The following is a 71,808-nucleotide window of genomic DNA, read 5'->3' as shown; positions in this document are numbered from 1 at the left end:
TATTTCCCTTTTGCCCAAATCTTAGTAAAGGATTTTTGTATGACAGAAGTCAAATGATTGATTCAAGAATGTAAGCCCTCCTGAACACTGACTGCCTTGGAGAAGCACCCTTAAAAGAAGTTGTGTCCAGTTTCTCCTCCTCAGGAGACTTACTGGATTCATCTAGTCTACATGCTGTCCTATGTGTAGCATCTCTCATCTCTCTTTTCCCACAGGAATTTAAACTCATTGATTTAAAAAATAACTAAAAATGTGTTTTTGGTTTTTTTTTTTGAGGAAGATTAGCCCTGAGCTAACTACTGCCAGTCCTCCTCTTTTTACTGAGGAAGCCTGGCCCTGAGCTAACATCTGTACCCATCTTCCTCTACTTTATATGTGGGACGCCTGCCACAGCATGGCTTGCCAAGCAGTGCCCTGTCCGCACCCGGGATCCGAACCGGCGAACCCCGGGCCGCCAAGGAGCAGAACATGCGAACTTAACTGCTGTGCCACTGGGCCAGCCCCCAACTAAAAGTGTTTTGTAAGGAAATAATAGTGTTTGTTTGATAAAGAAGCCAGAAGCTTGGCTATAACCATCAGATTAGATTAGAATTTCTGAATGTTGTATAATTAACTATTAAAATCTTTTTATTTTCATTTCATCTTTCAGTATTTCATAAACAAATGCTTCTTGTGTAAGTGATACAGAGGAACTCTGGGGGCCGGCCCAGTGGTGCAGCAGTTAAGTGCACATTCCGCTTTGGCGGCCCGGGGTTCGCTGGTTTGGATCCCAGGTGCGGACATGCCACCGCTTGGCAAGCCATGCTGTGGTAGGCATCCCACATAGAACGTAGAGAAGGATGGGCACGGATGTTAGCTCAGGGCCAGTCTTCCTCAGCAAAAAGAGGATTGGCAGATGTTAGCTCAGGGCTGATCTTCCTCAAAAAGAAAAAAAAGAAAAACAGAGGAACTGTTACTTTACCTCACAGTTCCAGTAAAAAAACTATGCTGATGTTTCAGAATATAACAGACTCTCTGAAACGATGAACATTAAAAGAAAACAAAACAAACACATTGTAGCATGGTTATTCTAAATGCCTTTGAAAACTATGTAGCATTCTATCTTAGTAATGGAAAGAATTTTTTCTGATCTGAGTTTTGGTGACATTAGAAAGTTACTTATCTTCACTGTTCTTAACTTTTTAAATCTTTGAAATTATTGCCACTAACCTCTAATTGGTTTGAGAATTTAATGTAAGTAATTTAGTTTCTTGAGAGAAAATTGTTATACCATTAAATTATTATTTGTAGATTAACTCACTTTACTAATTTACAGGGGACAAAAATTCTGCCAGCTTCTTTTGCCCACAGCTCACTTTTACCCAAATTGTTTATTTTTTGCTGAAGTTGTGTTGTGCAGAGAGAGAGCACACATTATTTTCAATAAACCTAGTATTACATTTCATGTAATGGAATTTGAAGGTAAATCTCAACGTGATAACTGAGTTGATTGAGAGGTACCACATAGAACTTACACGCCTACCACCAAAATGTGACTCTTCCAATGCCTCCACAGTAATTTGTGTATGAAACAACCTCAGTTTTCAAAATCTGTTGTTTAACTCATTTGGTGATTCTCTCTCTTTTCTGAAGAGGATAATGTTCTTTCACTTAACTTTTACTTTGAAGTTGACCGTGTTTAGGGAACTCCTGGAATCTGAATACACAATACCAGAAGCAACTCCAAGAACTTTATCTCCAACAAAGCCTGTTTAATTGTTGCTTTTTACACCAGAGCGATAAATTAGGAGTGGCATGTAGGTGTGAATGCGTACTCTTCTTAACTTCCATAATTAATATTAGATTGGCTTTACAAAGATGTTTTTGTGTTGTATACTCATTCTTTTGTGTTTTTTCCTTCTTAATTTTCAGTTTCCAGCTAACAGTGCAGTGGATTTTACAACAGTGAAATTCCTGCTTCAGGATTCTAAGAGTTTTTACGTGCTTTCAGCACAAGGTCGCATTGTGATGCTATTCTTCCACAGGCCTTTGCTCAAGTAAACTGCTCCAAACATTTGCAGAGGTAAGATACCTTTGGAATGCTGTTTAGAGTAGCTAATCACATACCTTCTAAAAATGTATTTAGCAGACAACAGCAGGTAAAGGATATTTTCATTCTAACTTATTCTAATGTACTAAAGGCATTAAGCAAATACTAAGTGAATTGAATGGAGAGTAAACAGTTATTATTGTAAGTTATAAAACACACATCCTCCTATGGAAGCCATGTCACAGCAGTGCTGGGATTTTATATTATTTCATTTATGGATGGAAGAAAGCTGTGCAGTGTTGTTTGATTGTTCATTTTCCAGTGCTCCAGACCAGGGGATCAAAACATGCATCAAAATACTCTGGAAATTTTTTAAAACATGCAGATGCCAAGCCTTTATCAGACGTTACTGAGTCAAATTTCTGGCAGTGGTGCCCAGTAATGTTGTTGTTCTTGTTTTACTTTTTATTTTGAAATAATTTAAAACTTAGAAAAAATTTGCAAGAGTAGTACAAAGAATTCCCGTATATATCCTTTACCCAGTTTCCTGATGTTACATCTTAGCACATTTGCTTCATTGTTTTCCCTTTCTACCTGCCTACCTGTCTATCAACTTACCTATCCACATTTTTTTCTGAACTCTTTAAGAGTGTGTTGTGGGTCTGATGCTCCTTTACCCCTAAATACTTCCATATAGATTTCCTAAAGAATAAGGATATCTTATGTAACTAGCATAATTAGTCAGGAAATCAGTGCTGATACAGTACAATTTTTGAACCTGTAGACCTCGTTCAGACTTTGCCAATCGCCCTACCAATTTAACAAGTGTCTTCATGTGATTCTTGCGCAGTCAGCCTAGGAGTCATGACTTTTTACCCCTTTTAAACTATGTAAGTTTTGTCCCTGGTAATACTCTATTTCTACAGTCTTCTAATTTCAAATCTGGGAAATTCTGGGAGTTTTGTATGCCAGAAACTGCCCAAAAAAACCTCATTATCACAATTACTAGATAAGATGTTAATGCTGCTTTCATCTAACATATATATATATATATTGTCTGGAAGGGGTGAGATTACGGAGGAAGCTCACTTTTCCTCACATAACCCTCCGGAGTCCTGTGGATTCCAGCTCATACCACATTCTGGATTTCCCTGAATTGGCCTATGGTTTGCATCAGTATTACTCAAGCTTTTAAACTAGAAAGCAATATACAAATATTAATCCTTTTAAAAATATTGCTCTTACAAACAATGACTTTATTTTAATATATAATCTATAAATTATGTTATATTAATTACATGTAATGAATTAAAATAATATAATTATATAATAAAATATAAAAATTATAAAATATAATTTTAATAATTATATTATTGAGTTTATGTGATTTTATTATATAATTAATATTATGTAGTATGTAATTATTACATAATTATTTTTACATAATTAATTATAAATCTATATAGTAAACAAATGGGTGCACTTTATTACAAAAATATCAACTCGTATAAGCACAGACATAGCTAAAGTATTGATAAATTTCCCCCGAACGATGCTTAGGTCATTTAACATTTAAAACAAGCACATGGTATGAATCCCTTTAAAACACGCTTTTGCTGAAGTATTTGTGCACATACCTGATTAGAGTCCTTTCTTTCTGTTGACTGATCACACCAGTGAAATGTGAAATGAGTTGTTTGACTGTCTTGACTTTTAAAAATCAAATGGGATAGGCACAGGGTTTAGAGAAAAGCCAGGTCTTACGTACAGCAGTATTCTACAGTGCAGGGACGGCCACTTTCACATGGCTTTGGGTCTGGGCTGCCCGTGGCCTGTGTGTGATGCTGTCGGTGACGGGCCCTGAGATCCCCCACAAGCCCCGGAGCGGGCGGTGCTTCAGTGGACCAGTTGACCCATCTCTACCACAGACACACGGCACAAAGCACACTGAGAGGTCGTGAAGCTCAGTTAATATTTAAAACATTCTGATGCTCAGGTAAAAGGGGATTCAAGTTGTCACCAATTAGTAGGAAAAGACTAATTATTATACAGACCTATGATCTTTTATAAGTAGAAACATTAAAGGAATCTAAAAGCTGTCACTTTTTATGAAAGAGCAGATGGCCTGAATTAGACCCCTAACATATAATGAGTGTGAGTGTGTCTGTGTAGGTCTGGATGCAGATGATCCAGATCTAGATATAGACAACTGAACAGGAACACTTTGAAGGGCTGTTGGGGGAGGGGAGAGAAGAGAATGGAAAACACACTGTCGATGTCCTTTGAGTCATTCTATTCAGTACTATCTATAGGGATTGATCCAGAAAAAGCAATGCCTTCTGTTCCAGAATTTAACTACTTGGAAATATGTTTAAATTATCATATTTCAATAAAATTCACAGTTTAGGCAGTAGAGACTTCCTGAGTCCCTACTCTGGGCCAGACACTCAGCTACTATGATGAACAAGCCACAGCACTGGCTCTTCAGGAGCTGACAGTCCAGTGGAAGGAGACAGGTATATAAATAGGGCTGTTACCCTACACCCCAATTTTCTACCTTATCACCCCATCACCACTAAATTAGCATCTGGTTCTTGGAAGGAGTAGTCTGTCTCATGTCAGCTCCTGAGTTTTCTCCTTAGTGGTCGTGTTCCTCCCCAAACCCCTAAGTCAAAGGCCACCACTGCTTTTGCTGCAGCTCATCTCCTGAAACCCCCCAAAGGGCTCCACATACAATTATGGAGATTGTGTAAGGCACCCTTTGGGGACATAGACTACTGTAGGTTCACAAGGTGACTAAGGGAACTTCATGTAGGAGAAAACATGGCAGGCTAAGTCTGGCTTTTCCCAAAGGCAAAAGAAAACTTTTTGCAAAGAAGTTCAAATCTTTGTAACCCTCCCAAGCATCTCCCCAAGAAACTTGAAGAACACCCGTGTCCTTTGCTAAAGCAATTATCTTCTAGTTGGGACTGGGGACTGGGGTGATGGCTGAGGGAGCCTCCTTCCCCTGAGAGATCTGGCTGGTGCTTTGCCATTTAAGGCTGATCTTTGAGGTCTCTATGGCAGTCTGAAGTGAGAGTGGTCCTCATCACTCTTCCAGGTCTTCTGGAGGAAACCTTTGATTCAAACACACACACACACACACACACACACACAGACACAAACAGGCACACACATACACCACCTGTTTCCTTTGCCCTTAGACACAGGAATTCTTAAGCACGGGGTCATCAATGCTGGTTTCCCAGAGCAAACCCCTAGGGACTGGAGGAGGGTGATGAGTGAAGGGAGTAGCTAGTCTTCCAAATAAAGCAGGAACAAGCGATAATAGCCACGGGACTGTGGCCTTTGGGGAGAGGGACTGGATTAAACTGTCTGCTTTGAAGGTAAATTGTCTGACTGAATTAGATAAGGTTTTTTTCCAATTTGGTTTGCAAATATAGTGACAGGAACATTTTTGTTTGAGTTTACTCCACAATCTCAATAGTCATAGATTATCTACAAACAGGTTCAGATACTTAGGAATAAGGATTTTGGGTAATAAAGATTCTTTTCATTGAGTGTGGGGTAGTAACTAGGAACAAGAAGAAGAAGCATGCTGAAGTGGTGGGATGATTCAGCATGGGAGAAATAGTGAACCTTCTGTAAACCTGAGGATCTTTTCTTGACTCAGCAGCAAGAACTGGTGTCTTAGCACTTTTTTACCAGAGTTACTAATGACCCATTATAAAAGAACAACTGAGGTTGATTATTTATCACGAAGGGATTTCTGTGTGTAGATAGAGCAGCATTTGCTCGATTGAGCCTCTCTCAGTCCTAATCCAGCGCAAAGGCACTGCTTGGCCTGGAGAGGGGTGTGGCGTGCCCTGAGGAAGCTGGACAGAATCTTCTTCCCTCGAACCACGTGTTCATTCATCTAGTTTCTGCTCTGCTCACTCTTCCACTAGTCTGTTTTCTCCACTAATGGCCTGCCCCACCTCTCTCTCTCTCCCAACACTTTCTATTCTCCATTCATATGGCAGACAGAAGATGCTGTGCATAATGGAGCCCAGTTCGTGAACACAGGTCTCTCCTGGTCAGAGGGGAACTTCTCCTGTTTTCTTTTATTCTCCTTTTGTCCCTCTTTTCAGAATTTTAGCCAATTACCTCTTTTTGCTCCTCACCTTCTGTGACAAGTCCACTGAGCTTCTTAGTTTTAAGACAATAAGGGGGATTTGTTCCTGTAAACTCTTTGGTTAAAAAAAAATGAAAAGAAAATGAAAAACAGTTCTGTCAGAGATGGAAGTACAGGTAAGATCTGAAGCTCGTCACTGCTGGGCAGTTCCAGTTCACTGGGGGCTCTGTAATTGACCTGAGAGGAGACATATTTAGCAGTTAAAAGTATTTTTAGGAGACCTTAAAATAGAGCCAAAGAATAAATCTAACAGAAACAAGAAAAGGAGAACTTGGATTCTGGGATACCCTGTGGTTCTTGAAATTACTTCCTGAAAAAGCTCAAAAAGGTTGTTAATCATTCTCTTCTCAGTCACCATGTTCAGCAGGGTCTCAGGTGCCTGTCTGACAAATAGCTCCATGGGCGTGAGTGATCCAAACGAGGCACAAATCTTTACACACTTCCTACGTGTCAAAACAACCTGCAAGATTTTAAAGAAACGTCCTCGCTTGACAGCTCCCCTGTCAGTAGGCCCTGGGACCATGTGGGGACCCGACACGTTAGGTGGACCTGTTCCAGCTACTCCATTCTTTCCTTTTTCATTCCCTTTCTCTTCCTCTCTCTTTTTAATTGTGTATTTTGTATGTTACCACCTTCATAACTCTAATGTTCTTGGTGGTCAAATGTTACTGAAATCAGGATCCTGAGAGTAGTTCAAAAAATAGTGTAAGTGGGAGTGCAAGAAAGGTTCTTCAACGGATGTGTTGAGTCCAGCACACTTTTCTCTTATCAGTTGGTTTCTTCTTCCTTGAGAGAAGGAGGGGAATAGCTTGAATGAAAAGTACATAGACCAACTTGCTATAATGTGTCATCTTAGAAGTTGACTTTAGACAGATGAAGTTGAAGTCGTATGTGAACACATAGTACACCAATTCCTTCCCTAACCCTTCTATTAGGGCTCACTGTGCCCTCACCATGTGATGGTCATTGTGTGTTTGTGCTATGCTCCATGAGAGCTATCAGCTGCAATTAACCACCTCCTTTTCAGATATTTAAAATCTACCAGTGGGAACAAGTATGTACACAAATAACTTTATTACTAAGTGGAAGGTAATGTCCCTGTAAAGATATAAATAAAGCTCTTGAGTGTTCTTAGGAGAAAAAGATCAGATCTAACTAGAGGAATGTGAGGAATTCACGCAGGAATGGATTTTCCACTCCAAATGATTTCTCAAGAACTACTAAGCCTCCAGCAGCTAGAGATTCGTAAGAGGTCATTCCAAAGCTATGGGAATTGTGCCTGGAAAGCCAATAATGTGGTACGGTTTAGATGTATTTGGGAAATGTTCATGTAGGCTCACTGAGATGTTCCAGGAGACATTTATGGATAAAAGACAATGAAGAAGACACAGATCCTGTCCGTGGAGAGCGTCCAGTCTGGTGTGGGACATGATGAATAAAAAACAATGTTTGCTACAGTGTTAGAAGTGCTGTATTAGAGGCACATACAAGGGAGGAGGAGGAGGAGTCAGAGAAGGCAGTAAAGACTGGTCCTGAAAGAGACAGACAATTTTATTAACCTGCATGAATTACAGGGGAAACTAGAGTTTATACAGAGATACAGAGATGTGAAATGCACATCCTGTTGAGCAAATTGTAAGATTCAGTGGCTAGAGCGTGTGGGACAGGACGAGCCAGGAGGGGCAAGAAATGAAAGTCCAGATAATTAGGTTAGGGAAGGACCTTGAAGGCCAAGGAAAAGAATTTGGATTTATTTGCCAGGCAACAAAGGCTTCTGAGTGAGGAAATAAAATAATCATACAAAATTATATAAGTAAATACTTTTTTCTTTAACCAAAATAAGACACAGAACCTCCTCTCCTAAAGACTATGGAATACCAAAGAATAGACAGACATACAAATCCAAATAATCTGGTGAATAGGGCAGTTAAAAATTTTTCATAATGGTCAAGGGCAAGGACAGCCCTGAGCTCCTAGGATTTTAAGATCCATGAGAGCACCAATGTCTGTGTTCATCACCAAGCCCCAAGTGTTCAATTAAAATTTGTTGAAAAAGTGAAGGAAATATCAGATAAGTGAGTGAAACAATGAAAATGACCCCCAAATAATTTCAATCTTTATGAAAGGAGGAAGAACAAGGAAGACCAGTGCCCTCCAGCTTTGCGTAGACAGCTTCTACATGAGAAGGAGGGAATCAATCCTACATCTTGTGTTCTCCTTGGATGAGTCAATAACTAAATGGTAGTAAAAAGAATATGTCCCAAAGTCAGGGGAAAACAAGAGGTACCATTCCTAGTGAGCACACTTCCTGTGGAGTTTCAACACATGTGCACAACACATAGGTAGGAATGAAGAGATGACAGGATGATGTAATTGGTGAAACTGAGAGCAACAAACGTACTCATCTTGGTTACATGATAAAAATGACTATAGGAGGGATGAAAACTAACACTCCATAGCAGAATAAATATCGAGTAGTTAATTAACAGTTTCAGCAGAAGTGATATGTAAATACACATACTTACTAAGGAAAACAATGTAGGAAATCCTATTATCTGTTTAATATCTGTGACCTCTTTAAAGCTAGAAACCACATATTTGATGTCTTTGGTTCCTAGCACTGAGCACACTGCCTTAGTAGGCTAGCAGGCTCTCAAAAAATAAATACTAAATGCAAATGAATATACTCAGATGCCCCTTCAAGTGTCTGCATCCGTCACCTTCCTCCAGGGTGTGAAGGTGGTGTGGTCTACCCACCATCACCTGCCATCACCCAGGGGAACCTCAGGAGATCATCCTTCCTCTGGAGCCCACCTGTCATTTCAAGGTTATGACAGTAAGGAGGCAATTTTTTACGAGATTTTCTCCTTCTTTCCTTTTACTGTTTCGAGGATCGCTAGGGTGGCCGTAAAAACAAGAGCCTGATAGCTCTGGAGAGAGCCAGGATGAGGGCAGGGCAGGTTGTACAAGCCCTTCCACAAATGCTCTGCCAGGCCCCTGCCTTGTGTGCGCAACACCTCAAAGCTGACTTAAACGCATCCCACTGTTCCAGGATGGCTGCCTTTCCAGACTGTAGACTGCTGCTGGGGCAACTTGCCAAATGCTGCTCCTGGTCTGAGAAGGTTAACCAGTGTCCATGCTGCATGGGAATGAGCCTGCAGAATCAATGCCTATTGACACTGAGATTTCACTTGGATCTAACTCTGCCAGATAAAGCAGTAAGAGGCGTGAAATCCAGCAGTTCACCTGAGAACAAATTTCATGCCGGTAAATTCTAATCTTTGCTATTGGCAGTGTTGTTCAGCTCTGCAAAGGCTGCCCCGCCTTCTGCCCTTTCCCAGCCTGGAAAGCAAAGCCAGCTTGGGTCACACCTGTCCTGGTGGCAGAATCCATTGTGTGTCACGGCCTCCCCTCCATGTCAGCACAAATATCCTTTAAGCCAAAACTTTCCTCTTACCATTTCCATGACGGAATCATTTCATCTGTAATAATTTTCCATCAGAGGCTGGAGAGGAGGCTGCTGGAGTTTACCTGCTGTTCAAACCAGGCACGGTGGAGAGAGACCATTTTTCTTTGTATTTGAAACCACCAGGAGGATGAAAATGCCCCATCAATACAGCCAATCAGGAGTATTTTATATCTATTGCTGCAGTGAGAAAGCCCACCTGTAACAAAATAGAAGAGGGATGCAAAGAAATAAGAAGCAAAAAATAAAGAAGAGAAGGAAGAAAGATTTAGAGAAAAACCGGAGCAGGAATAGTCAATCCTTCCTGTCGAAATGCTCTGTGGTTTATAGCAAAATAGTGCTTTGCACAGCCGGGGTTATTTGTCAAGGGTTAAATGTCACTCAAATCACGCCCGTTATGAACTGGAAAGTGTGCACGTGTGTATGCGTGTGTGTGTGTGTCTGGAAGGATCGAGATGTGACGCTACTTTCTTATGCATTTCAAATGGAGCCACGCTGGCCTGGAGGTGACCTGCCACACGATTTTTAAATTATCTCTGAGCGCGCTCCGCTTGTTTTGGAAATGCTCTAAATAAAAATAATGGACTGTCTTTTAATAAGTCTCATTGTGAGGATTCCGCATGGCAAACCACGCAGCGCAGCTTGGAGGCAAACATCGGGCATGTGTGATCTCGCTGGAAGAGAGACAAATGGTGATGCGAGGAACTCGATCGAGGGACTGCTGACAAGAAAATGGCATTTGCAAACTGACCCATCTGTCAGGGTGGAGAATATTGGCACCTGTCATGCAATTTCAGTCATGACTTTTAATAAAGCTGCTTTCCCTTAGGTAAAATTGGAACTTGACTGTAATGTTAGCTGCGAGCACGTCTTGTTTTCCCCTTCAGAGCGCTTTTGTACGTGAGGCGGTTCAAATGAGTCTTAAAGCCAAAGTAATGATGTTTACCAGCTTTTCCCCTGTTCTCCCCAGAACTCTGGATTTGAAAAAGATGTTGCACTGAGTTTTCTTTTTTTTTCTTTCTTTCTTTTGCAAAATGTCTCCTTTTGCCAATGAATGCTGGTTTCGGCATAGACTTTCATACGGTTCGGCTCACCCTTCTCCCCACCATCCCTGACCTCCCTCTCCCCCTCGCCTCCGCCTCTGACTGGGTTGTTTCAGTGAATTTAGCCCAAGGAAGTATGTATATAATAAAAACTCGATTGGGATTTGTTGGCTGTCAGTCAATAAATCAGTCAGAGTTTAATTAACAGGCAAGTGATGGGCTGTGGTGACAGGCACCAGCTCTGGTGGAGAGGATTTCTTTTGGGGCAACCACTACAGAAAAAAAAAAAAACAAACTAAAAATGAGCTTACTTTGCATGTGTGTGTGTGTGTGAGAGAGAGAGACAGACAGACACAAGGAGAAGCTAAGAGACAAAATCGAAAAGCAAAAAGTTGAGTGCAAAAGCCAAAGAGAAATGAAAAGTTAAGGAACTCCACTGCTGCCGTCAACCCTATCGAAACTGGAAATCTCACTTCCTACCAAAACTATCGGAAAGAATTACTGTATAAAAAATGACATAATGTGTTAAATGCTGTTTCACACAGTAGGAATCAAGTGTGTTTTCTCCCTTATTAACTTCCCACAAACAATGAACCATTTCTTTCCCACCCCTCCCAGCGCCCAAACACCACTTTGGAGCAAGATTCCAGGTTGAGAGACCCTACTACAGATTCAGGATTATTGGGGCGGGGAGGGGAGGGTGGGGGGAATATTCTTGTCTTTTGTTCTAAAGGCAATTCACACTCAACATAGATTTTATTTTTGACTAGTTATAGGAAATGTCATCTTCTACCTGTCATGTGTCATGAAGCTGTATGAAGATGCAGGGTATTTTGACTGAAGGGATGTTCTATTTTCTTTTAACTGTTCTCCAGTGGTATGTCTCAGTTTGTTTATTTGAAATTCTTAGATCATTTTAAGGAATTGTGGGGATCTTTGACTCAAGGTAGTATATCCACTACTCAGAGAACCCCTCTCGGCTGGAGTAGGAGAGGAAGGGAGGCATCGGGCTGTGCTGAGAATCTGGGATGGTGGAGGAGGCCCAGAGTATAGATCCTTTCCTAGAATTTAAATTCCATTGAATTTTACCAGAGTATCCTGGATCTTTTCCTCCTTTCTGGAATTCTTTTAGAATTATACAAAAGCATGAGATTTTTATAAATATATCATAAAGGTTTAAGACAAAAAAGATCAGGCAGGATGAGCTGTGAAGATATATGAAAAAAAATTATACACAGCACCAAAGCAAAATCAGCAGGCTTTTGGCTTTTGCCAATTCTTTGTGAAGAAAATATTTGGCATTTTGCCTAAAATCTTAGCAGCAAATATCAGCCATTCAAGCTTAAATTGATATTGAAAAACAAAACCAAAAAGGAAAATAAGACAAAACAAAACCCTGCACCCCTGGGCCAGAAAATTGCCTGTGACCTGAGTCCTGGAAACCTATAAACTAGAGCCAATTCCCCCACTTCCATTTGCCCTGGGTTGAATCCTTTCTAGGCCTCAGTTTACCCAGCTTGCCGCTCAAATGCCAATGCTCTTGGGGACCAATAAATTCCTCTATGGTTTCAGTCCAGGTAGCAAGTGATCAATTTCAATAAACTTAAGAATGAGCAGGCTTTGTTTAAATGTCTGTTAAAACAAACTTTATGACTGCTTCAGTGCTGTATCAGATAGCCCCCCATGTCCACATACCCCATAAAACACGTCACCAGGCTTCCCGAATATGTCAGGTTAAGAGAACCAGAATCTTTCCTGGAGCATTTCTTTTTTGAATGTCTCACCCCATATGAACAACCTTTAAGTCCAAACCTAATGGGACATTGTAACCAGAAGAACTAGAATTAGAAGAAATAATAGTGGTATTGTCTCAGAGAAAAAAGGAAGATCATGAAGTGGAAAAAATAAGCAAAATACTATTTTAAATTAGCCAAAAGGAGCTTCATTCTCTATGGTTTGACATTTTGCAGTGTCAAAAAACTGCCTGCGTTTTCAACCCATCAGGATTCTTACCTGCCGCAAAACTGCGATCAAAGGAAAGGCACAGACAATCATCCAGCCACAACTGGATTATAATCCAATGCTTACCAAGAAGGTAAGACAAACCTAAACACGCCTCAACAACAAAAAGACAGGCGGGTCCCTCTTTTAAGCCCACTATTTCTGTTGAGTATCATTTATGTACATCTTCAAATAAAAGAGAAAAGCAAACACTGAAATAGTTATTAAGTGTGGAGCTTTCCACTGCTTCCAAGCGATCACTATCATGGAGAGATGTCTATGGCAACTCTCTGTGCAACATCCCTCATTGCTGTTGTTGTTGAAATAACCATGGGGTTTCAGAAATGAGTAAAAATTAAACTACATCTTTATATTATCCTATTTTTAAAGATCTCCAGGAATGGGATTTTCACAAAAGGAATAACACTCTATTATGGTGCCCTAAAACCCTTCACCACTTTACATTCGAAGTGCTGCACTAGGAGCTTGTTTCCTCTTGTTCTCTTAAGAGAGAGAGGAGATATTTCACTTATGTGCTGTTTTTTTAATTTTTATAGACCAGCTCACTAGTACAGGATGAAAGATTTGCACAAAAATGGGTGTGGAAGTCACTGTTGGCAACAAGTCCCTGCTGGTGGATTGTTCCCCGGCAGCAAGCTCCTTTGTGCCCAGCACTCCTGTTGTAGTTGTTAGCACACGCTCCTTCATTCACTCACACACGGATCCCTCGTTCATTGGGGCAGGCCACGCATTTTGACTAAAGACCTCCTTAAGCTCTAGGGAGATATTCAAAAAAAGGAAGGCAAGGCCCCTGCTTTAAAAGAGCTGGCCTTCTCATGGGGATAGACTGAAAACAACCAAACATGTAAGCAAGAGAAGCATCAGATGGTGATGAGTGTTATGTGGAAAATGAAAATAACACGCACTAGAAAGCTCTTTTGGTTTTCTGGTCAGGAAAGATCTCTCTGAAGAGGTGACATTGAAGCAAAGGAGCCAGGTGAGTGAAGGTCAAAGCAAGAACATTCCGGGCAGAGGGGACATCTTGGAACCTTGGGAAAGGAAATGAAGGCTGGCGTTTTTGAAGTGTAATGAACAAAGGCAATGTGACCGGAGACGACTTAGGACAGGCAGGCGGGAGGAAGACCATGTAGGGTCTTGTACCCATGGCAGCAGTTTACATTTTCTGCTAGGTTTAACAGCAAGCTATTGTAGGGTTTCAGAATGAAGACTGACATGATTTGATTTGAGTTGAGTTTTAAAAGCATCACTCTAATGTCTATTTAAGTGGCCAAAAGTAGAAACAAGGAGACCAAAGAGGGGATATTGCAATGGTCCAGGCAAAAGATGGCTTGTGGCTTGGGCTGGGATGACTGTAAAGAGATGATGAGAAGTGGATAGATCCAGGACTTATCTTGAATTAGTCAACAGGAACTGCTGATGTATTGCATGATGCTGAGAGATAGTGAAGTATATCCTTCAGTATGAGCGGGCTATACTGTGTGACACACAGCACCAAAATCTTAATGGCTTAGAACAACTTAGATTAACTCCCCCTCCATGCTCCATGTCCATGGAAATTCAGCAGGGACTTTGTTCCACATTGTCCCCATCAAAGACCCAGGTTGATGGAGACGCTGCACTTGGAATGTGGCTGCTTGCTGAATTAGGATTAAAAGAATACAATCATGCACTGACTTGTAAATGCTTCCACACAATGGTGACACCTGTCACCTCTACTCACAGCTCATTGGCAAGGATCATTTGGTCAAGGGGAGGGAAAAGTAGAGTTATTCTCTGTGGAAAACAGTGGAGGGAAACCGGGTATTGGGGCACATAGCTAATATTGATCACAGGAGGTGTCAAGGGCAATGCCTCCATTTTTGATTTGAGTAATGGCATAGATGGGGCCGCCATTTCTTGACTGGGAGATGAGGGGAGGAGCTCTTGTAATCCTTCACCATGATTATAGCTGTTGGTTCAACACTCATCTTGCCAGAGACGGTGCAAGCTCCATACTCCCCAGGTCACTATTGTCCTAGACTCTATGAACCCAGCACCATGACTGGAGTATAATATTTGGTGATTTTATGAATGAATTAATGAAGCAAAGAATAAGTCATTAAGCCTTTTTTTTTTCACTTTCCAAGGGTGGCAAACGATTGTATTTTCAACCTTCCTGTCTGAAGTCAACCCAGAAGTCCACATTTAAGCCTGTATTATAAGCCAGGGCTCAGCTGCATGGGCTGATTCACACAGGAGGGGTTAACAGCTACATACTTTCCCTGGCCGACATTTGGCTGTGATGAAGTTTCGTGCTCTAGTTCCTGATACCTCCATGAGTTTTGGCAACTTATCTGAATGCTTCAGATTACCTTCCTGGTCACCAGCTGACTTCTCAGTTTTTGAGTTAGCTGCACTTTCAACTCCAGCTAAGGGACACTTTGGTCAGCCAAGGCATTCTGACACTATCCTATGAGCCATTGGAGGTATGGACCATTTTCAAGTCAAGAATTGGCATGAACTGTGTGCTGACTGGAAACTCCTGAGGGCTGATGCTATATTCCTTGAATCTAAACATTCCCAACACCAATCAGAGTAATGGTCACACATAGGCACACAATAAAAACTTGACATGTGAATTACTGAGCAAATGAATGAACACATAGATGATTGAATGAGGTTTAAAAAGATTAATGTTGTGGCAGTAGCAGGTTTAACTGGAGGAGGTACAAGCTTGTGGCAGAAAAACAAGCCCTGTTGGAAGAGTCTAGAGGTGCATTTATAATGCCCAGATACCGTCTGTCTCAGTTCAGTGAGTCCCTGGCTGAAGATGAGTGATATTTAAAATTGCAACTCAATATTCCTTCTGATTCAATGTCAGTGCGACTTGTTAGAAAGACACAGGGCAAGATTTAAAGAAATAACTTGTAAAAAATTTATACAGAGAGATAAAGTTATGTCATCAGAATTACTAATACCTAACTCCCCATGCAACAGTAACTCTGAATTCCAACACTATATAATTTGATCTAATGAAAACATGCATTGAGTACAACTTTAAGATGATAACGCTTATGGTTTTCAAACCCTTTTTAAATCTGTGATATCAATTTAGGCACCTGCTCAAGACACCCAAACCACACTTTTGGCATATAGGAATACTAAAATCCACTTAATTTTCCAGTGGTATATTAACGTGGAGTTGTTTACTTGCAAGAACAGAAACACAACTAAACTAGCTTAGAGGAATGCATGTGCTCATATGAACAAACCACAAGCAGGACAGGACACAGCTGGAAAGGTTGTGTGCAGCTGAGCTTTGAGGATGGCTGAGACCAGGTTCTCACACACCATCAGCTTCTCTCCTTGTCTCCCACTCAAGTCCTCTTCCTTCTGTATGTTGACTCTGTTCCTTCACACGACAGATCAGCTTCCTTCACAGTAAGGAAGACACGGCAGCCAACAGCTCTAGACTCTGATGTCTCCTCTAGGGAGGAACTCAATCCCTTTTCCAAGCTCTAATTGGATGGCAAAGCAAGATGCAGATCATCTGTCACCTGGAGATGAGAGGGAAAGTGATTGGCAGCTTTTACTGAAACCACAGGGCTGTGGCTCTTGATCAGTGGTAGGAGCAGCTCTCTGAAGAAGAATGGGGTTGTTTCCAGCTGAAGAGAGCCTCGGCACTCATTCTTCCACCGTCTCTCTATGCTGTAAACCTTCAGGAGGCTGCTGCTGCTGCTGTTTACTCTGCTGGGGTTATTTTTTATTTTTAACCCCCACTGTATGAGTGAGAGAATGAGCGTGTATTTGCTTGTTCAGGCTGCCATAACAAAGCACCGCAAACTGGGTGGCTGCAACAACACAGATTTATTCTCTTACAGCACTAGAGGCTGGAAGTCCAAGATCATGGTTTAAGCAGATTTGGTTCCTTCTGACGCTGTGAGTGAGAACCTGTTCCAGGTCTTTCTCCTAGTTTCTGGTGGTTTGCTGGCAATCTTTGGTGTTCCTGGGCTTGTAGATACACCCCCTTGATCTTTGCCTACATCTTCACCTGGCACTCTCCTTATGTGCATACACATCCAAATTTCCCCTTCTTATAAGGACACCAGTCATATTGGATTGGGGCCCACTCTTGTGACCTCATTTAAACTGAACCTCTGCAAAGACCATGTCTCCAAATAAGGTCCCACTCTGAGGAGCTAGGACTTAGCAGGGCAACATATCCTTTATGGGGGGAGGGGGGACACAATTCAACCCATTACAGAGGGCGAGGACATTTTTGCTCAATAAAATGGGTGGACTTCTTGAGAGTGAACATCATTCAGTCTCTAACTCAGTTCTTCTTAAATCCCTTTCACTTGCTAATTTCTTGTGTTCTTAGCATTGCTATCTGTGTTTTAGGAGGTTTTTTTTTTTTAACCAAAGTTAATATTGTCTATTTGCATTTAACTCTGGCAATACAAATGTAAACAACTTTACTTTTCTTGACTGTTACCAAATCATAAGTAATTACACATTTCTTATTGTAGACCTATGGACAATCAACATTACAAATTCTTTATTTAGAATTTTTTCAACCAAATTAGTTTTTCTTTAGAATATTTCTCAAAAGGAACATTGGCTACTTCCCCATCTAGTTACTAAAATAATTCTCAATAAACGCAATCACTACAGTATAATATGTTAAAACCGTTTCACACATTGCAGTAATCGAGTACTGGATCCCCTTTTGAAATTTATGTCTTCCATGTTACATCACAATAGGTATTAAAAAAGAGGTTAAGGGAAAAAATGAATGACTAATAAGTGGTATTATTCATTGTGATAATTTGTGAAGAGAAGAAAATTCGGTTTTCAAATGAAAAGGTATCAAAATCAAGGATTGATCTGAAATTTTGTTTTAAAATAGTGTCATTTTTTGCCCCGGTCTGTGAAACCATTTGTGCCCTCAGATGAGCCACTGGGAAGACTTGCTGGAGTCTCTGAGCAGAGGAATTCCTGGACACCCAGCTTACCCATTCTGGACTCTCATAAAATGTTCTCAACATGATAAAAATGTGTGTAAGTATATTTTTTTCTTATTTTTTAAATTAGTAAAAAGATAACTGAGTGGGACACTCAGAATGGTGTAATGAGTAACTTGGCAATTTTCCCCAAAAAGCAATGATGAAACTGCATAAAATTATTAAAACAATTACTTTCACACTATGAAAATTGAGCAAACACATAAATGAATCAAGAAGCATTTATTCAAGCAAAACTACTGAACTCCAGGAAGGGACGATGAGAGTGTCCAGAGTTTTAGCCTAGGGATGCTCCCATCTCCCTCTGGCTTTGTTTTACCAGAGCTGAACAAGGTATGAAAACCAGCACCTTTGAGCTCTAGGAGACTGCCATGAGTTAGAATGGAGTATGGAAAAACCCCATGCCTGGAGGTGCTGTGCAAAAGGAATATGAACCTCAGTGCAAACAATTGGGGATGGATAGCTAACACAGACGGTCTGAGGGTGCAGTATCATGAGACTAACCAGAGGTTAATCAAGACAATTCTGGAAATGAGAAAGCCAGAGAAGCTCTTAATAAGATTTGACATATTCGTGGCGGTCTGGAAGGTTGGGTGTATGCATAAAGTTGTGAGAACCCTAGCCATCTGTTCATCTCTGGCTGAATATGAGGTCTTGAGTATGCAAAGAGGTGACAGGAGAAGGCCCTGCAGAAAGTAAAAAGTCAAGGATTTATTTTTTTTATTTTCTTGAGGTCATAATAATTTATATCATTGTGAAATGTCAGTTGTACATTATTATATGTCTGTCACTATATTAATGTGCCCCTTCACCCCTTGTGCCTTCCCCCCAACACCCTTTGCCTCTGGTAACACCAAATTGTTCTCTTTGTCTGTTAGTTTATCTTCCATTTATGAGTGAAATCATATGGTGTTTCTCTTTGTCTGCTAAAAGCTGGGAATTTTAATGTGTTTCCCAACCAACACTCAGATCCATTGTCAAGGGGTAGAATGGCAACATCTGGCCATTCATCAGCTGACCACTAAGCTATGGTGACCCAGAAGTGACTCTATGAAGCCAGGCTTAGAAGAGAAAAAAAGAATTAAAAAAATAATAATAAACTGGTCAGAGACATCAGCCTCTCCATGTTGCAAAGGAGACAGATTACATAATTAGTCAAGTCGGTACACAAAAGCAACAATATCAATTCTGGGAGAAGTAGGAGATCTAAATCCAGAGTTGGTGCAATATTATCTAAAATGTCCAGTTGTCAACAATAAAAAATGAGACCTGCAAAGAAATGGGAAAGTGTGAACCATACATGGGGAAAAGTCAACAGAAACTGTTTCTGGGGGAGGTGAAGATATTGGACTCAGGAAAAAAATACTTAAAAAGAGCTATTATAAATATATTCAAAGATCTAAATGAAACCATATTTGACAAACGAAAATAATGTCTACAATGGCTCATCAAATAGAGAATCAATAAAGAGAGATTACTTTTTAAAAAGAACATAACAGAAATTCAAGACATAAAGTGTTGAATATCTGAAATGAAAAGTTCCAAAGACAAGCTCAACAGCAAAATTGAGTCGTCAGAAGGAAGATTTTGTGACCCTGCTGATAGGTCAATGGAGATTTCCAGTCTGAAGAAACAAAAATAAAAGGAATAAAAATTAACAGAATGTCACAACCTGCTGGGAAAACAGTCAAGCATAGCAAGAATACACATGACTCAAGTTCCAGGAGTATAATAGTTACTTTGAAGGAGAGCAGAGAAAAGGGCAGAAAAGTTCTTTGAAGAAATAATGGCCCAACATTTCCCCAAATGAGGAAAAACCAATCTAGAAATGCAAGAAGGTCAACAAACTTCAAGCAGTATAAACAAAAGGAAATTCACATATTAACACATCATAGTCAAGCTACTGAAGGCCAAAGACAAGTAGAAAATCTTGCAAGAAGCAAGAGAAAGAGGACTCATTATGTACAAGGGAACCACAAGCAACTGAAGCTGACTTCTCTTCAGAAACAATGGAGGCCAGATAACATTGAAAATGCATTTTTCTCTTTCTTTTAACTGATTGCAAAGATGATTGCACAAAACAATGATAAAACTGTATTGTTGGACCTATATAAAGATGTAATATATATATGAAAATGGGACAAAGGCAGGGAGGAATGGAGCTATATTGAAACAGTTTCTAAACCTTACTGGAAGTTAATTAATATTAATCTTAAGAGTATTATGTTAAGATGTATATTGTCTTCCCCTGAATAACTACTAAGAAAATAATTCAGGATATTAAGAGAACCAGTAAAATGTTCCTCTGGAAAAAATATATTTAATATAAAAAAGCAGTAAAAAAGGCACAAAAGCACATAAAACATAGGAAACAGCAAAATGGGAGTTATAAAGTAAACAATATCGATAATTGAATTAAATTTGAAATGTATGAAGGACTCCAATTGAAAGCTGAGATGGTTGGGGCCAGCTCTTTGGCATAGTGGCTAAGTTCATGTGCTCTGCTTCCGTCACCCAGGGTTTGCAGGTTCTGATCTCAGGTGGGACCTATCAGCCCTCATCAGGCCACACTGCAGCCGCATCCCACTAAAGCAGAGCAAGATTGGCACAGATGTTAGCTGAGCAACAATCTTCCTCAGGCAAAAAGAGGAAGATTGGCAAAGATGTTAGCTCAGGGCCAATCGTCCTCGGGGGAGAAAAAAACAAAGATTGTCAATCTCAAAACACAACAATATACAACTGTATGCTGTTTACAAGAGACACACTTTAGATTCAAATAGACAAACAGGTTCAAAGTAAAATCATAGTAAATTGCACCATGCAAATAGTAACAAAATAGCTGAAGTGGCTATATCAATATCAGGCAAAATACTCTTTGATGTCAAAAACGTCACTAGCGACAAAAAGGAATATTTTATAAGGAGGAAAAGGGCAACTTACATAAATATTTAACAATTATAAACATAAACATATTTGACAACTGAGCAACAAAATACATGAAGAAAGTCTGACAGAATTAAAGAAGATATAAACAAATTGTCAACAATGGCTGGGGTCTTTACTATGCCATTCTCAGGCTGGGTCCAATGAAGAAAGAGAAACCTCACAGTAATTTGAACAGGAAACTGTTAATATAAATGACTATTAATTAATACTTACATAAGCAAATTAGAATAATGAGAGATTAGCAAGTAAGTAAACAGAACGCTACAGAATATAAGACTAGACATATAAGGAACACTAAACAGGGCTGAGATTGAGGGCCCATGGGAGATCCACTTGACAGGAATGAGATGCAGACCTTGTGGGAGAGGGCGAGGCATTCACTTACTGAAAGGACAGTGCACGTCGGCTGTGAGAATGGATCTTCAAGAAGCCCACCCCCTAGGGTGCTGCGTAAAGCTGTCCACGGGACATCTCACCAGAGATACTTAACTGCAAAACTGCTCAATGGGAGACACACATGGAAGCTGCTGATTAGTGTGAGCTGCTGGCACCAGGCACTGGGGAAGCTCTGAGTGATGCAGGAGCCAAGGAGATACTCCACCACAAAATAACCCAAGGATGGGTGTGTGATTAAAGACCAAAAGTGTATTTACAGAGCAGCCAGAATGAATGAAATTATAGCTGAGTCAATAATTTTTTAACTGTCACACTGTATTCCCAATAATGGAGAGAAAAACTAGATTAAAAAATGAATATGAACAATCTTATCTGCCAATTGGAATGGTGTCACGTATAGAATAGAGGCACAGACCATATGCTAGGCTATAAATCACTCAATATATTTAAAAGAACCGAAATAATGTCAAGTTCTCCTATCACAATATAATTGAATTAAAAATCAACAGAAAGAAATGTGGGAAAATCTCAAAGTTTGGAAATTAAACTACCTGCTTCTAAACCGCCCATATGTCAAAGAAGAAATCACGATGGAAACTAAAAATAATCGGAATGAATGAAACAAAAACAACATCCCACAACTGATAACAAGTAAACGAGGATGCAGAGGAAAATTTATAGCTGTAACACCTATATTAGAAAAAATCATTTTAAATAAATACCTAATTGTTCACCTTAAGAAGATATAAAAGAAGAGCAAAAAAACCAAAAGCAAGCAGAAGGAAGAAAATGATCAAGAAAAGAGAAGACAGGGAGAGGGGCAGAGCAAAATGGCGGGGTGAGCTGACCTGGGACTCTCTCCACTCCAAACTACAACAAAGGATTGGAAAAACTGAACTTCAGCCAATAATCCTAATGCCAGACCATCAGAGAACTACAGAAACAAGACCACGGAGGACGGAGAGGCTGCAGACGGCCTTGGAGGAGCTGGAACGGGGTAGGAGAGAACTTCATTCCCTCCTCTAGAGACTGGGATCGCTGCTGCGGGTGAGGGAAGGAGTGGGGAAGGGGCCGCACAACCGGGGATCGTACAGGACTCCAGCCGCTGGTACAGTGGAAACCCACTGACAGGGGAAAGCTTCTGTGCATGGGGACCCCATCAAGCCAAGGCACCGAGAGACGAGAGAATGAGAGCTGGTCAGAATCCAGATTGGTGCGTGAGAGAAAGGGCCCCTCCTCCCCAACCTGCACTGGTTGCCGCCATCTTGCCTGAAGGCGGAGAGCTCAGAATGTGCGGCTCTCAACCCCCATCTAGTGGTGACAGGCTGTAACTGCAAACGAATACTACCATCATGTGCAAAAACTGCTCCTCTAACATCCAGCAATTTATAAAAGCTCCAGAACAGAAGGAAAACAATAAAAACACAGAATTAAGTCCTGAGGACTTGGAAATAGGTAAACTAAGTGAAAATGAGCTCAGAGTAGCTATCATCAAAAAGCTCAACGAGGTAGAGGGAAAGAAAGAGAAACAAGTCAATGACTTCTGGAGTTACTTCACAAAAGAGATTGAAACTATAAAGAAGAATCAATCAGAAATACTAGAGATGAAAAATACGATGGATCAGACAAAACAGAATACGGATTCCCTGAATGCCCATGTAGACACCATAGAGGAGCAAATTAGCATAATTGAAGATAGATAGGCTGAATGGCTCCAGACAGAGGAAGAAAGAGAACTAAGGATTAAAAAGAATGAGGAAAATATCAGAGAGATATCAGATTCAATGAGGAGAATGAATTTAAGAATCATCGGAATTCCTGAGGGCATGGAAAAGGAAAATGGAGCAGAAAGTGTGCTTAATGAAATTATAGAAGAGAACTTCCCAAATCTAGGGATTGAGGGAGAAATGTGTGTGGAGGAAGTTTTCAGATCTCCTAGATTTGTCAATGTAGAAAGACCTACTGCAAGGCATATAGTAATAAAAATGGCAAAAATGAAAGACAAAGAAAGAATACTCAGGGCAGCAAGACAGAAGAAAATAACCCACAAAAGAACTGCTATCCGACTTACAGCGGATTTCTGTACAGAAACCTTACAAGGTAGGAGAGCATGGAGTGACATATTCAAAACTTTAAAAGATAAAAATCTTCAGCCAAGAATGCTCTATCCAGCAAAAATATCTTTCAGATGTGAGGGAGAAATTAAATCTTTTCCTAACAAAAGTTAAGGGAATTTGTAACCAAAAGTCCTCCACTACAAGAAATCCTTAAGAAGGCTCTCATACCTGAAAAAAGAAAAAAAAGTGAGAAAGAGGTCACAAGCCACAGAGTAGGGAGACAGATAGATAGAACCAGAATACGATAGCAAATATTCAACTATAGCATTAGGATAAAGGTAAGGAAACCACCAAAGTAAAGACGATCTTATCACTCTGACTACAAACTCATAACACAAGTTGGAATAAGAGATGAAAATAATAATATAGGAGGGGAAGAGGAAAGGGACTAAATCAGTCTAGGCCAAGTAAGTAAGAGACCACCAGAGAATAGACTATATTATACATGAGACTCTAAATACAAATTTGAGGGTAGCCACTAAACTGAAAAACAGAACAGAGCCACGAAATATAAATAAGGAAAAATCTAAGAAACCCAGCATAAGAAATTGCAGAAGTCAATGGGTAGGCTAAAACACACAGGACCAGAAACAAAGGTAATGCAGGGAAACCAGATATGACAGCATTAAGTCCACATGCATCAATAATCACCCTCAATGTGAACGGATTGAACTCTCCAATAAAAAGACACTGAGTGGCAAAGTGGATTAAAGAACAAGATCCAACAATTTGTTGCCTCCAGGAAACACACCTCAGACCCAAGGACAAACACAAGCTCAGAGTGAAGGGATGGAAGACAATACTTCAAGCTAATAGCAAGCAAAAGAAAGCAGGTGTTGCAGTACTTATATCAGACAAAACGGATTTCAAAATAAGGCAGGTAAAGAGAGACACAGAAGGGCAAAATATAATGATCAAAGGGACACTTCATCAAGAAGAAATAATGCTTATAAATATCTACCCATCCAACACAGGAGCACCAAAGTTCATAAAGCAACTATTAACAGACCTAAAGGAAGATGTTAAAAAAAACACAATAATAGTAGGGAACCTCAACACCCCACTCACATCAATGGACAGATCATCCAGACAGAAAATCAACAGGGAAATAGTGGAGCTTAATGAAAAACTAAAGCAATTGGACTTAATAGACATATACAGAACACTTCATGCAAAAACAGCAGAATACGCATTCTTCTCAAGTGCGTGTGGAACATTCTCAAGGATAGATCATACGTGGGGAAACAAGGCAAGCCTCTACAAATTTTAAAAAATTGAAATAATGACAAGCATCTTCTCCAATCATAATGTTAGAAGGCTAGAAATTTATTACAAGAAAAAACCTGAGAAAGGCACAAGGATGTGGAGACTAAACAATATGCTACTGAACAAGCAATGGATCATTGAAGAAATTAAACAAGAAATCAAAAAATACCTGGAGACAAATGGAAATGATAACATACCATGCCAACTCATATGGGATACAGCAAAAGCTGTATTAAGAGGAAAATTCATCTCAATACAGACACATCTTAACAGACAAGAAAAATCCCAAATAAGCAATTTTAAATTACACCTAATCGAATTAGAGGAAGAACAAACACAGCCCAAAGTCAGCAGGAGAGAAATAATAAAAATCAGAGCAGAAACAAATGCTATTGAAACGAAAAAGGCAGTAGAAAGGATCAATGAAACAAAGAGATGGTTCTCTGAGAAGATAAATAAAATTGACAAACCCCTAGCCAGACTTACAAAGAAAAAAGGGAGAAAGCTCAAATAAACAAAATCAAAAATTAAAGAGGAGAAATAACAATAGACTCCAAAGAAATACAACAGATTATAAGAGACGACTATGAAAAAGTATATGCCAACAAAATGGATAACCTAGAGGAAATGGATAAATTCTTGGACTCCTACAATCTCCCAAAGCTCACTCAAGAAGAAGCAGACAATTTGAACAGACCAATCACAAGGAAAGAGATTGAAACAGCAATCAAAAATATCCCAAAGAATAAAACCCCAGGACCAGATGGCTTTCCTGGGGAATTCTACCAAACTTTCAGAGAGGATTTAATACCTATCCTTTTCAAGCTATTCCAAAAAATTAGGGAGGATGGAACACTTCGTAACACATTCTACGAGGCCAACATCACGCTGATACCAAAACCTGACAAGGACAGCTCGAAAAAAGAGAACTACAGGCCAATATCACTCATGAATACAGATGCAAAAATTCTCAACGTAATTTTGGCAACCCAAATACAGCAATTCATCACAAGGATCATACATCATGATCAGGTGGGATTCATACCAGGGACACAGGGATGGTTCAACATCCGCAAATCAATCAACATGATACACCACATCTACAAACTGAGGAATAAACACCACACGATCATCTCAATAGATACACAGAAAGCATCTGACAAGATTCAACAGTCGTTCATGATAAAAACTCTGAACAAAATGGGCATAGAAGGGAACGACCTCAACATAATAGAGGCCATATACGACAAACCCATAGCCAACATCATACTCAATGGGCAAAAACTGAGTGCCATCCCCCTCAAATCAGGAACGAGACAAGGATGCCCTCTATTACCACTCTTATTTAACATAGTACTGGAGGTCCTGGCCAGAGCAATCAGGCAAGAAAAAGGAATAAGAGGAATCCAAATAGGGAGGGAAGAATTGAAACTCTCGCTTGTTGCAGATGACATGATCTTATATATAGAAAACCCCAAAGAATCCATTGGAAAACTCTCAGAAGTAATCAATACCTACAGCAAAGTTTCAGCATATAACAGTAATTTGCATAAATCAGTAGCATTTCTATATTCTAATAACAAACTAACAGGAAAAAGAACCCAAGAACACAATACCATTCACAATCGCTACAAAAAGAATACAATACGTCGTGGTGAATTTAACTAAGGAAGTGAAAGACCTATACAATGAAAATTAAAAGGCCTTTCTGAGAGAATTGGATGATGACATAAGGAGACGGAAAGACATTCCATGTACATGGATTGGAAGAATAAACATAGTTAAAATGTCTGTTCTGCCTAAAGCAATTTATAGATTCAATGATATCCAAATCAGAATCCCAATGACATTCTTTACAGAATTAGAACAAAGAATCCTAAAATTCATATGGGGCAACAAAAGACCCCAAATTGCTAAAGCAATCCTGAGAAAAAAGAGGAAAATGGGAGGCATCACAATCCCTGACTTCAAAACATACTACAGAGCTACAGTAATCAAAACAGCATGGTACTGGTACAAAACCAGGTGCACAGATCAATGGAGCAGAATTGAAAGCTCAGAAATAAAACCACACATCTATGGGCAGCTAATCTTCGACAAAGGAGCTGAGGGCATACAATGGAGAAAGGAAAGTCTTTTCAACAAATGGCGCTGGGAAAACTGGAAAGCCATATGTAAAAGAATGAAAATTGACCATTCTTTCTCACCATTCACAAAAACAAACTCAAAATGGATCAAAGACCTAAAGGTGAGACCTGAAACCATAAGACTTCTAGAAGAAAACGTAGGCAGTACACTCTTTGATATCAGTATTAAAAGGATCTTTTCGGACACCATCTCTTCTCAGAGAAGGGAAACAATAGAAAGATTAAACAAATGGGACTTCATCAGACTAAAGAGCTTCTTCAAGGCAAATGAAAACAGGATTGAAACAAAAAAACAACCCAATCACTGGGAAAAAATATTTGCAAGTCATATATCTGACAAAGGCTTAATATCCATAATATATAAAGAACTCACACAACTCAACAACAAAAAATCAAACAACCTGGTCAAAAAATGGGCTGAAGACATGAACAGACATTTCTCCAAAGAAGATATATGGATGGCCAATAGGCACATGAAAGATGTTCATCATCGCTGATCATCAAAGAAATGCAAATCAAAACTACACTAAGATATCACCTTACACCTATTAGAATGACAAAAATATCTAAAACTGATAGTAACAAATGTTGGAGAGGCTGTGGAGAAAAAGGAACCCTCATACAAAGCTGGTGGGAATGCAAACTGGTGCAGCCACTATGGAAAACAGTATGGAGATTCCTCAAAAAATTAAAAATAGAACTACCATAACCCCCAGCTATCCCACTACTGGGTATCTACCCAAAGAGCTTGAAGTCAGTAATTCCAAAAGTCCTATGCACCCCAATGTTTACTGCAGCCTATTTACAATAGCCAAGACTTGGAAGCAACCTAAGTGCCCATCAACAGATGATTGGATAAGAAGATGTGGTGTGTATATATACAATGGAATATTACTCAGCTGTAAAAAAGAACAAAATCGTCCCATTTGCAACAACATGGATGGAACTTGAGGGAATTATGTTAAGTGAAATAAGCCAGTTATAGAAGGACAATCTCTCTATGACTCCACCCATACGAGGAATTTAAAAATGTAGACAAGAGAACAGATTAGTGGCTACCAGGGGAAAGATGGGGGGGGGGGGTTGGGCACAAATGGTCAAGGGGTGCACCTACAAAACGAGTGACAAACGATAATGTATAACTGAAATTGCACAAGATTGTAACCCATCATTAACTGAATAAAAATTAAAAAAAAAGAATAGAGAAGAGATGCAAGTCTATTAGAAATAATAAAAAATTACGGCAAAGTTGCAGGGTACAATACAAACTTACAAAGATCAGTTGCATTTCTATACTCTAATAATGAACTAACAGAGAATTGAAGAATACAATCCCATTTACAATTGCAACAAAAAGAATAAAATATCTAGGAATAAATTTAATCAAGGAGGTAAAAGACCTATACAATGAAAACTATAAGACATTACTGGAAGAAATTGATGATGACATAAAGAAATGGAAACATAGTCCATGAACTTGGATTGGAAGGATAAACATAGCTAAAATGGCCATACTACCTAAAGCAATCCACAGATTCAATGCAATCCCAATCAAAATCCCAATGAAAATCTTCACAGAAATAGAACAAAGAATCTTAAAAATTGTATGGGGCAACAAAAGACCCAGAATAGCCAAAGCAGTCCTGAGAAACAGGAAGAAAACTGATGGCATCGCAATCCCTGATTTCAAAACATATTACAAAGCTATAGTAATCATAACAGCATGGTACCAGTACAAAAACAGGCACACAGGTAAATGGAACAGAACTGAAAGCCCTGAAAAAAACCACACATATATGGACAGCTAATCCTCAATAAAGGAAGCAAGAGGGGCTGGCCTGCTAGCGCCGTGGTTAACTTTGCTCATTCCTCTTTGGTGGCCCAGGGTTGGCCAGTTTGGATCCTGGGTGTGCACATGGCACCGCTTGGCATGCCATGCTGTGGTAGGCATCCCACATATAAAGTAGAGGAGGATAGGCACAGATGTTAGCTCAGGGCCATTCTTCCTCAGCAAAAAGAGGAGAATTGACAGCAGACTTTAGCTCAGGGCTAATTTTCCTCAAAAACAAATAAATAAATAAAAAATAAAGGAACCAAGAACATAGAATGGAGTAAGGAAAGCCTCTTCAATAAGTGGTGCTGAGAAAACTAAGGAGCCACATCTAAAATAATGAAAGTAGACCATTATCATTCTCCATAGACAAAAATAGACCCAAAATGGATCAAAGACTTGAATGTACGACCAGAAATTATAAAACTTCTGGAAGAAAATATAGGCAGTACACTCTTTGTCATCAGCCTTAAAAGGATCTTTACAAACATAGTGTCCACTCAGACAAGGGAAACAAAAGAAACAATAAACAAGTGGCCACGACTTCATCAGACTAAAGAGCTTCTGGAAGGCAAAAGAAACCAAGATCAAAATGAAAAAACAACCCAGGAACTGAGAGAAAATATTTGCAAATCATATATATGTTAAGGGATTAATCTCCATAATATATAAAGAGCTCACACAACTGAACTATGAAAGAATAAATGACCCAATCAATAAGTGGGCAGAGGATATGAACAGGCATTTTTCCAAGGAAGATATACAGATGGTCAATAGGCAGATGACAAGGTGCTAAACATCACTAATCATCAGGGAGATACAAATCAAAGTTACAGTTAGATATCATCTTACGCCTGTTAGAACAGTTACAATCACCAAGACAAAAAAATAAATGTTGGAGTGGTTGTGGAGAAAAGGGAACCCTCATCTACCGCAGGTTGGAAGGCAAACTGGTGCAGCCACTTTGGAAAACAGTATGGAGATTTCTCAAAAAATTGAAAATGTAATTACCATATGACCAAGCTATCCCACTACTGGGTATTTATCCAAAGATCTTGAAATCAACAATACAAAGAGACGTATGCACCCCTATGTTCACTGCAGCATTATTCACAATAGCCAAGATGTGGAAGCAACACCAGTGCCCAATGACTCATGATTGGATAAAGATGACGTGGTATATACATACTATGGAATACTACTCCACCATAAAAAGGACATAATTGTCTCATTCACAACCACATGGATGGAACTTGAGGGCATCATGTTGAGAGAAATAAGCCACACAGAGAGAGAAAAGACCATATGATTTTACTCATATGTAGAATATAAACAAACTTATGAACAAAGAGAACAATTTAGTGGTTACTGTGGCGGCAGGAGAGTGGGTACAAGGGGTGCAGTGGCACATTGATATGGTGTTTGATAAATATTGATGTACAACTGAAATTTCACAATATTATAAACTATTTAGACCACAATAATCTTTTTTAAATTGGTTTTTTGTAAAGTTCAAAAAAAGTGAGACAACATAAGTGACATCAGCATCATGGTGGAATTTTCCCCCTTGTCTCTCCCCTCTCAGTTACAGCCAAATGGACATGCACTGACCAAGAGAGGATTTCCTATACAGCACTAGAGGATGCCTAAGAGATCCATGCATCTATACATCTGAAGGTGGGTGGACTCAACCCCCAGTAAGCAGTGGAACTAGGGGAGAAGCCCCCACCACCCTCCCTGAGCAGCAGCAATCCAGGTTGTGGATCCTCACACAGTGGCTTGCACAAGTGGTGAGGACAGCGCAGCTCACATGACTGCCGGTGGAGCATGGATGGTGGCACCCTGGCCTGTGTGACTGCTGGCACAGTGGAGGTGGCCTGGCCCACACAACTGTGAGCAAATGGAGTTGGGGCAGAACAAATAGCCCCTTTGCCCCAACACTGGCAGGTGGAACGTGTGACCAGAGCCTTCAGGAAACACAGCAGAACTGATGACCCAGCCCCCACTGGTGGCACCCCCCCCCAACACCAGCTCAGCAGCAGCAGGAGATACATATAGTTCTCCAGGTCCCTGGCAGGGAAAGTGACACCTGTGAACCCAGCACCCCTGGCAGCAGTGCAACCAGCACCTTCAGACAACCCAGGACAAGCATCACCGGTCATGATGGGGCAGCAGCACCCATGCCTATGGGAGCCAACAGAAAGCCAGTGGGGTCTCAGATAGACCAGCCTCACTATACCTGGAAGACCTAGAAAAAGAACAAACAAAGCCCAACGTCAGGAGAAGGAAGGAAATAAATCAGAGCAGAAATAAATGAAACAGGAAGTAGAAAAACAATAGAAAGGATCAATGAAACTAAGAAGCGGTTCTCTGAGAAGATAAACAAAATTGACAATATCTCAGCCAGATTCAGAAAAAAAGAGAGAAGACTCGAATAAATACAATCAGAAATTAAAGAGGAGTAACTACAGTGGACACTGCAGAAACACATTGGATTACAGAAGATACTATGAAACACTATATGTCAACAAACTGAATAGCCTAGAAGAAATGGATAAATTCTTAGAACCATATGACCCCTCAAAACGGAATCATGAAGAAATAGAGAATCTGAATACACCAATCACAAGCAGAGATTGAAACTGTTATCAAAAGCCTCCCAAAGAAAAAGTCCAGGACCATACAGCTTCTCTGGTGAATTCTACCAAACATTCAAAGAAGATGTAATTCCTATGCTTCTCAAACTATTCTGAAAAATTGGGAGGACAGGACACTTCTGAATTCATTTTCTGAGGCAAACATTATCCTGATATGAAAACCAGACAAGGACAACACAAAAAAGGCCAATATCAGTGATGAACATAGACGCAAAAGTACTCAACAAAATATTAGGAAATTGAATACAACAATACATTAAAAGGATCATACACCACGATCAGGTGGGATTTACTCTAGGGGTGCAGAAATGGTTCAACATTAGCAAATCCATCAATGTGATGTATCACATTAACAAAATGAAGACTGAAAATCACATGATCATCTCAATAGATGGAGAGAAAACATCTGACAATTTCCAACATCCATTTTTGATAAAAACTCTCAATAAAATGGGTATAGAAGGAAAGTACCTCACCATTACAAAGGCCATATATCACCAACCCACCGCCAACATCATATGCAATAGTCAAAAAGTGAAAGCCATTCCTCTGAGAACAGGAACAAGACAAGGGTGCCCACTCTTGCCACTCTTCTTCAACATAGTACTGGAAATTTTAGCCAAAGCAGTAAGGCAAGAAAAAGAAATAATAGGTATCCAAAAAGGAAAGGAAGAATTAAAACTGTCACTATTTGCGGTTGACATGATTCTATATACAGAAAACTGTAAAGAATCCAACAAAAAACTATTAGAAATAATCAACGAATACAGTAAAGCTGCAGGGTACAAAATCAACATTCAAAAATTATTTGCATTTCACTCCACTACAGTGGCCTGTGGTTTGCCAGTTTGGAACTATACACCGCTCATCAGGCCATGCCATGGTGGCATCCCAAAGAGAAGAACTAGAATGATTTACAACTAGGATATAAACTATGTACTGGGGCTTTGGGGAGAAAATAAAAGAGTAAGATAGGCAAAAGATGTTATCTCAAGGCCAGTCTTACTCACACACACAAAATCAGTTGCATTCCTATACACTAATAATGGACCAGCAGAAAGAGAAGTCAAGACTATAATCCCATTTACAATTGCAACAAAAAAGAATAAAATACCTGGAATAAATTTAACCAAGGAGGTGAATGCCATATACACCAATAACTATGACATTAATGAAAGAAATCAAAGAAGACAAAGACATGGAAAGATATTCCATGTTCATGTATTGGAAGAATAAACACAGTTAAAATGTCCATATTACCTAAATCAATCTACAGATTGATCTACAGCTCAATCTACAAACTTAATGCAAACCTGAATGGAATACCAATGATATTCTTCATGAAAAGATAAAAAAGAATCTTAAAATTTATATGGAAAAACAAATAAGACTGAATAGCCAAAGCAATCCTGAGGGGGGAAAAATACACTTGGATGTATCATGCTCCCTGAACTCAAAATATAGTACAAAGCTGTAGTAATCAAAACAGCATGGTACTGGCATAAAAAACCCAGATATACAGATCCTTGGAACAGAATTGAAAGCCTAGAAGTAAAACCACACATCAAGGGACAGCAAATCTTCAACAAAGAAGCCAAGAACACACAATGAAGAAAGGACAGTCTCTTCAATTAACAGTGTTGAGAAAATTGGAGAGCCACATGCAAAAGAATGAACGTAGACCACTGTCTCACATGATACACAAAAATTAACTCTAAATGGATTAAAGACTTGGATGTAAGACCTGAAACCATAAAACTCTTAGAAGAACATATAGGCAGTACAGATTTGATGTAGGTCTTAGTAGTATCTTTCTGAATACCATGTCTCCACAGGAAAGGGAGTCAAAAGACAAAATAAAGAAATGGGACTACATCAGACTAAAGAGCTTCCACAAGGCAAAGGAAACCATCATCAAAATGAAAAGACAGCCTACCAATGGGAAGAAAATATTTGCAAATCATACATCTCACAAGGCGTTACTTTCCAAAATATATAAAGAACTCATACAACTCAATAACAAAAAAAAGAATAATCCAATCAAAAAAATGGACAGAGGATATGAACAGACATTTTTCAAAGAATATATCCAGAAGGCCCACAGGCACATAAAAAGATGTTTGACATCACTAATCATCAGGGAAATGCAAATCAAAATGACAATGAGGTATCACCTCACACCAGTCAAATGGCTATAATTACCAAGACAAAAAATAGCACATGTTGGAGAGGATGTGGAGTAAAGGGAATGCTCATAAACTGGTGGTGGGAATGCAAACCAGTGCAGCCACTGTGGAAAACAGTATGGAAATTTCTCAAAAACTTAAAAACAGAAATACTGTATGATCCAGCCATCCCACTACTGGGTATTCATCAAAAGAACATGAAATCAATAATTCAAAAAGATATATGCACCCGTATGCTCACCACAGCATTATTCACAATAGGCAAGATGTGGAAGCAACCTAGGTGCCCATCAAGGGACAAATGGATAAGAAAGTGTTGTATATATATACAATGGAATAGTACTCACCCATAAAAACAGACAAACTCATCCCATGTGAGACAAGATGGATGGATCTTGAGCAAAACAAGTCAGACGGAGAAAGAAATACTGTATGATTTCACTCCTATGTGGAATATAAGCAAACACATAGATGAGAATAGATTAGTGGTTACCAGAGGAAAAAGGGATGAGGGAGGATGAAATGGTAAAGCCACATATGTATGGTGACGGATAAAAACTGAATTATTGGTGATGAACACAATGCAGTCTAAAGAGAAACTGAAGTCTAATGATAGACACCTGAAATGTATACAAGGTTGAAAGCCAATAGGACCCAATAAAATAACTGTATATACAGGTACATATATATATATATATATATATATATATATATATATATATATATATGTAAATACAGACAGTGACCACTAAAAATAGGCGCACATAGAAAAAGCAAGTTAAAATGGAATTTAAAATAAATATTATTAACCCCAAAGAAGCAAAAAAGAGAAAGGGGAACAAAAGCCAAATGGAAAAAAAGAAAACATATAGTAAAATGGATGACCTAAATCTAACTGTCAATAATTACATTAAATGTAAAAGCATAAAATTCTCCAATTGAAACTTAGAGTTTGTCATAACAGATAGAAAAACAGCACTAAAAAAAAGCAAAAGAATATCTTAAATACTCAGAGTCTTTGTTAAATTCTATCATATGTAGTTTTGTTATTTTGACAAATATTTTGAATTGCTGCATAGCACTCTAATTTATGGTTATAATAGAATTAATCATGTTTAGATATTACGATGCTATACATTAAGTTGGACAACTTATCTAAGGTCTTTTCAGTTCTTGCTCTTTGTTAATTTAAGACTTATGATTTTATTCTCTTTTATGGCCACTAGCAATCCCTGACTGAGTACTTCTGTGGTTCATGAGTTAGAGGATACTAATGTAGCATGATCCAGAGTTGTGTCAAATTCATTCAAATTCATTGCATCCTAGTTAGCAATAAAATAGTCATACTTATCATTCAGGAATCCCTTACAAAGGACCATGATCCATATTATTTCAAGTCCTAAATCATATTGCTATTCAATTCCAAAAACCTCACAGAGCATTGGATCTCAGCCTCCAGAGACCGTTCATTGCTGGTCTTTATCACATGTATCTAGAAAACTCAGGTCTGTGAGAATGTCAGAGTCTTTCCCTGCTTGGCCAAATGGGATCTCCATCTCTCCTCCAGCTACAGTTCTGACACGGGAAGCTCAAATAATTTCTTGACAGGACTTAATTTCTTCATTCCTCCACTATAGCTCTTAATATTACTAAGTTGAGCACATAGGAGAGAATAATCTTGTCAGTGAATACATAAACACTGGCTGGAAAAGACTGGGCCACATAAGGAGGACTAAGTTATTTGGAACCATTGTTCAGTTCACTGGAATGGGAGGAACTGGGAAGCACATAATCAAATGGGGTTCTTTTGGGTAGGAAGCTTCAGAACAATTAATGAAAACGTTTACGTCTCACTATTTCAACGAGAAGGAAACACTAACTTACACATACCATGGTTTTGCACCTACCAAAACTGATCAGTCCTCCTTGGGATTCCTCTACTGGGAAAGAACAAAGAGAATCCAGAGCTGGGAAAGGAAAAAGAGACCATGAGAGCAAGCACAATTTAGGGTTACCATGAAAGGAAGTAACATTTGGCTCCTCCATTCCATTTTGCATAATACCACTAACTGTACAAACACAATATGAAAAGATTAGAAGGATTGTAGATAACCCCAAACTCTTCCCCTAATCCCCAGGAAACCCAAACACTTCAGCAGACGGTTTTCTGGCCTGTCCTCCACTTTGGGGAAGCTGCTCTGCACCTGAGACTAGGCTGCTCAGCCCTGCCCTGAACAGGTCCTCGTCCCTCCATTCACACCTTCCAGGACTGAAAAGGAGCCACGCCATCCAACCACACCTTACCTCATGGCCTTGGGGTCCCGTGAGGTTGAAGAGGTTAGAAAAGACATAGAACTGGTCAGGAAGTATTCAGTATTCCAATTCCAGAAAAACTGACTGTGATTAAAGACATTACGACATATTCATGTAATAAACGTGAAGTCAGGAAAAATATCATGAACATGGAAAACATTCCAGAAATACTGTCAGTAGAAAAATCAGGTTATAAAACTAGGTACAATATGATACCATTTGAAGAACATATGTGTATCTCAATATCAAATGACTGAAAAATCATCAGACTTCAATAGACAGAAAACAAGCTAGAAAGTTGTACATTCAAATATTAACAGTGCTTATCTTTTGTTCCTGATGGGGGTTTTGTTTAAGTATGTATTAACTTGCTGATTCAATGGCCATTTCGTAAAATATCTATGCATGTGAACATTTGTTGTGTGTTAAGTGGAAGCTGTTTTCTAAAATGTGGAAAGTTCATTCTTCTAAACAGATTTTAGTAGGTCTTGGAGAAATGTACTAAATTTGGGTTGTTTTACTAAATGTTTTTTGTTTCTTTCAGTTACCAGTGACACAATCTCCTCTCAGGTTTCTAGGCATGCTCATTGTTGGATGACTGTCTAGACAGATGGTCAAGTCCCTGAGTATAGCTAATATGTACTGTTGCTGGTCTCGGGGTTACATCCTTCTGCAAGTTTTCTGTACGGAACCCTTTCCCACCCTGTGAGTCACGTCCTCCAGAAAGCTGCTCAATTATCTTATCCCATCAGTCTCACTCAGCAACCACCATCATCAGAATAAAAAATGTAATGTAGGAGTTACCGTGTGACCCAGCACTTCTGCCCTTAGCTATATACCCAAGAGAATGGAAATATGCATTCACACAAAAACTGGTACACAAATGTTCACATTTCTAACAGCCAAAAAGTGGGAGCAACCCAAATGTCCATCAACAGATGGATGAGGAAAATGTCGTTTATGGATATAAGGGAATATTACACGGACATAAAACTGAAGGCTATTTTGATACCGACTCCTCGTGGATGACCTTGAGGACACTGTGCTAAGTAAAATGAGCTAGTCATGAAAGCATAAATTTTGCACGATTGCTCTACTATGAGGGTCCTAGAGAAGTCAAATTCATAGAGACAGAAAGGAGAACGGTGGTTGCCAGGACTGGGCGGAGAGGGGAATGGGGAGTTAGTGTTTAATGGGACAGAGTTTCAGTCGAAGATGAAAAAGTCCTGGAAGTGGACGGTGCTGATGGTCACACAACAATGTGAATGCATTTACTGTCACAGAACTGTACACTGAAAAGTGGTTAAAATGGCAAATGTAATGCCATGTATACTTTCCAAAGTAAAGTAAAAGAATAATGTGCTTATCTACCACATGGACGAACTTTGAAAAACTCTTGCTAGGTGAAAGGAGCTAGACATAAAAGGACACACACTGCATGATTTCATGTAGACTGAATTTCAAGACTCAGCAAATCCATGGAGACAGACGACGTGTTAGTGGTCTCCAGAGTATGGGAGGACGAGGGATAGGAAGTGACAGCTAACAAGGCCAGGGTTTCTTACTAAGGTGATAAAATGTTTTGGAATTAGATAGTGGTACTGATTTTTACAACCTTGTGAATATAGTAAAACATTTTCTTTTGAGTACATTTTTACAAGGTGAATTTTGGGGCTGGCCCAGTAGCGTAGTGGTCAAGTTCAGCACACTTTGCTTTGTTGGCCCAGGTTCACACGTTTGGATCCCAGGCATGGACCTACGCCACTCAACAAGTCATGCTGTGGTGGCACCCCACATACACAATAGAGGAAGATGTGCACAGATGTTTGCTCAGGGCCACTCTTCCTCAAGCAAAAAGAGGAAGACTGGCAACAGGTGTTAGCTCAGGGCCAATCTTCCTCACCAAAAAAACAAAAAAAACAGTGAATTTTATGATCATGAATCTATCTCAACTTAAAAAGTAATGTAAACATTTGCAACATAAATTCCTTACCATCACGGTGCTCTCATAGGTCATCAGAGTTTAATCACAACCCGACAGTGGTGACTGCAGTCAGAATGACATCACTGCCGTATAAAACACCAAGTCACATTATCTGAATCTCCCTAGTGGCCTTCGATGCATCTATTCCTATTCAGGGTTTACTTTACTTACCAGAAGGAATGTAAAAGTGTCAACTATGTCATTTGAGTCTTTTTATCACCCCGAATACTAAGATGGCATGGTCTGGCATATCATAAGCACTTACTAAAAATCTGATTATTCTACCCCAAATTCTAGTTCTAGACATTTCTTAAGAAAATACTGAGATAAAGAAATGCACGTACAAGTATGTTCAATACTTAGTTTATGACAGCCAAAACTAGAAACACAAAAATCTAACGGAACAGGTTAATTAACTTGGTTCTGCTATATGATGGCAGGTACAGCATTATTCATCAGGATGATACTGGTCCAAGTGTAAAATACGCACTCATAACTGGGGATCCAGTTGAAACTTAAGACATAGATTCTGTTCTCAGATTTTCTAAACGTAACTGCTCTTAGAGTTCATGACATTTTAATGCCTTGGGTTGTTCATCAGTAAAACTAAGAGTGTGAAGATCACTTGCTAAGCATGAATATCTTGGAGAAATATAATCTACATAAAAACTTAATAACATGTTGTAATCCTATATAAATATGTTAGATATTTTTACTGAAGAACATTGCATGCCCTCTAATTGGGTATTATAAAAGAAACAATTATTCTTAGATTAAAATTGTGCTTATCAGCCCTGCTCTGATAATGCTCACAAAACAAAGGGAAAAAAGTCAGGACTTTTGCTTGAGAATGCATTTTTAATTCATAAATCAAGAGTTTCTAGAAAAGAGGAGGAGGAAATTTCCCTCCCACCGAAATGCAGCAGAATCAAAGAGACATTTGTGAATCACAACCTGCCCAAAGAACCTGATGTGATCAAGCATCTCATAAGTGAGAACATCAGTAAGACTCTCAGTGCCCTGAAGCAGCAAAGAAAGACGTTCGGAAATAAAATGATTCCTTATTTTCTTCTATTTCAATCAGTATTTGGAAATGTTTTTGGGAAGACAACTAAAATCAGATATTATTGCAAAGTTTTGTTAAGTTTTTCTTATATCAATAATTTAAAATCAATGATTTTATGGAAAAAAAAAAACTATCCTCAATGTTGACTTTTTTGTGTAAAACAATTATTTTCCCTTTTCATGGTTCTTCTTTTGGGGATGGCAGGACTGAGGAGGAAGTCAGGAGGCACCAGGCTTTTCTTGGGGCACAGAATGACTTCCTTACACGACACTCTCCAGGTCCACACCCGCCCTGCTCATACACATAAACAGATGGAAAAGAGGACAGAGCCTGGAGTACGGGAATAGGTTTACAGCACGTTCCTGGGGTCCGAGCTCTGGGAACCCCCAGGCTCTGAGACAGTAGCTGCCCCTCAGAGCTCCCAAGTAGAGAACTCCCCAGGCTTTCCCAAACTAACCTCGGTGCCCCCTGGCTGGAAATCTCCCTTTAGGGCTCAATATCCTACTTCCCTCTTGCAGCCAAGCAGCTGTGAGGAGAGAAGAGGAGGAAGCGCCAGGGAGCCCAGAGCCACCAGACAGTGACGCCACAGAGCCACAGCCATCACACCTGCACAGGTGAAGGACATGCACCAAATCCCCGTCACCCCAGCACAGCCACGCACCTGTCACAGCCTCGCAGCCACACCCATGGCACGGAGGCGCATCCCACCGCTCACTCGCGTCTCTCACACACACACCCCGCCACACGCTGCCCGTCTGTCCCCACAGACACACCGTCCTCTGCCGTTCAGGCCCGAGAGTCCCGTGAGGACTGGCGTCCCTACTACCGGCCTCCACGCTGTGAGCGCTTCCGCCGCCACCCCTCCTGGTTCACGTCGGGCTCGAATTGACTCGCTTCACAGGATTCCCGCATCCTGTGCTAACACATCCACAAATGAGCTCCACTCACCTTGCAAAGAGGGAGAACCGCGCGAACACGGAATGGAAGCCGAAGATCTGGAGTGACCGCTACCCTCTGGGAAGTGTCGCTCCAACCTGAACATCTCCGGGCGCCGCGGCTCGTCCGAAAGGCCGCCGAAGCGCGGAAGTCGCGTTGGAACGGCAGCTCGAGAACCGCCCGGAGCCCGGCCCGAGCGCAGGTCTCTCCGCCAGGAGCGCGACGTGAGGGCGCGTGCGCGGGCACGGAGTCTGCGCGGAGGCCGCTGGTGCGCGTGCTCGGTCCAGAGGCGCCGCTGCGCCCAGGAGACCGAGCAGGGCGGCCCGGCGCCGGCTCCGAGCGTCCGGCCTGTGCGCGCAGAGCCGCGCGGGAGGGTCGGCGGGGCGGCCCTGGGGAGAGAGCGCGTGGCGGGTGTGAGCTCTGAGGGCGGGGCCCCGGGCGAGTCCCCTCAGGCGGCTGCAGCCTGGGGACAGCATGTGGGGCAAGCAACTGTTGATCCCGCCGGGGATGGGCTGGTTTATTCAGTGTCTGTTAGCTGCGTTTAAACAGTGTGTAGGAGTGAAGTAATACACATTTACTTAATTCTCTAGGCTAAGCTATAATAGTCAAAATGGAATGAATAATTAAATGTAAAAGCGATCTGGAGATACACCTGCATATGTTTTTGTAATATTAAGTTAGGGACAGATTTTCCAACCATAACTGAAGAGAGAAATGCTAAATAAATACTGAGATTTGACTTGATAATTATGTGTAAACATCCGAATCATCTAAATGACAATCAATTATTGAAATAAAAATTGATGCAAGACAAAAATTCAATAACTTAACACATGTAATGAACAGACAGATAATCTCAAGGCACTGTGTTTTTGTCGCTCAAAATAATGGTCACTAGTCTAAGAGGAGAGTAGCAATAACTATAGAAATATAAATTATATATGCAAATTATCAGCATTACATGATGATAGTTGAAAATACAAATTACCATTGGTAATAAATATTATCATCAAATACATCAGAATCAGAATTACTTGACCTTTTAGGAATTGATCCTGCTCTCCATAATGAGTAACTAAGAAAATATGGGTCATTTTATTCCCTTAACTCTGTTTATGCTCCTGAATCTCCTGATGCATTTTATTGCTCCATCTTTTTCATAATTATTTTTTGTAGCTTCTTTCTCTTCAGCTGAGACGTCTCCTACGTTCTCTTTACACTATTCCATAAATGATCCCAATTTCTTCCTAGGCATCATTGGTGAATTCCATGCTTGTGATGACAATGTAGTGATAAATTATCCATGTGTTTTTTCCTCCAGTTTTGTCTATTCCTCAAGTGACTCTCCTGGATGTAGCAATAGGCCAGTAGCGATGCATGACATTTTGGTCAGGTCAGGCAGTGAGAAGGAAAGAAAATCTAAACTCTCTCTTTGAGATTTTCAATGCAAGATCTGGGTGGAAGCCGACAAATAATTTGGAAGTACCCACGATTAGTCAGTATGAGGATTTTATGCTCCCTCAAGAGTAATTGAGGTGGGGGGTCGGGATGGGGGGTGAAAGGGATGAAGAGGGTTGAATAACAAACTTCCAGCTATAAATAAATGTCTTGGGGATGTAACGCACTTGTTGACTCTATTTATATTTATATTAACTATAGTTAACGCTATATTGTGTATTTGAAAGTGGCTGAATAGATCCTAAAATTTCTCATCAGAAGAAAAAAATATGTAATTATGCATAGTGATGGATGTTAACTAGACTTATTGTGGTGACCATTTCACAATATACACAGATATTGAATCGCTATGTTGTACACCTGAAACTAATATAATATGTCAATTATATCTTAATTATTGTTTTTAAAAAGAGTACTCGAGGTTGTTTAATCAGATGGACAAAAGAAGCTATTTCAAAGGAAACAAGAAGACCTAATATTTAGAGTCTAATATTTAGACTCCGTGGGGTCCTTGAGAAATGACTCTGTGTCCTGGCCACACTACTGGACAGTGCACTTGAAATACCAAGTAAAGTAAAAGAAATAAATGATATCAGTGCCCCACAAACATTTTCACGTAGGATGATGTAGGAATCCCGGGTTCCCTCCTACCCTGTCCCCCACACACAAATCTTGACCAGGGACAGAATTACAGAAAAGAAAAGGCTGAGTAAATTTACACCACAGTCATCACCACACACCCACCAGAAGCCTCAAATTAAAATCTGGACAGTATTAAGTGTCAGCAAGAATGTGAAGATATGGGAATTACAGTGTGGGACTATCAATTGGTTTGTTGACTTTGAAGAAAAAAATGACAATATCCCCAGTAAAGCTGAAGATATGGTTACCCTATGATCCCTGCTTAATACCATAAGTAAATCCATGCGAATGGTAACCAGATATATATATGTGTGTATATATATATATACACACACAGAAGAATCGTCTCAGAAGCATCATTTGTAACTGCCAAAAGTGAACACAATCCAGACCTCCATCAACAATCGAAGGAATAAACAAAATGGTGTATTAATAGGATTAACTTGCAACACTGAGTATGAATCTTAAATACTTAATATTGAATGAAAGAAATCAGATGCAACAGTATATATATGTTACCCTAATTACACAAGGGAAAAAAAAAGGCAAAAATCAGACTATGATTTTGGCATAGAAATAGACATGATAAGAGTATAAAGAAAGGCAAGGGAGGGTTATTATACTAATTTGGATATTCGATACCCTGGGGGCAAGAGGAGTCTAGCAACAGTAGGGGGCATGCAGGAGACCTACTGGTGGTAGTAGTACTCTATTTCTTGACCTGGGTTGATGTCACACAGTTGTTTATTTAATAACCATCTATATGTATCCATTTTTTTTGTTAAGATTATGATAGTTTACAACCTTGTGAGATTTCAGTTGTACATTATTGTTGGTCATGTTGTGGGTACACCACTTCACCCTTTGTGCCCTACCCCTACCCCCCCTTTCCCCTGGCAACCACCGATCAGTTCTCCTTGTCTAATATGTATCCATTTTTGTGTTTGTATATTTCACAATGAAAATGAAATAGAAGAAAGGAAGGTGAAAAGAAAGAAATTTCTCTATTCATGAAGTTCTTAAAGTTATAATTTTGGTCAATCAGGTTTTTCTCCAAATTCAGATTCTAAAAAAGTGAAAGCACAAACACTGTTTTCAGGACAAGTGTAACTGTTCTTTGTAAATGTATTTCAAGTCAATGACCAGCTCACACTGACCTCTGAGTCCGTAGGTTACAAACTGATTGCCTCAGTACTTAAAATAAGCTTAACTGGACATTTTCAAAGATTATTTTCACAGAGCTGCAATTCACTCAGGCTCTTTTTTCTGTGGATCTCAAAACAGGAATCCTGCCTCAGCAAATCTAGTATTTATTTGTCAGTATGCTTTGGAGGAGAAAGAAAAAAATTCTTAATTTTGTCAACTTAATAATGGAAATTGAATGTGACTGTTGGGGGAGGCGAGCCTCCTTTCACAATTATGAAAGAACACAGGTTTATTAACCGTGGAGGATCCCAAAGTGAAGCCTCTGGGTCTCTTCCTAGGTCTGAGTTGACTTGTGGTGTCTTCTTTTTGTCCTTTTCTTCATATTCTGATGATTAGACCACTTAACCCTCCTTCATGCTGACAGATCACCGTTGGAGCTGTGAGGTTCCTGTTACCCCAAGCTGGTGGCATAGTCTCTCCAGTTCCCGCTTTCCTCATTGCCACTGGAAAAATCCCCTAGGTTTCCTCAGTTTGAAGTTCTGCTTATTTCAAAATAGTTTCATTATCCCTGCTACTGTGAACATCTCGCCCTCTTGTTTCCAAGAACAATGTTTAATGAAAAGACCTCTTCTTAAACTAAAGATGAAATCCCATCATTCTACTTATTGTATGTAGGAAATCCACATCTACAGGACCCTTCAGAGAGGGACCCCTCTTGCCCTGGAGTAATCCTATTAAGCACCTTCATCTCACTGTTTCTAATTATAATAAGAAAGTCAGAAGAAACTCGGTTTCTCCTATAATGAATTCATACAAGAATTTCTGCAAGTGACAAAACGTTGGAGAGAATGACTTCAACACTCAACAGACTGATTTTTTTTTAAAAAATAGATCTGATTATTTCCTACAATGTGAACAGCCTTTGTGTGTCTCCTATGGCTTGACTGACTCACAATGTTGTCCTTTCTTTTCCTCCGATACCAGAAGTTGGAAGGAAGCCCCTCCCAGCTACTGTAACGTATAAGCATGTAACTCGTTGTCTAAACACTGTAATAGTGGAGGATATTAAAACTTGGCAAAGTGGAGAAGATTGTTCTGTGCCATGCATCATGAGGTCATGACCATCAGTGAAGACTGTCAGAGCCCTCAGTGGCCAGATGGCCCGCGTGCATCAACTGGCGTGGTGTCACTGAGTTGGAGATCTCTCCTTGTGTTCCAGGAGTAAACACATGGAAGATGTCATAGACATACAGAAGGGAATGCTGTGTGAGGTCGTAGCGAGGACTCTCCTCTTCAGACCAGGGCAGGGAACCCAGCACACCAGAGGGATATGGCACCTGCATAACTGCTTCAGTGTTTTTGTTATTATTGTTGTTTTTTATCAAAATAAAGCATTGTTTGCTTTGATTCTCATTCAGAATTTTCATGAAGATACATTCCATCCTTTGAATTGTAGAAAATTCCTGTATTTCAATGAGGCGAGGACATATTCACAGGAAAATGGAGTTTCCTTATACGTATGAATCTTCTTGTGTCCATTAAGGAGACATGGCAAGACAAAGCTTTCCTCAGCACACTCCACAGACATCCACTGTTAACTCTTCCTGCTTCCAATGTCCTAGTTCAACATGTCAGTTCTGGCACTCCAAAAGTAAGTAATAGTTCTTCTAAGTGATCTAGGATTAACAGAAAAATTTCTCTGCTAGGGACCTTATCCCTATAGTGGAAGCCTAGGCTGAGAAACCCTGAAATCCAGCTTAATAAAGTTTCTCTCTGTTGTCTTATTCATTCCGCTGCAGTAGAGATTTTTAAAAAGTTCTGGAACCTACCCAATATCCCCTTTGGGTCTCGGGTCACTTTTTCCAAATCCAGCAGTCCCTGTGGCACTGAAGTCTCAGGGAAGAAGTAATTAAATCAGCTAGCTCAACATGATATTCGTGATCAAGTTGTTTAACACAGCCTGATCACATGTACCCCTCCCAGAAAAGAGAGACAAAGGATGCAGCGATCTGTGAACATCTTTGGGGAGGCCAATGGCTCCATCACTTGATGTTGGATCTTTCTTTTGTAAAAGGGGTAAAAAAGAAAAAAAAAATTCATATAAAATAAAAGAAGATCCAGGGACCGGCACCGTGGCCGAATGGTTAAGTTCGTGCACTCCGCTGTGGTGGCCCAGGGTTCGGATCCTGGGCGCGGACATGGCACTGCTCGTCAGGCCAAGTTGAGGCGGTGTCCCACATCCCACAACTAGAAGGACGTGCAACTAAGATATACAACTATACGGGGGGGGGGGGGTTGGGGAGATAAAAGCAGAAAAAAAAAGATTGGCAACAGTTGTTAGCCCAGGTGCCAATCCTTGGGAAAAATTAAAAAATAAAGAAAAGAAGATCGGGCTTCTCTTTGGCTTTAGGCAGAGTTCTTAAAATCTATATAGGAAGGAAACTCAGAATTCCTGTCCTGCAATGGTTACCTTTGTGATTGCATTCCAAGTCTCCCTTTCCAAAATTATTGTTTAAAGAAATACTAATCCCTTGTGGTAACGCTGTTGACGTAAGAAACTTTATGTAGTGCTGGTGGAAATATAAATTAGGAGCAATTAAAATTTTTCTCAGTTCATGCTCTCTTATACGCCTAGCGTAAGAAAATAAAAAAATATACAGAATGTTTTAGTATGAATATATGTTAATACCAGCATCGTTTATAATCACATATTATGGAAAACAACTAAATTTCCCAAAGATTGAGATGGTTAAGTAAGTAACGAAACACCCTCAATATAATTTTGTAGCCGTTAAAATGTTTAAGTGTTTATTTTTTTGTATGGGGAAATTATTTTGTTACGATACTGATAGCTGAAACTGGGTTATAATTGTATATTAAGTTATAATACTTTAAAATGCACACACACAAGCAAAATTCTATAGCACACAAACAAATTTTCACATTTCTTTTTATTGTACAAGCATCTTATGGCCATTTGTCTCTCCTTCCCTGGCTTGTGTGATTTCCACATTTCCTCAGATAATATTATTAATTCTTATAATAGAATTATTAAAGAACAGCTATTTCATGTCACTTCCTTCTCTGTTCCTCTTTGAGGTTCCTGGACCCAGGACCCTGGACCAGCTGGCTGTCCTACAATGCAACTCAATTCACCCAAATTCTGACACTGTTTACCTGGAGACAGCATCAGATTCCACAGGTTGAGGGTTCAGTCCTACCAGACAGTTCCCCCCTCCCCAACTTCAGATGCCAATCCCAAGCCCCGGTTGTCACTTGCACTTCTGACCGACAGGCTATAGATCACACGTTCCCACGACCTCCTCCTTGGGTTCAATTTAATTTGCTACAGCATCTCAAAGAACTCAGAGATATGTTTTACTTTTAAGATTACCAGTTTATCATAGAAGAATATAACTCTGAAACAACGAAATGGAAGAGATGCCTAGGGCAAGGCATGGGGAACCGGCACAGATCCATGCACTCTCCAGGCATGCTACTCTCCCAGCACCTCCACGTGTTCACCCAGAAGCTCCCCAGATGCTGTACTGTTGGGGTTTTCCGGAGGCTTTCTCTCGTGGGCGTGATCAATTATTAACTCCGTCTCCAGCCCCTCTCCCTCTCTGGAGGATGAAGGATGGGGCTCAAAATTCCAAACTTCTAGTCAAGACTTGGTCTTTCTGGTAACCCGCTCCCATCCTGGAGTCATCCGGAGGCCCACCAGAGTCACCTGTTGGGACAAAAGATGCTCCTACTGCTCTCACCACTTAGGTTTTTACAAGGGTTTTAGGAGCTCTGTGTCAGGAACCAGGGGAAGACATCAATATATATATTTCTTATTATTTCACAGTTCCCAACTCATGTTTACTCCTATTCCATGAGCTTTCAGTGTCCACAAAACATAACATTTTTTTAAACAGTTAAACTCTTTATAGAGGTACTGGATCATGTTCTCAGCCTAGTTTTTATCCATTGTCAGAGATTGAAATACCCTAAGTAATCTTAGAAATATGTGTGTGAATGAGATTTTATTTTGCTGAACCTACAAAAGGAATAATATTGCAGTGTTCTCCTATTTGTAGTACAAATGTGGCTAAAGTGACAAATGTGGAATCCTCGCTGAGCCTTGACACAGAGGGAAAACGTCTCTTTGAATGATATTTGAGGTGAGGAGAAAGTAGAGCATTAGCGCAAGAAGAATGGAGAGTCAGAGTAGGAACTGAGGGCTGGGGAAACAGACACTCACACATTGCTGTGAAAACGTAAAATGGTACAGTCACCATGAGAAATTTTTCAAGTGAAAAGACACTCAAGTGAAAACTCATCACAAGTGAAAATGCACCCAGAAAATACGCTTTTGAAAATTTAACTTACGTCTAAGCCTAGATAGATGCAAACTGTAGTTTACACAGTTTTAATAATTGGAGCGCTGCTTGTAAGAATACAGAGAAATCCTTAATGCGTGTTAGTAGAAGATGGGTTATTTAGCCTAGGGTGCAGCCACACATACTGTGACCTAACTTGAAGCTGTGGGAAATGACGACACGTCTAATGTACTGACTTGGAACCACATGTGTGTGAAGAAAAAGATAAATACTTAGAAATGCATATATGTATTTGAGATTGCATATTAACATAGTATAGACCTATATATTTATATACGCTTATAGGTAGGTGTGTGTATTTTTAGCATCTGCCTATTTGTATATGAAAGTAACTTCTCTGCAAGGATACACACCAAAATTAAAGCACTGTTCTCTCTGAAGTGAACTACTGTGTGTCTGAGCACTTGGAAGGAAAGTTTGCTGACCCCTTTTGCCTTTTGAACGGTTGTTCTATGTATGCATTACATACTTAAATATGTAATAATGCTGATAACTAAAATGTGGGCCTCCTTTGAGGAGAACTTTACATTTCCCATTTGCTCAAGTTCCTCATGAATCTAACTACTGTAGGGGAGCAGAATTTGCTACCCCAAAATGTGTCTCTTTGGCTTGATCAATTTTAAGAGCAAAAGACTTTGACCTTCCCCATAACTGCCTAAAAGAATTCTAGATGGAAGGCCTGTTCCAGGAGGGAGCTCCTACCATGGAAACTACGGTGTGATATGAACGAGGTGTGACAGACAGCGAGGAACCCAGAGAGGCCGGGTGGATCACAGTCCTCTCTGTCTCCAAAGTCTCTGCCAGGTACGGCAAACAATTATTTACCAAACATTTACTTTCCCATCTCCACATGAATTGCCCCTGGAAGTCCCAAACCCCCACCGCCAACATCCCCTGTGTCTTCAGCTTGAGTTGTAATTAAGGTGGTGGCTTCAGCCGTTTTGGTGAGTTTCTCAGTTTTCCTAGGTTTCTCCCATGCATACATGTTATTAAACTTTGTTTTCTTTTTCTCCTTTTTTCTGTCTTATGTCAATTTAACTCTTAGAACAGCCAGAAGAACCTAGAAGAATAGAGGAAAAATTCTTCCCCCCTCTATCCTCTATAGGGATTCAGCTTCTAATAGCCCCTTCTTTCCGGATTTTGAGCCTCTGGCTGCAGTTTATCCATGTCTGCATATGCCTGAGGAGCAGAGTATTTGTAGTCAGATACTCATGAACAGGCGTTACAGATTACGGATGCTTCCCCGTCTGTGGCCTCTGGGAGCAGTCAAGCCCACCCAGGCTTAATACAGCACAGAAGGGTGCAAACATGTGCTGTATCGACAGTCAGTATCTGGAGACAGTAATGTGAAATGGAAAAAACGTTGTGAGATAATAGGAAATATAGATAGGTCTCTGCCCACAGTTCCTGACACAGCGCTCCTGGAACTCTGGTAAATTCCTAAGTGCCAAGAGCAATAGAAGCTTCTTTTGTTCTAACTAGGCGACTCTGGGTGAGCTCCTGTGTGGCTTTTGGATGCAGGCTGGACACCAGAAAGACCAGGCTGTGATTAGAAGCTTGGGATTTCCATCCCCCCTTTCTCCTCCAACTTCTCTAGAGAGAGAGGAGGGGCTGGAAGTCGAGTTAATAATCGGTCATGCTTATGTGAGGGAGCCTCCATGAAATCCCAATACTATGGGCTTTGGGGTGCCTCCAGGTTGGTGAACACATCTGTCTACAGTGGGGGTGATCCATCCCGACTCCACAGGGACAGATGCTCTCATGTTTGGGACCCTCCCCAACCTGACCCTGTGTGTCTCTTCATTAGGCTGTTCATCTGTATCATTCGTCATATCCTTCAATAAACTGGTAAACATATATAAATGTTTCCCTGAGTTCTGTGAACTGCTCTAGAAAATTAATCGAACCTGAGGAGGAAGTTGTGGTAACCTCTGATTTGTAGTTAAATTGGACAGAAAATGTGGGTAACCTGGGGACCTACTACTTGCCATTGGCATCTGAAGTGGGGGGCAGTGTCATGGGACTGAGCCCTCAACCAGTGGGATCTGACGCTATCTCCAGCTACGGAGTGTCAGAATTAGGTTAAATTGTAGAACGCCCAGCTGGTGTCCACGGAATTGCTTGGTGTGGGGAAAACCCACACAGATTTGGTGAAGTGAGGTGTTCCGTGTGAAAATTAAGATGAGACACCGGGTAAAGGAGAACTGTAAGGTTTTTCCTAACACGAAGGCGTTGCTTTTTGTTTTCTTTTCAAAGAACTCCTGCAATCAATGATCTTGAGAAAGCACTTGCATTTACTCTTCTCTTTTCTACAAGAAGTCGTTAGAGGTTAAAAAGGTCAGCTCTGAAGGAAGCTTGTCTGACCTGGTAACATGGCTTCAGCACTTAGTAAACGTGATAACTTCGTAGATGTTATGTAATCTCTTCTGACCTCAGAATCTTCAGCTCTAAAATAGAAATATAATAGTAAGCACCTCCAGTGTTGCAAGTGAACTGAACATTAGAGAGGGGATACTGCGCATGCTACATACACAAATATAAAAATGATTAGATTATGAACCCAATGTAGCCAAGAATACAGAAACTTCTCAGGAATGAAGTGTCCTCCAAGAGATAAAAGAGATGTAGCTCCTCTCAGGGCTCTCTCTGGTGGCAAATGCAAAATGAAAATGCGTAATGGGAGAGGCATTGGCTGCCACTGACACTGCCGGGAGAGGCAATCCAGCTCATGTGGTCTGTGGACCCTCACTGGGCCACTTAGGAAGGAGTCTTGGGTGGGGAACACTTCCTCACCAAGAGGTAAGGAGTCTGCACAGCCTGTGCTGGACTTGTCACCTCTTGTGGGACTATCTTTTCCCATTCCAGACTCAATGTGTTCTCCTTCGTTCTGCTTAAGCTTGGGCGTCACATGGCAGCTGGCCAACTCCACTGCTATACTTGTCCCTTGCAGAGGGGGTCAGGTTCTTTCTTCTACAGCATGTGAAGGGTGTGTGCAGGCCAGCTGCGCTGCTTCAGCTGCCAGGAGGAACCCACTGGCCATGGGGGACCACTGCCTACCACTGAAACTGATCTTGCTCTGTCTCCTCTGTGTGAGTAAAGCATTGTTCCACCCAGTGCTTGGCTGCATTGTGTTTTCCTTGGAGACTCCAATACTAAGACGCAGTGGCAGAAGTGTTTGGGTTTCTGCCTCTGGCGATAGGCAACACATGCTGCTTGCATGGCAGACACCATCCACTCAAGATAGACTCTCATCATCTCTGACACTGTCATCACCTGCTGTACAGCAACCTGTTTATACATAGGGCTTACAGCATCTTTCAGTAAAAACATATATAAAAACTCAAGCCTCAATAAGATATATGTGTGCACAACCAGATACTATGGAGTTTTCACTCAAAACTCAATGTTAGGTAGACCACAATTTATCTGACAGAGGGCATAGTCAGTGCCTAGTTAGCCCTGAAGATCATCTCTGCCTCCACTTTCCTGTCATCCCAGCCATCTCTTTTCCTGCAGTCCATTCTGTTTCTGCCCTTTCATACACAGATGGCAAATGAGCACACAGAAAGATGCTCAACATCCTTGCCATCAGGGAAATGCAAATTAGAAATAACAATCAGATACAAGTACAGGCCTATTAGAACGGCCAAAACCCAGAACACTAACAACTGCAAATGCTGAGGCGGACATGGAGCAACAGGAAGCTTCATCCATCGCTGTTGGGAATGCAAGACAGTGCGGCCACTTTGGAGGAGAGTTTGGAAGTGTCTTACAAAGCTAGACATTCTTGCCCTAAGATCCAGCAATTTCACTCCTTGGTATATACTTGAATGAATTGAAAACATATATCCACACAAAACCTACAGTTGAATGTTTATGTCAGCTTTATTCATTATTGGAAAAGATGGCAAATAAACAAGATGCCCTCCAAGAGGTAAATGGATAAACAAACTGTTGTCTATTCAAACAATGGAATATTATTCAACAATAGAAAAGAAATGAATTATCAAGCCAAGAAAAAAACATGGAGGAATCTTAAATGCACATTTCTTAGTAAAAGAAGCCAATTGGAAAAGGCTGCACACTGTATGATTCCAATTATGTGCCATTTTGGAGAAGGCAAAACCAAGGAGATGGTAAAAACTTCAGTAGTTACCAGGACTTGGGCAGAGGGAGGGAGGAATGAATAGGAGGAGCACAGAGGAATTTTAGAGCAGAGAAATTATGGTGTATGATACTGTAACAGTGGATAGATGTCCTTATACATTCTTCAAAGCCCATTAAAGATAAAACACACAGAGTGAACCCTAATATAAGCTGTTTACTTTATATTGTATCAGTGTTGGCTCATCAAATATAACCAATGTATCTCACAAATGCAAGATATTGATGACAAGGGAAAGTGTGTGTGAACTGGGGTATGAGGTAGGATATTGGAACTTGTGCTGTCTGCTGTATATATATATATATTTTTTTGCTGGGGAAGATTGGCCCTGGGCTAACATGTATTGCTAATCTTCCTCTTTTTGCTTGAGGAAGACTGCTGCTGAGCTGACATCTGTGCCAATCTTCCTATATTTTGTATGTGGGACAACACCACAGCATGGCTTCATCAGTGGTACATAGGTCTGCACCTGGGATCGAGCCTGGGACACCCGGGCCACCAAACTGGAACATACAAACTTAACCACTATGCCACTGAGCCAGCCCCATGCTGAATTTTTCTGTAAACTTAAAATTATTCTAAAAAGTAAAGTCTATTAATAAGAAAATTAAATCCTAGAACAGGGAGTTATTTGTGTACTGATGGCTTTCTCCTTGCTAGAACCTAAGTTTGGTTTGGGTGTTTCCCATCTCATGGACTCAGGCGACATGACCTTTTCTTCTCACCTGAGAACAGTGGGGAAGGAATTGAATGCAATCCTGTCACTGCTCAAAGTGTAGCTTAGTGATGGGCTGGATTGCAACCCTGACCCAGAAAGTTCCCTTGGGGCTTCTGGAAGGAAAGCCCTGTCTAGTGAAAAGGGGTATGACAGGGCATATTTTCTCTCACTGTCTTTGGACATTTGGGGCCAAGAATCGAATAGTCTTGTGACAATGGACAGAACACTCTCACTATGAGAGAAAATGAAAATCTACCATTCCTGGAGTAGTCATGAGGTTGTTGATAGAGCCCTTTCATCCTTGAGCCACAGGGGCTCTTGACACTCTGTTGTGGGAGCTAATGAACTCTGTATTGTTTTCTTAAATTAAGGTAAAATTCACGTCACGTAAAATTCACTGTGAAAAGGTGAATCACCCACAATTCAGTGGGGTTTAGGACATTCCCAGTGCTGTGCAATCATCACTGCTGTCTGGACCACAAGATTTCATCATCCTAAAGGAAACCGCATATAAATTAAGCAGTCGCTCCCCATTCCTCCCTATGCCCAACCTCTGGCAACCAGGAAGGGACATTCTATCTATTGATCTGCCTTTTCTGGACTTTTCGTATCTATAGAAACACAAAGATTTCTCCTTTTGTGTCTGCCTTCTTTCACTAGCATAGTGTTTTTAAAGATTATACACACATCAGCAGTTCACTTCTTTCCATGGCTGATTCATATCCCATTGCATGGATGTCCCCATTTTTGTTTCTCCCTTCATCAGTTGATGGACCTTGCACCTTGGACTATTATGCACAGGGCTGATGTGAATATTCCTAGACAAATTGTTGGTTGTATACCTGTGTTTGATTTTAGGGGGTAAATATCTAGGAGTGGAAGTGCCAGGTCATATGGTTATTCTATGTTTAACTATTTTAAACAAACTTCAAATTCAGGTTGAAATTTGCTCCACAAAATTGAGTTTCAGCACCAAAAGTAACAGCCATATTTTCTGTACTATTGGTAGAAAAACCCAAAAACAATTGCTTTGGTAGGTTTTCCAGGTTTTGCTTGTAAAGCAAGATGAGACAGTAGATATAGTCATGGAGAAAGACAGAAGAGAATAGACAAATCAGGTGCTGGTATCCATGACCTCTGACTGTCTTACCCTGAAACAGAGCTGTTCAGCATCCCCGCGACAAGCTTCTGAAGACATAGGCTCAGCACAGGAATGTGAATAGCAACAAGCAGACAAAAGTTTCTGCAGTAACCCCTCAGTGCTTCCTCAAGGGCCCCTTCTAATCATTAAGTTTTCCTCTGTATGAGCCATCCTTCTTTGTCCCTTTGTATGCCCTGCAGCTTCTTGCAGGAGACTGAGTATTTGGAATAGGATGATGTGACAATTGAGGATGTCAGGTTCTCCCCATCCCCAGCGTTTCTTGTTTCTGCTTATTACAATAGTCCTTGTTCATTTCTTTAGTGAATTTTCTGATCCACTCCTGCGAGTTCTGTATTCTTTGTCATGTGTGGCCCCTGAAGTCTTTGTCCCATTAGCCCAAGGGTTGGCTAGGGTTTCTGAGTCTACCGGGTCTTCAGATGTCCTCCTTGGGAAAGAGGGTGAGTGAATTCTCTATGTGAGAGGGAAAGCAATCATATCCTTTGGTGAAAAGAAAGAGAGTGTGGTGCCAGCATCCACTTCTGCTTTCACTCTCGCACACAGAACACTATGTCTCCTAGACCTCTTGGTTTTGGAAAGGATATGTGGCACCTTCCAACCAATGGCATCACTTTTAAGCCAAAGAATAAAAGAGGAGGTGTAAGACCCTAGGTGCTCTTTCTGTCCTTTGGGGGCAACTGAAGAAGGCATCAGTTTCAGATGGTGTACCAACAAGATCGTGGGGCCTCCATCAGCCTTGCCCCACGTGACTTAGGAAGCAGGGGTCCCTTCACCTCAACTATCAATGTATGATGTAAATCTGAGGAGAAATGCATCTTTAGTCATGAATTTCTCAATTGTTGCATTTATTACCAGAGCATTACCTAAGTTAACCTGGAGATGACATCGACCTACCCTCTCAGATCATCTAACAGATAATTCTTCCAGAACAGCATTTGCCGAATCTCATGCTGCTGTGTTCAGCATTAATGTCTCCCAATTGCTGCCTGTCACAGATGGGGCCCTGGAAAGAGACTGTGAGGGGGAGGATTCCATGTGGAAGGTTTAGGGAAGCGTTCTGGGGAGATATCCCTATGGGAAGTTAGCAAGGCGGAGATAGTTGAAGGAGAAGCTGAAGGCCAAGACAGTTGCCACTGAGTCTGTGCCAACTCTCAAGGATCTCTGGAGCTGGGACAGCCCTTTGGTGTTGTCCCAAATTGAGACCAGGCTTCTTATTCCCTTATCAGCCAGACATGGGCCTCTGGCTGTCCCTCAAGAGGGCTGTGTCCTAAGGTTAGGCGGTTCCCTATGCTGTGGGCATGTCCTGTGAGGGAAAGAGCTGTGAGCTGTCCTCAGCCAATGTTCCCAGGAGCTGTGCGGTGGATGCATTGGCCTTGAGCATGACCCTGGGCTGAGTCTCAATGTTTCCATGGCACTTCTCCTTCACCCTCATCTTCCCTCCCAACCCAGTTAATAATCTCACAAACTGAGACGTCCTTGGGATGACATACGTAGAGCTTCTGCCTTTCCCTATGATTGGATGAGAGAACTGATTGGTGAAGACCGGAATCTCTCTCTCCAGAATCCAGACCCCTTACCCAGGGGCTTTGGTAGATCTCCAGAAGTGTTCCAACCTTAGCTGCAAATGCTGAAGTTGTTCCTAAAACAGTGGCCCCAGTTTTGCTCTAGTCTGGTGGTTGTAGTTAGAGAGAGTTCAATTCCCTAAGGAGAGTCAGAGTGGTCTCCAAGGTCTTGTGGTCACTGGGACAGGCAGTGTACACATCAAAACCTAAGGGCAGGTTGAGGAGTCAAGAAGGGTTCTCATTGGTCTCCTCAATGGTGAAGGAAAGGCCAGTACATCTTGGTACCTCTTTCAGAGCCACCAAAACCGAGGGGGCAGCAGTCGGGTGAATGGGCCAATCATGTCATTCAGGGAGAAATCCTAAGGCGAGCCAAGGGAAAGGCAGTGTTTGGGAGTCAGGTTTCCCATTCAGAGACCCTCCTGTCTTGGCAATTGGAGGTGGTATGAATATGGTTCCCAGGGTTCTGGAATACTCTGGCATGAATCCCTCACTGTGATGAGACAGATCACCAAGAGAGGCTTGCGGGACACTGTGAGTGGGGTGAGGTGGCATTTAGCTGGATGGTATGGCTGTCAATGGGACAGATTTTTTGTTAGCTCCTGTAAATGGAAGATGCATCAATGAATGGACCACGTGGCAAGAGATTCTTGAGGGACGTGAGTGAGGAGTACAATCCCATGTCTTACACCACTTTGGAAAGACTGAGTTCACTCCTAATGTGATCTTGTTTTCACTTACACTGGAAGACGAGATGCAAGCACCCATCCCCACCTTACACCTGCAACAGTTTAAACAGAACCCTGCTTTCCAGTTCCTCAAATATTCTGACGATTTCTCTCTGACACTATATGCACCTGAGGGATTTCAAGAGGTTCACATTGTTATTTTCTCTTCCCTTTAGTTAGCTCTTAGGAAGCCAGTTTTGGTAACTCATACTTTCCTTCAAAAATAAACCTGTCATCCAGATTTTCTCACTGCTTTACTCATGGACTTCAGCAAACAATTTCCAATTTGGAAACCCAAAGATGGGATAAATTGTCCCTCCTCTGCCACAGCTGTACCCACATGACTTACTGAATGTTGCTACCTGCCGGGTCGGCTCTCAGGAGCATCCCAGTCCTGGAGGAGACACTCGTGGGACACCCGTGCCTTCATCCTGGCCCTGGACTAGCCCTGGGACCTGCCACGACTCTTTCTCCCTGGAGGGACAGCACAGCCTTCCCCACCTTCCTCTGGCAAGTCTCTTTCCTGGGTGGCTGTGCTGCATCAGCAAGGGCCTGGGCTGCCGGGAACCGGGATTGATCCTCAGCTTCTGGCTGTCCTGAGACGGCCTCCCTGGCAGAGTCCGGCCTGCCGAGTGTCTGAGTGACACTTGTAGCCATCAGGAAGGAGGGGATAACTCAGAAGTGACAAGCGATTCATCTGGTCCTTGCTTACATGGTGTTTCCTGGGGATGAAGCTCGAAATGCCGGGTGGTCACCCCGTAGCTGTTGGTTCTCAGGCGGGTTCTCCGGTTGAGCCAGACCAGTGTCTGTTGGACACCCACACGGGGAGCATTTCCGGATTATACTTGGTGAAGCTGTGTCCATGCACATCCACAGAACGTTAGTTTGGTGGCATTGCCCGCAGGACCCCCAACTCACACCTTTCTTAGTCCTCATCTTTCCAACTTCCCAACAGGAAAGGTTCACACCTCAATGACAGAACCACCGCACAAGACTGTGGAAAAGACCCTAGTCACCCCAGGGGCTACATGCTTCATGGGCTCGGGCCCAGCTACCACTTTAGGAAAAGCCAGTCAAATTACACCAGAGTGTGTAAACTGGTGATTGTCCAAGACCATGGACCTGAGAACCACACAGGCCCAGAGGTCACCCTGGGCAGCAAGGAACACTGTGGGGTCATTCCTGGTCAGTATGATGGTCTGTTATCCTGGAAAACCAGAGCTCCCCTGGGATCCATCAGGTCCAGCCTGGAAGGAGTGGCCACGATGGACCTGACAGAAAGGCTGGGGGCATCTAGGGAATTTCTGCCCTCAGAGAGAATTGCATGAGGAAGTGCAGGGATGCTGAAAATCCTAGTTCACAGGGAGCACCAGGTTCGCGGAGGGAGACCCGGCTGTGGCACTAAAAGCTGCCTCCCCAATCTTTCCCCTTGGAGAAAAATAAGCAGAAAGTGGGAATCAGAGTCAAGGACCCGAATCCCAGGAGGACCAAGCCCAGGTCAAAGGTGAACAGGGAGACCCTAGAGGGGCCCAGAGAGGGAGAGTCCTGCCCGCCCTTAGTCCCTTTGCACAGGACCTTCCTCTAGCCTCGCCCTCTCCACGTGCACATTTTGAGGTTTTACAGAATTTTCCCCACTTACAGTGGATGCAATTCCAGGGACTGAATCAGAAAACAAGTTCCTCATTTGGGCAAGAGGAACTGGGAAAATGTTCCCTCGTCCTCCAAGTGCAGCAAGGCAGCCACGGTCCTGGGCAGGAATTGTGCTAGGCACAGGCCAGGGCCAGCTTTTTGGCTATTGAGGAAGATTAGCCCTGAGCTAACATCTGCAGCCAATCCTCCTATTTTTGCTGAGGAAGACTGACCCTGAGCTAACATCCGTGCCCATCTTCCTCTACTTTATATGCGGGATACCTGCCACAGCGTGGCTGGACAAGGGATGCTTAGGTCCGCACTGGGGATCTGTACCAGCGTACCTCAGGGGGCCAAAGGGGACCATGGGAACTGAACCGCTGCACCACTGGGTTGGCCCCAAGCAAGTGCTACTTTTAAAGACACCCCCGTTTCCGTGGCTGTTGTTCTGCCAGAGAAAGTCCCTCCAACGTCTCAGCCCCGGGAGATCGGAGGGGCCACTTCTGCTCCAGGACCAGGTGAACCACACTGCAATGATCCTGTCCTCTGAGTGAGGGGGACACAGGACTGTCCTTCAGCAGCCAGGGACGGCACTGGCACTTCTTCCTTCACCACATGCCCTGAGCTGAGGACTCTGCGAGGTTTCTGAATTCAAGGAGGAATGTGAGATTCTGGATCTCATTTTCATGAGCACAGAGAGTGAAAGAACCACATGTCCACTCCCAGGCTGAGAAAAAAACAGAAATTTAATAGAATACCCAAACTTAGCATTTATCATTGACAACAAAAACATGGCCCCTCCAAAGAAGGAAATAGGCGCTGGGGAAAATGTGTGAGGGAGATGGGGGGATCGTCCACTCCCTTGTTGCCTTCAGGGACCCCAGGAAATGGATCACAAAGTTTTCATTCACATCAGCCTCTGAGAGGTGGCCCCATGAACCTGAGTGTCCCCGCTGTGTCCCTGCTGTAGTTCAGCTGGTCTCAGGAGCATCATCTGCCACCACCACTGGGTTCTTTTTTGGGGGCCTGGTGTCTGGATAGAGAGAGGAATTTCCTAGGGGGCCTCCCCCAGAAACACAGCATACTCTCCCCCCTCCCCGCACCCACTGTACCCTGTGCCCCAGCCCCGGTGCTGAGTGCTTAGTCAGCCAACAGCACCCCATGTCTCTGACACAGGGGCTGATATTTAGTGTCACCCACTTCACAGAGAAACAAACCAGTCCCAGAAATGCGAGGGGAATCACCTGTGACAGGACTGCTCAGCGGTGGAGCTGGGGCCCCAGCACCACAGCTGTCCGACTCCCCTGGCCCAGACTTGGCCTGAATCTGTACTGAGCCCCTGGATTCAGCCACTGCCAGTCCAGACACTCACTCAGCCCTGGGCGGGAAGATGAGTGGCTCTTCCTGTCTGTGAAGAAGAGTCGAATCTTTCTGGTCCACTGGTATCGTGGCTCCAGCTGACAGGACAGGCTGTAGCTACAGGACAGAGTGGAGTTGTTGGCTCCCGGGAGCCACGCCTGAGCTGTGCCTCCCAGAGCCTCCCAGCAGCTGGAGTCCCAGGGCCCCAGGGGTCACCATGCAGCCAGATCTGAGGCTGACCATGGAGCCACGGCCATGGACACTGGAGCTGGTCTGCAGAGAGAGTCTGCCCTGCCCTCCCCCAACTCTGGCCCCGCCTCACCTCGCCTCCTCGCTCAGGGGCTCCACGGCCTGGAACCAGGCCCCAAAATGCTCATCAGGCTGCACGGTGTACAGATTTGCAGCCTTCTGGACCATCTCGATGTCCTTGATGAATTTGAATTCCTGGGACAGAGGAAGGACAGGATGGAGACATGGCCTAGGTGGGGGACCCTGCAGGGCTCTTGGAGGGGGTGAGGAGGGGGACAAGGAGCCAATGTGGGGCCTTTGCCAACTTGGGAACTCTCCTTCCCTGCAATTCCAGTCAGGATGTGCCTGTTCTCACAGTTGGCCCGAAATAGATCCTCTACCAGGAAGGGGTCATTGATGCGAGCCCTTCCCCTACCCACCAATGCCGTAGCATCCCCAGCTCTGTATATTGAACTCTGCAAATAAATGTCCGACCCCAGGGATCAAGCTAGAGGGCTTGTTATGAAAGGGGAGCTCTCTGATTCCCACACACCCACACTCACCACAGTGAGGCCGCAGCTCCTTACCTCATTCCGACAGCTGAGCACATTGCCCTGGAAGGCAGACAGCCGAAGTCCATCAGAAACAGCCCCCTTAGCCCAGAACTAGCCCCCATCCCACCTCTTCCAGTGTTGCACTGCTGCCAGTGGGCAGGCCCTTCCAGAGACCAGTCTTGGACCTGGGCCAGGCTCTGGGCTCCAGACCTGGGGGCAGAGGAGCTGAGACCTTGTAATCTAACCCTCTCTGATGACACGTGGGGAGACTGAGGCCTCAGGCAGGAAGGGACAGCTCAGCCACTGATGTGCTTCCTGACTGGGAGGGGCCCGACTTCTCTTCCCTCATGGGCAGGGCCAGAGGGAGAGGCTGAGTCCAGCTCAGACACCACCTCCTGCGCCCACACAGCCAGGCAGCTCTGAGCCTCAGCAGCCCAGGGAGCCTGGATGGCGGCCTAGGCAGAGCCTCCCATCACTCGTTGCTGAGATGGGCCTGATGCCCTGGCTTCCACAGGAGGCTGGGAGGCTCTGCAGAGGACCTTTCCAAGTGTGAGAGCTCAGGGCTCAGGCAGGACTCTCTCCTCCCAAACCCTCAGGAGCCTGATCCCAGGGCCCCACCTCCAGGCTCACTCACCTCCACATAATAATCCGTCTCATCATGCAGCAGCTCCAGGTAACTGAAGATCATCTCGAGGGAGGGGATGACACCCTGCTCCATCAAGGTGGGGATGGTGATGAGTTCCAGCACTCAGGTGCCCCCATGAACCCTCCCCTGAAACCCCTTACCCCAGCCACCTGCCCACCCCAGGCTCCCATGTACAGTAGCCTAGGACCCTCAGGAGCCCCCACCACACACAATGCCCTCCTCCCCTCTCCTCCAGGAACACCAAACTCCCCCAGTCACGTCCCAGGGCTGGCTGTGGGCCAATCCCAGGGGGTGTGGCCCCTGCCCCTCCCCACCCCAAAACCATCCTGCTCCCAGCCCTTCCAGGCCTCCTCCTGCTCACTGCCACTGCAGGCACTTCAGGCTCGACAGCCACAGCAGATGCACTGGAGGAGGAAGGACCCTCTCGTGGGGCAGGCCTCTAGCTGGGAGGGGGAGCACCCTCTCCTCTGACTCCTGGGCACCTCTCCCCCAGGCACCCTCACCTGCTGCCGCTGCCTCTCCCGGGCTCTATGGCGGCCCCTCTGTGCAGTGGCCAACACGGTGGTCGCCTCCTGTCAGTGCCGAGGACAGGGTCAGAGAGGCCCTGCTCCCTTCCACATGTCCCTCAAGGCCCCTGACCTCAGACCCTGGCCATCTGGCTCCAGTCCCCTGCTGCCTGTGCTGTTCCCACCTCCAGGGTGCTCTGATTCTAGACCAGTCCTGGCTCTAGGACTCACTGTTGTGTGACCTTGGGCCTGCCCAGGCCTCCCTGAGACTCTTTCCTCATCAGGAAAGAGTGGGGAGAACTCCACCTGCCTCCAGGGCTCTCCTGAGGACTCCCTGTCATCTGACTGTCATCACTGCTCTCCCCTCAGCTCTCGAGGAGGAGCCAGCACAAATCTCCTCCCATTCCTGTCCTCCCTTGGATGGTATCACCCCACCGTGAGGCCTGCACCATGTCATCTCCCTCCATTTCCCAGAGGAGGAGACCGAGGCCCACAGAGGGGCAGAGACTTGCTCAAGGACCCACTGAGGAGAGGTCACTCTCCCTCCCAGCCAGAGTCCCTGTCCCCGCTGCCTTCACCCCTCACCCTGCCCCACCACTGACCACGGTCCTGACCTCTGCACTCCCAGAGTGTGTCCCAACAATAGCCAAACTGAGACATGGAGGGAGAGGGCAGAGGGTGTTGGGGGAGCCATGTGGCATCTCCTTCCTGCCCCACGCACAGGGGCCTCTGAACCCCAGGACGGCCTTACCATAGCCTCACTTCCTAGGATGCCCTCAGGATGTTCCCGGCCCCCTCGCAGACCCCTCCTCCCAGATCTCCAGCCCCAGGTTACCTTCAGGAACAGTCTCTTGCTCACGTGCTGCTGTCCCCTGCACCACTTCTTAAAGGTGTAGGATCTCTCCCTGGGGGAGTGGGGAAAGAAAGGAAGAAAGATTATGGGATGGTTGAAGGTCAAATCCGTTTGTTTGAGATCCCAGAAGACCCAAACAGCCTGGGGCCTGGATGAGGGATTTCACTGGGTTGCTCTGAGCCCTGAGGTCCCCATTGGACTGGGGAGGGGCCTCTCCTGTTGTCACCTGGGGCCTCCATTCCCATATCTACCACACAGATCTGTTTTGAACACTCTTGGTTTCAGTTGGATGGAGATTTCTGTTGCTGCAAAGGAAACACTTGAGAATCTCCAACTGGGCTCAAGTCAGGATCTGATATTGAAGGAAATGAGTTCCTGGGCAGAACCGCTAGCCTAAGGGCCCTGAGAGGCTCAGAGACCCAGGAACTGGATCAGTCCATGTCCCAGGCATTCACTGTCTCCCAGGTGGTCTCAGCTGACTGCGGGGGCCATGGCGACCCAATGCTGGGTGCAGGGTCCACCTCCCCCTCGTGGTGCTTGGATGGAGGGCAGCCTACCCACCTGGACACTTGTCCCCAGGTGTGTTTGAGATGCTTAATGGCAGGGCTCTGCAGAGCAGAAAAGATCGTGTGGAAGGATGCGAAATTTCTGAGGCCTAGGCACCCCCAGGGAAGGGAAGAGATTGAGCTGTGAGTGGGGGCTGGAGCTCTCCAGCTCTGGATTCTGTCCCCTCATGGACTTCTCCTGTCCTGGATGAGACAGATGCCCAGGAAACCCAGGGAGGGCACACCTGGGACCTGAGGAGTAACACTGCCAGGCGCAAGGATTTTTAGCTGAACACAAGGAAGGAGCACAGGAAGGAAGTGAGCTTGCCACCACCAGGACCTCAAGTCAAGGTCAGTGTGGCCCTGGCAGGAGTGTCTAGGGCCAGTGCAGGGACTCAGACCACAGACTTCAATATCGACAGCTGAGAAATAAGAGGCAATTCCCATGACTCCAGACAGGGCCTCCATGGGCCTCCCATGACTTACTTCAGCCACATGAATCCACAGCTCTACCATCCTGGCCCTGTCCTGCGCTGTCATGCCCAGGGCCCCGAGGCACGTAGCGATGACACTGTTGGCCAAGGTGTTCATGTGTGCCACAGTGTCACGGATGGTGGGTGCCAGGAATTTGCGGTCCCTGCGGTCTCGCTGGGACCAGATGGAGCCCAGGCAGTGGGCAGGCACCAATTTCTTGAACAGCTCCTGGGGAAGATTCAGAGTGTTGCCAGCACTGCCTCACCCCAGCTTGGCATCCATGATCCTCCACAGTCCCAGGTGGGTTGAGGACAGAGCAGGAGCTCAGGAAGCAGAGGATGTGATCTCTGAGGTGTGCGGGATTCCCTGGGTTTTGTCTGTGTCCACTGAAGGTGTCAGCACAAGATGACCGGGACACAGTGCTGTGCAGAAGGGAGGGCATTTGCTCCCAGCCCCATCTCACTTCCTCCAAGCTCTGGAAAACAGCCCTCACCGGCCCACCCCAAGGGACATCTTCCACCCATCGCAGTCCCCCTCGGGTCCCACTCCCCATTCCCATGCACATTCCCCCGAGGCAGGGAGAAGCACCGGCTTTATGTGATTATCTCTGCTGGAGTCAGTACACATCACATGCCTGATGTGTGCTGAGGATTTGAAGGCCCCCTGGGCACACGCGTGATCGGCCCAAGGACCTGGCAGCACTTCAGTGAGCTCCCTCCTGCACCAAAAGGCCAGACCCTGCCCAACTTCCTCTCTGTTCCACCTCATTCATCGGCACAGCCACCCCGTGCAGCAGGTGCCCTTAGTGTCCGGCTCTGCTGTGCACGTGAGGACAGCGAGTGCTTGGGGTTAAGAAAGTGCCCAAGTCGCAGTGTTGGTAACGGGGGAGCAGGAATGTGAACCCAGATCATCAGATTTTGGATCAGGGAATGGCAGGTGTGGGGCAGCTCACAGCACAGGAAGGCAGGGGCCCCTTGCCCTGCAAGCCCCACTGCTCACCGCCTCCATCCTTGTCAGCTGCTCTGCCACCAGCCGGGGAGGGAAGTCCAAGATGTTCATCTTCTCCTCCCGCAGCTGGTTTTCGGTGGTCACAGCCCAGGGTCCAGTGGGCTCTAGTTCAGGAGCTGGCACTGGGGCTGAAGCTAATGGTGCCCCTTCCTCCAGCCCTGTAGGGTCCGATGCAGGTGACGCTGGCTCCAGCTCTGCCATGGGTGGTGGGGCTGGAGCTGGAGATGGCTGTAGCCCAGGGGCTGGTTCTGGCTCTGGCTCTGGCTCTGGATGTGGCAGGAGCTTTGGAGCTGGCTCTGCAGCAGGATAAGGAGAAAGTTTCACCCACACACCTGACAGTTTCTGTGCCTTTCCAAAGACAGGAAGGACTCCACTGCCTTTAAGGGAACTCTAGCCCATGAACCTCAACACAGGCAGTCTTCTCAGACTCCAGTACCCTCACCTTTCTGTTTGGCCTCAATGGCCTTCAGGTGCTCCAGGTGTCCTGGCAGAAGGTAGGCATGGCCCTCCACATGTGAGCCACCAAAGCTGACGTGCAGAGTGGCCAGCTGCAGGGTCCAGCATGGAAACTGTAGGCGCTCCCTGCAATCCTGCCCTTGGCCCAGCCAGGTTCCCAGCAGGAAATAGATAGCACTGCAGGGAGGCAGATGGGCCAGAGAGTCAGTGGCCCAGCCTTTCCTTAAACACTGCCCGCCCAAGGCACTCTTGTTAGCATCTGGGCCCCTGTGCCATCCCCTTCCCCTCCAGAGGAGGGGCCCATCCCAGCCCTGAGCCCTGGCTGGCTGTCCTGGCTGTGGCAGGCCTGCTCATCCAGCAGGCCGAACACAGAGTCTGTGAGAGTCTCTTGTTCCCACCGACACTCTCCTCCCCAAGGGTCTGGACACAGCCCACCCCAGCCCTCCATGCAAATGGACCACTGGAATGAAGACTCCAGCAGATCTGTGAGCAGCTTGTTCACGCACCTCCTACTATGGACCTGGTGGTGGCGCTCACAAGGGGTGGATGTGGAGAAAGGGAGGCAGAAGGAGCTGGGACTCTGCTGGGATTGGGTCTCTAGGAGGCAACTCAGCCCAGCCTCCCTTCCAGTTCTCAGGGGGCCTGGGACCCATGCATAGCTCTCTTTGAGTCCAGTCCTGCTGGAGTGGAAGCCACCAGAACTCAGCCCTCCCATGGGAATCACAAGATGGGTGAGATGCAGGGTTCTCCCAGGCCTGACCCAGCCGCAGCCTCCATCCTCTCCCCGCACCCTGTTTGCTAGAGACAGGAGGCCCTCCGTCTGCACCCAAAGACCACTCACTTTGGGAGGTGGTGCTGTCTTCCAGCATCCCGCACACAATGGGCCAAGCTGCCTCCATGTGTCCCAAAGGGGATGAGGGCATCGCCCGGGATGGAGGGTAGATGGGACCTAGGAATGATGTCAAGTGTGACTGACTCTCAGATTAGAGAGGAGGCCCAGGGAGGCTGTCTGCTTCATTTATTGAGTGACACTTAGTGTGTCCAGATGCCCTGCACACCGTACGTCCTTCATAGACATTGTTAAATGAACTCCAACCAGAACCACCCCAGGTGTCTGAGTGGGCCTGTGGCCCCTCTGTGGCCCTAGAGATCCCTAAGTGGCTACACCAAGGACAAGCACCAGGACCAGCTGGATGGCATCTCAAACTCCTTGACAGGGTGCTCTCCAGGTGCTTTTCCAAACTCAAAAAGCCACAAGCCAGTGAAGGGAGAGGAAGACTACTTTCCGTGGGGGACAGAGAAATAATCACCACCAGCAACCACAGCATGGCCCACCACCCTCTCTGCAGAGCCGGGCACCAGGGCAGCACCTGGAGGGCTGATCCCATTCATCCCTGGGAGAAGCCTAGCAAGTTCATCCTCTGCCACTCCACATTTCAGAGGAGCCAACTCAGGCTCAGAGAGATGCGGTGACATTCCCAAGACAAGACACACAGCTGGCAGTGGGCAGAGTCACCACTGTGCTGAGGAGGAGGTGGGCAGTCACCTGGGAAACAGCTGGTCCAGCACCTGGTGGGCTGTGCTGGAGCCTGAGTAGCTGCAGAGGGAGGTGGTGACACTGCAGAGGACTCTGCTGGGGAAGGCTGGCAGCACAGACTCTGAGAGCCTCTGCATCACGCCTGCCTGGAGGGCACGCATCCTGCAGGCCTCAGTGACAGACAGAGTGGACTCATCTTCACTCTGGGTGGGATGAGGAGGACACAGGGTCAGGACCACCACTTCAAACCACCAGGATTATCAAGGTCTGCAGCTGACCCAGGAACTCCTAGCCCCTCCCACACATCTGCAACAGGAGACACATGAGCTCCCACACTCAGCAAGGTTCTGGGCTCTCACAGTACAATCTGACTTTGGTCCTGCGAAGGATTCCACACTGAGCTCCCTCGAGGCCATTTGCTCGCTGAGGGACAACAGAGCTCCCTCTGTGCAGAGCACCAGCCCAGTGAATCCTCAACAGACACCCCTCTCCACAGAGGAGAACAGAGGCTTAGGCATGCCAAGTGGCTTCTCTAGGTCCTGTGGGTCAGAGCTGAGAACCGCCCAAAGTGAGGGCCGAGGGCCAGCCCCTCTAACTGCCTGAGGCTTCAGTGGGCCCCGACCTGGAGGGAAACGTTATGCAGCCACCCCACCCCTCCCAGGTCTGGAAACAGTGTACAAGGCAGTGACACACTCTGAGAATCCCTTTGGCTTCCAAAACACGCTGATGGTTATTTCTCTTACATTAAAGGGAGTTTGGAGACCCTCGTTGTCGAGGTTCCATTTTCCAAAAAAGGCAAAATTCAAAGATACTCAGGGCCTATTGGGAAGTGACAACGACAACAACGTTTTCTCTAATCTTCCTAGGGAAATGCAAAGACTGCCCTCCTACCCTCCTATGCAGCTGGTGGGGAGGAGCGGAAGTCCAGATTCCTTTGAGACTGTGGGACACTCATGGGGGACAGCCCTGTTAGGGTCCCAGGAGAACGGCAGTTTGAGGTTGGATTCTGGGCCTGCCCTGGTCATCTCAGGGGCCTGGGTGCAAAGACCCCTCCGTGCCCACTCTCACCTCAGAGCATCCCTGGTTATTGATGATGGTGCGGTGCAGCTGGTCCCTGTCCAGGGAGATGGAGTACCCAAAGCCATCCGTCAGCTCTTCGACCACCTCCTGTGTGCTGCTCTGCAAAGACAGTGCCCGAGAGCCGGGCCGGGAGGTTTCAGGGGCCTGCCTCGGCTTGGCCACGGGAGGAAACCCCAGTACAGATCAGGTACCCAGCAGCGTCTGCATAGACCTCCAGCCAAGGAGGGAATGAGATGACACCTGGATGGCTCGGGACTAACCTATGGGTAGAGGAGTTTGGTCCCCAGCACCCACTCTCCCATCATGTTAGCCACCACCTAGGCTGGGAACACGACGCACTGTCAGGCTTCCAACACCGAGCAAATGGCTCCTGCCCAGGTTGGGTCCCCGCTCTGCCCCGCCGTCCCTCACTCCATTCCCCCCCTAACACACAAGGAGGCTCAAAGGGGTGTGCGGGTGGCACCCAGTTGTGGCCTAACCCTGTTGGCCTGCCCTGTGTTACCTGAGGGCTCCTCCTGACAAATGGACAGAGGCGGTGCAGTTAGGGCCAAGCCAGTGTCTATAGTGACTGAAAAGTCTCTTTTTCTTGGCTTTCCTGAAGCCACAGCCTCCACAACTCGGGAGACAACAGGAAGACATGCTGTTCTCTTGAACGTCTCCACTCAAGTGAGCTCCGTAGGACACTATGTCTAGAATGTGGGCGCCTGGAGACCAGTGTGCTAAGTTCTGTTGGGGTCTGTCTCCAAGGAAGTGAGGTCACTACCTCTGGGTTCCCTTACCTTGGCCCCTTCTTCAATCACACCCACTGAAAACCCCTCTGGGATCTTGGCTGCTCACCCTCCTTGCCCATGTCACCTCCAGAACTGTACACAAATAGCCAGCACAGATCCCAACACAGGACCTTGTGATGAAAGCAGGGTTCAAGCTTGAGGACATGCAGCTGAGTTCCGACCTCTTTTTTCCTACAAGCTCTGTGTCCTGGAAATGCCATCATGCCTCCCAGGGGCTCCTCAATCACCCAACCTGCACGATGGGGACAATGCCAGAAATATCTCCCTCGGGACATCCTCAGGTGTAGAACAGACAATAGCGACAACACCTGTGGTCTGGTTACCATGTATCTGATGCACACACTTAGAGATGAATGAATGACAAGAAGGGGTGGGATGTAGTGTGGAGTAGCCCTCAAAACAGGCCTGGGTTCCAGCTCTGCACCTTTAAGAGGTGGAAATTAGGGGAAATTCAGATATTTCCATTCACTGGCATGAAACCTTGCATGGTCTCCTGTTTGACTTAGAATCAGACCCAAGTGCCTCGTGTCGGCCTATGTGGTGGGCAGCCTCCACCACGGCTCCCGGTGCTCACTGTCTTCTGCTGTGTGCATTCTTGTGGAACCACACAGTGGTTAGGAAGTGGCTTCTGAACAGCAGAATGCAGCCAAAGTGATGGGATGGCACACAACCAAGGGTTAAGAACAAAAAGCCTGGCCCTTCCTTCTTACTCATTTTCTTCAGCCCCCTCCCTCTTTCCCTCCTCATGTTTCCATCTCTCTCTTTGCCTGTATCATATATCTCTGGAACTAGGGGAGCAAGTGTGCATGTTTTCAGTTGCCCTATGTAGAGGCTCTATAGGAGAGAACGGAGGGAATGATCGGCCAAGGACAGGCAGGAGAACCTGAGTTTCAATTTGGATTCTGGGCCGGCCCTGGTCATCTCAGGGTTCTGGGTGGGAAGACCCCTCTGTGCCCACTCTCACCTCAGAGCAGCCCTGGTCACTATTGTTGGCGGGGTGGAGCTGCGCCCGGTCCAGGGAGATGGAGTACCCGAAGCCATCTGCCAGCTCTTCAACCACCTCCTGCATGCATCTCTGCAAAGACAGTGCCCGAGAGCTGGGCAGGGAGGTCTCAGGGGCCTGCCTCGACTTGGCCACAGGAGGAAACCCTGGCACAGATCATGTACACAGCAGCATCTACGTAGACCTCCAGCCAGCGGGGGAATGAGATGACACCCGGAGGGCTCAGGACTAACTTATGGGCAGAGGAGCTTGGTCCCCAGCACTCACTCTCCCATCCTGCTAGCCACCACCTAGGCTGGGAACATGACACACTGCCAGGGTTCTAAGGCCAAATAAATGTCTCATGCTCACGGTGGGTCCCCGCTCTGCAGCGCTGTCCCTCACTCCACTCCCCCCCGACACACAAGGAGGCTCAAAGTGGTGTGTGGGTGGCATCCAATTGTGGCCTAACCCAGTTGGCTTTCCCTGTATTACCTGAGTGCTCCTCCTGCCAGTTGGACAGAGGCGGTGCAGGTGAGGGCCAAGCCAGTGTCTATAGTGACTGAAAAGTCTCTTTTTCTTGGCTTTCCTGAAGCCGGAGCCTCCACAACTCAGGAGACAACAGGAGAACATCCTCTTGTCTTCAGTGTCACCACTCAAGTGGGCTCAATAGGATGCTATGTCTAGAATGTGGGCACCTGGAGACCAGTGTGCTAAGTTCTGTTGGGGTCTGTCTCCAAGGAAGTGAGGTCACTTCCTCAAGTTTCCCTTACCTGGGCCCCTTCCTTCAATCAACCCACCGAAAACCTCTCTGGGATCTTGGCTGCAATGTAGGACTGCAACCTCTTGCCACTTGAGAAGTAGTGGTTCAACTCTATGATGATGTTGGTCTTACTTTCTAAGTGTGTGTGTGTGTGTGTGTGTATGAGTGTTTTCTGCATCTTGCCACGTGGGTCAGATTGACTTCTTTCCTTGGAAAAATTGTCCCTAACCACTTTCTCTGGGCTTTATTTTCATGTCTTGAACAGTGCTGTCCAACAGTAGAATTTCACACTCTATCTTATGAAATTTAAAGTTTTTTAAATACTCACATTTAAAAAAGTAAAAATAAACAAGTGAAACTAATTTTAATAGTATATTTAAACCCATTATAACCAAGATATTACCATTTGTCCAGGCAATCTATATAAAAATTAATAGTGAGATAGTTCACATTTTTTTTTATTGGGATCAACAAATCCACTTACATAGTCTCCGTTTGTAAGTTGAAACTTTTTACATATGCGGTTTCTGTGTCCCCCACTCAGAACCTGGGCTGACTTGTTAGAGAGGAAATAAAGCAGAACAGGCATAAGTAACGATCACTGTCAATCCAGCTCAGCACGAACACTCACCACTGACAAAAAGGCTGTCCCTGACCAGGAAGTAGAGGCCCCTCGGGGTCACATGGTGGATCAGCTGGTTCAGCACCCAGGAATGCTGCTCTCTGTCACATGGGGTCTCTGTCACACTCTCCATCATGAGCCATGGGGTCAGGGTGGTAGGTGCAGACAGCTTCCATGCTGGAGGCTGCCCCTTCCTCCACAGGCCCGGGGAGAGAGGAATGTGGGGACTCTAGAGAGATGTCCTGAATCCTCTGATAATGGGGGCCAGAGGGAGGGAGGAGCAAATTGGCAGTCAGTGGGAAGAGTGAAAACTGGGGTGGTCACCGAAAGTGTTCATGAGTCTCAAATGCTCAGAAAAGGGACTTCCCTGAGGGAGATCAGTCTACAGCCCAAGACAAGGGGCCCAGGCTGCTCTTCTTGAACAAGGATCCAAGCAGGGGAGGAGGCAGGAGGAGGACGAGCAGGAGAGACAGCAGGTGGGGTGCGGCTGGCTGGGACTCATCCTGCCAGGAGCTGCGGGCACCAGGGTCTCATCAGGTGCTGCAGGACTCTCTCAGTGGAGTTCAATGTGGCTGAGCCCTTGCTCATGTCTGTCAAATACTGGATGTTGGAGATGGTGGAGTTGAGTGTGAGGGCCTTCAGGTCGTGCCCCTTGGCTGCAAGAAGAGAGGGAGAGAGATGGCCATCACTGAGAGCTGGGCTGAGACCAGATCAGAGTCCTGAACTCAGTATCATCTGTTGCCTTTGCTCCCAGTGGAACCACCACCCAACGCTGTGCTCGTCCAAGTCGAAGCCAGCATATCTCTCAGCTCCTCCTCCCTCCCCTGCCGGTAACACCAATTGCACCTACAGATTGCTCCTCAATGCATTCCTTCTGTTCATTCACGTCCCAGGTAGGTCTGATCGTTTCTCACCGGAACCAACACCCTAACATGCTCACTGGATGCATTGTCTAAAGGATGTTCTCTGCCTTGAACATTAGAAGCATTTTTCTGAAATGAAGATCTCACTAGAACACTCCTGCTCTAGCATCACCCATGGCTCCCTAAGGCCTTCAGGGTTAAGTTCAAACTTCTTGACCTGGCACTCAAAGCCCTTGCACATCTGACTCCTGCTGACTCTTCAGCCTCATTGATGCATTCACTCTGAGTTAGGCTTTGTGCTTCAGGCAAACCAAATTCCTGTCAATTCTCCCGTACACTATGTTGTTTTTGCCTACAGGGCCCTTGCTCATGCAATTTCCTCTGCCAGGAACACGCTCCACACCTTATTTCCCTATATAACTCCTACTCCTTCTTAAAGACCCCAATTGGGCAAAACTTCCTCCAGGGAGCCCTTCCCACCCAAAGGATGCCAGGTGCTTCTCCTCAAAACATCCCACCTTGTATTAGAATTTTCTGTGACTTTCACAAGACCAGGGGCTCTCTGAGGGCTGCATCAGATTGAAATATTGGTATAATCCTTGTGATCAACATGCTTGCCCTCAAAGCAGAATTGCACACCTCGGCTTCCCAGCTGCCCAGTAAGAATTGGTCAGTTGAGGTGTGGGGCTGGAGAGCTCCTCTGGGGAAGGAAGAGGGGCCCCCTAGGCCTGTGGTGTCTTCTGGTTGCTCAAGCAATGAGGAAGTAGGCAGGAACATGCTGCCTGGATCAGGAGCTGTGGAAAGGGCTGTCGTCTGGGAGAGACAGAGACCCCACACAGTGGGTGAAGCCCCACAGGCTCATCTGCACTCCAGCAGTGGCTGTCCCAGGACAACCATTCACAGGTGAGCCATAAATGTGAGTGACAGAAGGAGGGATTGTGTGAGTAGAGGGATGTTCGAGCCTGTGAGTGAGATGAACCCAAGAGAGACAGTGTGCTTGAAGAAGAGAGAGACGTGACAAAGAGATAGGTAGAGGCACAGATAGAGGGGATACCTGGATGGACAGAGGAAGAGCGGACAAATGGAGGGTCACAGGGAAAGCAGAAAGAACAAAGACAAGGAAGAGAAGTTGAGAGATGGGAGGAAAGAGGATGGAAGGAGAGAAGAAGGACAAACAGGCGAACAGGCAGGAGGACAGTTGGACAGATTGATACCTGGACAGATGCCTGGGTGGATAGATGGAAGGAAGGAAGGAAAGAATGGAGGCAGGGAGGGAGGGAGGAATGAAGGGTAGAAGGAAGAGAGGAAGGAAGGAGTCTGAGAGGAGGGAGAACTGGGAAAGTCACCTGCCCACGTTCAGAGGGTGCTTT

General features: G+C 44.0%; 2 protein-coding genes across 4 annotated transcripts; both read right to left on the bottom strand.

Moving 5' to 3' along the window:
* Positions 1-15,624: 15,624 nt before the first annotated feature.
* On the bottom strand, positions 15,625-60,030 carry LOC138918158 (ral guanine nucleotide dissociation stimulator-like). Its single transcript, XM_070238354.1, has 6 exons — positions 59,947-60,030; positions 59,322-59,372; positions 58,853-58,974; positions 39,595-39,971; positions 35,191-35,250; positions 15,625-16,270 (listed from the first exon to the last, which is right to left on the bottom strand). The coding sequence occupies exons 1-6, from the start codon at positions 60,028-60,030 to the stop codon at positions 16,260-16,262; spliced, it is 705 nt and encodes a 234-aa protein (XP_070094455.1). The 3' UTR covers positions 15,625-16,259.
* LOC138917982 (ral guanine nucleotide dissociation stimulator-like) lies at positions 57,900-69,092 on the bottom strand. 3 transcript variants are annotated; one of them, XR_011426701.1, is made up of 15 exons: positions 68,686-69,092; positions 68,173-68,283; positions 66,406-66,516; positions 65,347-65,540; positions 64,642-64,749; positions 63,787-63,977; positions 63,336-63,640; positions 62,349-62,564; positions 61,300-61,369; positions 60,462-60,530; positions 59,947-60,021; positions 59,346-59,372; positions 58,853-58,974; positions 58,416-58,647; positions 57,900-58,204 (listed from the first exon to the last, which is right to left on the bottom strand). XR_011426701.1 is itself a non-coding variant. In XM_070237096.1 (10 exons), the coding sequence occupies exons 1-9, from the start codon at positions 68,821-68,823 to the stop codon at positions 61,349-61,351; spliced, it is 1,395 nt and encodes a 464-aa protein (XP_070093197.1). In that variant the 5' UTR covers positions 68,824-69,092; the 3' UTR covers positions 59,949-60,021; positions 61,300-61,348. The 3 variants fall into 3 exon arrangements, 1 of the variants encoding a protein (XP_070093197.1); XR_011426700.1 differs by having other exon boundaries at positions 58,544-58,647; XM_070237096.1 differs by lacking the exons at positions 57,900-58,204; positions 58,416-58,647; positions 58,853-58,974; positions 59,346-59,372; positions 60,462-60,530 and having other exon boundaries at positions 59,949-60,021.
* Positions 69,093-71,808: the final 2,716 nt, after the last annotated feature.

Source organism: Equus caballus, chromosome 16 (assembly GCF_041296265.1).
Source record: "Equus caballus isolate H_3958 breed thoroughbred chromosome 16, TB-T2T, whole genome shotgun sequence".
In the NCBI taxonomy this organism is placed as follows: domain Eukaryota; kingdom Metazoa; phylum Chordata; class Mammalia; order Perissodactyla; family Equidae; genus Equus; species Equus caballus.
The sequence above is the reverse complement of the archived record's forward strand: the minus strand, read 5'-3'. Positions and strand labels throughout refer to the sequence as shown.

What these genes read in the sequence shown, in the direction of transcription:
- LOC138918158 (XM_070238354.1), bottom strand. Translation starts at nt 60,030, where the DNA reads ATGGAGCAGGGTGTCATCCCCTCCCTCGAGATGATCTTCAGTTACCTG. An exon ending in AGACGGATTATTATGTGGAG is followed by an intron (nt 59,373 to 59,946) that starts GTGAGTGAGCCT and finishes TCTGCCTTCCAG; the next exon opens with GGCAATGTGCTCAGCTGTCG. An exon ending in CCCCTGAGCGAGGAGGCGAG is followed by an intron (nt 39,972 to 58,852) that starts GTGAGGCGGGGC and finishes CTCTCTCCCCAG; the next exon opens with GGCCGCCCCGCCGACCCTCC.
- LOC138917982 (XM_070237096.1), bottom strand. Translation starts at nt 68,823, where the DNA reads ATGTTCTCCTGTTGTCTCCTGAGTTGTGGAGGCTCCGGCTTCAGGAAA. An exon ending in CTGGCAGGAGGAGCACTCAG is followed by an intron (nt 68,284 to 68,685) that starts GTAATACAGGGA and finishes CTGTCTTTGCAG; the next exon opens with AGATGCATGCAGGAGGTGGT. An exon ending in ATAACCAGGGATGCTCTGAG is followed by an intron (nt 65,541 to 66,405) that starts GTGAGAGTGGGC and finishes CATCCCACCCAG; the next exon opens with AGTGAAGATGAGTCCACTCT.